Genomic DNA, 63,635 nt, shown 5'->3' with positions numbered 1-63,635 from the left:
AATACTACCGTTTATATCAATTGTTGGACCTTCATAAATTCTCGAGTTTACCAAAGTGGAAATTGCAGGTTTTAGTATTTTAATATTTACCATCAAATGATTCTTTTTCTTATCTACCCACTGTAGGAATCAATCTAAGCTCCATCAAAATTGAAGTGTCACGTACTAAAATTAAACATCTAGGGCATTGTAATGTTAACGTGATGCTAGGTTTTTGCGTTGGTAGTGCGTAACTATACGAGCCAGACATGCATGGTAGAGATGTTTCTCCTTCTCTTATTAGAAAGGGTGATTAAGACACTAATGCTGCATTAGACAAACCCAAATCCTAGTTTGTGCTTTATGGTGGATATGCTCCTTCCTCTTTTCTCACAAAAGGGTGCCTGGTTAATTATGATTCTAATTCCCTCATTTTTTTTCCCAAGTCGTTGTCCTAAATTAATGCACACCAACATTTGGAAAATGAGAAAAGAGTAAATGTTAAATGTAAAAATTTAAGTTTAAGTATAAATTTCATATATTGAATTGGTATGAAAAGAGTAAATGTTAAATGTGTATTAGTATAAATTTTATGTTTTGAATAGGTATGAAAGAAGTAATTGTTAAATGTGTATCCGTATAAATTTATATTTTATTATGTCTGATAGTCTCATATCATTCAAGAATCAAGATCAAACACATTTTAAATATTTGTTTATTTAAAATTGTGACCAAACATATATTCCAAAACAAGTAACACTTCATATATACGATATAATGATGTTATTCTAAGAACTTGTTTCGGTATAAAGGATTGATAACTAAATCTTCACATTTCTAACTAGTCATTTATCTCAGTTTATCGGGTGTATACCTGTCAAAGACACTCTGACGCTCAAGTTAGATTTCAGTTATCGATCGGTTAAGGTGGTCTAATCACGGCCTAGTGTCTCCTAAATATGTTTTTACCTTGTTAATCAAATTGTAAAATCTTTGATATATAAGGTACCAAACAGTTATCAAGTCAATTGGTGATTGTTCCGCTAACATTGTTTTAAGATCATCAGAATTAACTCTTTATGTAATTAATGGATTGGATGACGTAAACTGATGAATTTGTACAGTAGACGATACTTCAGATTGGAACATTGACTATATCTTATCATATTAAGATCTGGGTTAAAATAGTATTAATCCAGAATTTAGATTAAGTTTAATTATGTTATATCTTTCTATTCATCTAATAGTAAAAATGGGGAATGGACAAAAGAAAAAACAAATTGATCATAAGGGCAACGGGCACAAGAAAGTTGAGATGTGGGCTAAGGAGACTTAGCCAAATGTTGTAGTGAACGTTAAAGCTACAATGTCGGTGTGGGACCTCTTTGTACCCGTAGTGTCTCCTTTCTCCAATCCATTATCTACACCTATGTGAACCAGTACTTGTCAAATTAAATATTCCACACCCAAATTTCTTATTTTTTTCTAACAACTTCCATTCCATTCCATTAAACAGTTTCTTAATAACTTTCAGATCAGAGAAACGGGCTTCTCGATAGTCTCTGTCTTTGTCTTTTTCTATTGCTTAAATGAGTTTGGTAATAAATGAAGTGAGATAAGCAGTGCAACTTTTTCATTTTAAAAACAGGTAACTGGTAGAGTGATTCTTTTTCGTTTCTGACCATGCTTTCTTCCAATTGGTGTGATGAGCATTAGTTCAGAAATCTTGTATCTTATTTACTACTACATATTAGTTTTAGTCAACAGTTAATTCTGCATACAGCAACTTGGTTTATTTTAGACGGATAAAAGAAACTCCAAACCCCATTTAGCCATATCCATCTAGAACACGTTAGGTTGCTCCGGCTTGGACAAATTGTCAGTATTTTTTTGCCATTAGGTTTCAATATAGTGTAGAAAAACTTTACTATTTAGATTACATTTATTTCGGACGTAGATAGAGGATTTTCGCAAATATTTTTTCACATTTCTTTTCAAGTTAGCTTAAATCATTCTCAACATCTTTAATTGTTGTTTTTTTGTCTAAGTTCTAAACCGTCTAAGTGTAAGTGACAAAAATACTTTGATGCTCAAGTTAATAATTAATTTAATCGAGATCACAATAAAATTTTAAACTCATAATAAACACAATCAGCTACTTTTTTACCTTCGATCTCTATTTATAAGTTTCATAATAGGTTTGTGATTAGTGGAATCCTAATTATGACTCAATCACGACCTATTTTTTACTAAGTAATCTTGATTAGGAGGACGTTTAGGAGTTCCTATTGTTGGGGCCGTTCGATCTCTCTGTCTCTGATTTTCATGACAATACGATCAACTAATATTGATCGAATAGTATTTGATGATGTTGAGTGCAGTTCATTCAAACCGACCGTTCCCTCTCGTGATTGAATCGACCGATCATTCTATAAATCTTTATTGACATATAGTACAACATTATCTTTCATTTTCTTTTTCACACACTAATAATACATGTTTGAAAAGAAAAAAAACAGCCAAAAAACGAAAGATAAAACAAGACAAAAAGAAGTCACTATTTTCACTCTAAATACGTCTAAAACGTTATAAATGTACTTTTATATTAGTCTCGCCAATAAAAGATAGACCTACTAAGCTAGTTATTAATAGAGAGAACATCAAATCCATTCACTTATGTCGGAAACAAATACGAGAAAGAGAAGAATTTTAAGATTGTAATTAGTGTTAATAAAAAACTAATAGAATTGAATTTAAATTGTTGTAACGGAGTTTAGCATGTAATAACGTTTTGATGTATGATATTTTTGGGTGGATGGTTAAAAAAGTGAACCAAGTGTGTGAAATATATAATTGGTAGGTCAAGGGTCGCTGTAAGAGAGCGTATTATTCACTACGAAAGGCTTACGCCATGTATGGTGTGTCCTCATTCCGCTTCACTTTCTTCCAACCATGCCCCTATGCTATACGTTAGAGTCTTGATCTTTACACTTCTCTCTATATGTATATGTATCTATCTGTTTGCCAAACCAGACATTCATTCCCACTCTTGAGTTTCAACAATGACACAAACAACAATCTCTTCTACGTTGTCGTCACCGTCCTCGCATTCGGGTCCAAAGGCTCATGCCCGGGCCAAGAGGCCCAGAGACTGCAGCAAGCACCCGGTGTACCACGGCGTACGGAAGCGCAATTGGGGCAAATGGGTCTCGGAAATCCGCGAACCGCGCAAGAAGTCTCGCATCTGGCTCGGAACCTTCGCCACCCCGGAAATGGCGGCGCGGGCCCATGACGTGGCGGCGCTCACCATCAAAGGCCAATCCGCAATCCTCAACTTCCCGGAAATCGCGGACCTGCTCCCCCGCCCCCTCACGTGCTCCCCACGCGACATTCAAGCCGCCGCCACCGCCGCCGCCTCCATGTCTAAATTCGACTCCGTAACACAAACCTCGGACTCGGAAACAGAAACTTCCGAAGAATCCGAACTGAGCGAGATAGTGGAGCTTCCGAACATCGAAGACAGCTTTGACTCGTCCGTTGACTCGTTCGTGATGGTCGACGTGGTGGACAGTTGGATGTTTCCGCCATTGGACTCGTTCTGCGCGGCCTTTTCCGATGAGTTGTTTTCGCAACAGTGTTGTTCTGAAACGCTATTACCCATTTGGGATTGAACGGTGCGTTTGGTTTCCACTGAATGGATTGGTTCCTTCATTTTTGGTACCAACCACAACGAAATCATTTGATACAGTCTGAAATTGAAATTTGGGTGCTTTCAGTTCCCAACATGTGGGATTCACAAGTGTCATTAATGGCTGTTTCGCTATTTCTGCTGTCAATGGTCCACCCTCACTTTAGTTTACTCTACCACTCTCTGCATCATATTTCATACGTCACTTATACTTAGTCTTAGCAATAAAGCTTCCTTCTTTCTTCTATCCTACGTACCTAGCTAGCTTCCTCTGTTTCATACAATTGGAGACACAAAATGTGAATGTCCAGTAAATTTTTACCACATCACCTTACTGTACAAAACTACACACTTTATTTTATGAACTTCTTCTTTCTTCTTTTTTAAGGAATTTTCTAAGTTCTACGATGTTTCTTTTCTGTACGTTTGATGGGATTTCTGTGAAACTGTGGTTAAAAGAAACTATTTTGTTAGAGATGATGATGCAGTTGCAAGCAGAGATAAAAGAAACTATTCAGCCGCTGATTGCTCCTAGTTGTATGAATCAAATGGACACTGCCCACGGATTTTTCAAAATTTGAAAAGTATGACTATGATAAAAACAACTTCCTTCATTCATGCGTCAACCTATATAGAACTGTATAACTATTTTCTTCATATACAGTAACTGTTTCTTTTAATCTTTAGAATTAATAATACATTTAATTAATGCGTTTTTACTTTGTTCATGTCTGTCCTTAAAATAAATAATACATGCAGTGTAAAAATGTTATATTATTATTCAATATGATAGACTGTAATGTGAGTTTGTCTCGATTTTTATAATGCTTATCTTAGAAACTTACTGTGGTATGCTCTATGTTTCTCACGTTGTGATGGGTATAGCCTCAAGTAGGCTTGTTTATCTTTTTTTGGTTCTTTTTCAGTGTAATTTTAGCTCTCCTAAAACTTCCTCTTATTAAACCTGTTTTATATTTTCAAGATAGTGATTTTTTGTTTTTTTTAATGATGATTTTTGGAATTATATTAGTATTTTTTATGTAATGAAATTTGAGAATATTTAGTCCGGTGGTGATTGAGTGATGAGATGATCGTGAAAGTGAAAATATTTTTTTTTTCAGAAACAGTTTTAGATAAATATAGGACTAATGGTAGGCTGATATATTTTTATATTTATATGACACAAAGTATAAAAAGAAAAATGATCATAAAAATGATTTTTTTTAAGGAAAAAGAAAATAAAAAAATAAAAAATAGTGTAAAATAAATATAAAAGTTTTTATAATGCTTATCTTAGAAACGTACTGTGGTGTGCTCTATGTTTCAAACGTTGTAATGGGTAGCCTTAGAAAGTAGGCTTGTTTATCTTTTTTTGTTGTTTTTCAGTGTGTAATTTGAACTCTCCTAAAGCTTCCTCTTATTAAACGTGTTTCATATTTTCAAGATAGTGATTTTTTGTTTTTTATAATGATGTTAGGAATATTTGTCGAATTATATTAGTATTTTTTATATAATGAAAATTGAGAGTATTTAGTCCCGTGAGTGAGTGATGAGATGATATTGAAAGTGAAAATAACATTCTTTTTTCAGAAACAGTTTTAGATAAATATAAGAATAATGGTAGGTTGATACATTTTTTATATTTATATGACAAATTATAAAATAAAATGACCATAAAAAATAATTTTTTATTTTTTTAAAAGAAAAAAGAAAATAAAAAAAATAAAAGATCTTGTTAAATTAATGTAACAATTTTATGTATCTAAAAATATTATTATTGTGGATATAATAGTGATTTGGTGTAGTTGTGTATGTATATGAAACAAGCAATCTTGCAGCACACTAGGGCAGCACACTAGGGTCAAAGTAACCTGCAATTTCAAACGGTTGTTTTTTAGTATAAAAAAATATATAATTGTTTCGGGTACGAGGTCGAGTCACTTTAAACACTTTCACAATTTCTCATTCGATAATTGATCATCTGGTCTTCGTCTCCACTTTACTGTCTGGAGTGTACTTGTCAAAGGTTTTCCGATACTTAAGTCAACAAATTGTCTGTACGAAAATTAGAGAAATAATATTAAATACACAGTAAAGGTGATCACCTACATCTTACATTTGACTTGTATTTATAGTTTTTGACTTGGGCTTGAGATTAGTGAAATTTTAATCTTGGTCCAACATCGGCCCAATACCCCTAATTACCATTTACCTTAATTCTTTCAGAGAAAACTTATCTGTCGAATGATGTTGTCTGACGTTACAGGAATTGTTTGGCTTTATCTGTCAATCCGGATAATGTACTGTTATCCTGGTTGTTTCAGGACGATCCGTCTTGCATGGTATAACTCACTTTTTCTAAGTCGTTCGACCCTATAGTACACACGTCTTCCAAACCCTAGACGACATAATTAGTGTTGGGATTTGTTATAGGCAATGTTATTGATACTCTATTGTGGTCTTGGACCAAGCCGTTTCACGATCTTTTAAATTGAATTTTGGTGAGAAAACACGTGGTGTAGCCTTGGCAAGTAGGCTTGTTTTTTTTGTTGTTTTTCAATGTAATTTTAGCTCTCCTAAAACTTCCTCTTATTAAACGTGTTTTATATTTTCAAGATAGTGATTTTTTGTTTTTTTTAATGAAAATTTTTGGAATTATATTAGTATTTTTTATATAATGAAAATTGAGAGTATTTAGTCCGGTGGTGATTGAGTGATGAGATGATTGTGAAAGTGAAAATAACATTTTTTTTTCAGAAACAGTTTTAGATAAATATAAGAATAATGGTAGGTTGATACATTTTTATATTTATATGACATAAATTATAAAATAAAATGACCATAAAAAAATAAATTTTTATTTGTTTAAAAGAGAAAGAAAAAAAAAATAAAGATCGTGTTAAATTATGTAACAATTTTATGTATCTAAAAATATTATTATTAGTGATTTGGTGTAGTTGTGTATGTATGAAACAAGCAATCTTGCAGCACACTAGGGTCAAAGGAACCTGCAATTTCAAACGGTTGTTTTTTAGTATAAAAAAGGAATATAACGAAACAACATCCTTAATTAATACGTTAACTATACAACTGTCGAGGTTTATCTTTAAAATATACAATATATTTAATTAAAATTGTGATTAGTTACGTATTCTATGTTTAGCTAGGTTATGGATAGAAATTTTATCAATTTGGATCTTTCCAATTTATATTTATTCAATTGTGAAGCTTAATCCGATATTATAGTAATTAATTTGTATATCAAATGTGTGATTTACAAATTTAATATCATATATTAATTTTTTAAAATAAAATTACGCTAATACTTTTATATTTTTTATTATGCATTTCAAGTAAGTTTATCATAATATAAAAAAAATGTTTTTTATTCTTTTAGTGAGAAACTATAGCATAATTTTTGGATAAAATTATGCATTTTCAAAGTAAAGTTGGGTATATTTATGTGTGATTGGAGTTTATTATGAACATAGTGTTTTGAACTTTAATTAGAGAATTTAGTGTAAGAATTTGTCTTCTTCTATACCACTCCAAACTTTTTATTTTTATATATCCATAATTATTGATAATGAACTTATATAAAAAAATAGATATTAAAATTACACTCAATTGAAGCCAACAACGTAATAAAATTGAACTCTAACACATTTTTTAATTGGATTGGTTTCACTCAGTTTAGTTCATTTTTTTTCTTTAAATTCAAATAAACTCAAATCAAGAACTTTAGATTTTATCTTCTATCAAATTGATAAAAAATAATTGCACAATTAACCTATGTCACAAAACATAATGAATCTTGAATCTTTATTTTGGAAATCAATTTTTGTAAAATTGAAGTTAATATAAACTTATTTAATAAAATGATAGGAGAATCTCTTCTAGTCAGGTTAATTTGAGAGTTATTATATCAATTTACCTTTATGTTGTGTTAAGGTTTAATAGCGGTCCGATAGAATAATAAGTTTAACAAACAACAAATATTGTTAGGATAAGCTCGAATCAGACTTTGATATCATTTAAGAAATAAACTTTAAATTTAATTCGATCTCACAAAACATGGTTGTAAAGTGAAATTTCCATCTATTTATATATTTTATATTTATCTTATCTTTAATCGATATAAAATTTCCAATAAATGAAACAATCATATCGCAGTTTTATTGGAAAAATTGAAGTGTGTGATATCATATGGATTCTTTGATGCATACTTGCGAAATTTCTAGTTTCACATCTTTTCCAAAAGTGTTGAATACAAGTTGGTAAATTAAAGGCTCACCCTCTTACTAAATTTATGTATATATGAGTATACCATTCTCGTAGGTAACATGAATTTCAAATCGTACCACTATTAAGACAAATATACATGTTCTATCAAATTGAGAAATTATTCTCATTCATGCTCATTTTTCTTTCAATGTTACATATTCTTCTTTTTTAGTTAAGTTGTAATAATCAATATACCAACTGTGTATTTAAAAAATCTATATACATTTGATGTGGATATAATGTTTATAAATGTAGGTTTAATTATTCATCCATCTTTCTCATATTTTAAAATTTTTTACTTTTAAAACAGTTTCCTTTTAATTTTCGCAATGGTTTTTTATTTGTGTGTTTCAAGGTATATGCAATAAATCAAATAATGATATTAGAAGCTATATATATATATATATATATATATATATATATATATATATATATATATATATATATATATATATATATTCTAAAATCGATATAAAAATTTTATCATTTTTATATTTTTATATTCATTGTTTCTATATCCTATAAAAGATTTTTACACTAGTATTAAGATGTTACAAATTACAAATGTTATCCATAAATTAATAGAAAGTTAAAAAATATGAAGAATATCAATTAATTAAGTTAAAACACTTAAATTAAACTCATTAAATACTAAATAATACTTATTTATTTAATTATATGGATAAATTTTACTACTTGTGGTAGCTTATTTTATTTTTACATTACTAGATTGTGGAAATACAAAACCAAATTTTTTAAAATTCATAGTGTTGTGAACATTTGAGTTTTTTTTTTGTCTCGATATTTTTATGTGTCGAACAATTAAAAAAACATTTAAATTGTACATCAACTATCTCACAATATATCAAAATTTTACAATTAATTTAAACGTATTTTTTTTAAGACAATCAATATATAAATAGTTATTTTAATTTAAAATATGTCATTGTTTGACGTATCTCAACATTTTTCCACAAGCATACATTTATTTGTCTTTTTTCTTGAATATAGTTAGATCTTACTCAATTATTGTGTAACAAAATTAAATAACGTGTATTTAGCATTTTTCAGAGACATTAAAACGTTTCTATTTTCTGTTCACAAAGATAACATTTTGCAAAAAATATAAACATTCCCTATTAAATTATTTAAATGAATTAAAAACTTTTAAACTTTTTATGTTATTCATTTGAAATGTATTTAGTTTTTAACTTTATTAACTTCTTACACTACTTCCATATACAGACGTTAGAAATCAATACATAAAATACATGTTGATATTTTTTTTAAAAGAAATTCATTACGTCAATTAATTTAAAACTAAATAAAATTTCAAATTAATTATTATGAACAGTTAGCAATAAAAAATTAAAATATAGTTACATCATTATAGAAGAATATCCATGTATTTAAATTAATCCTAAATACAATCGGGTGAACCTTTTTTTATTTTTTCGGGAAGAAATTGTCAAATAGTTGTTGTTTTGTGAGCAATTTTAACTTTAATCATTCTTTAACTTTATCGTTTTCAGTCTTTAAAAAGTGCAATTGTGATTATGCTATTATAATTAATAATTATAATTATATCCGTTGATGTGCTTGAGTCATCGCCTTCGTCATTCAGTCACCTCTCTTTATTTTTGTAATATGAATATAGATTAACAAAGATAATATTTATTTATTTCAATCTTATTTCTAACTTCTTAATACATTTTTTTTTTTGAGATAAATGTTTTAAAAAATAACAAAAGTAATACAAATTAATTAATTAACGCGATAAGTTAATCCTGTCATATTTCTTCAAAAAAAGAAGAAAAAGAAAAAGACTTAGCTAAGGATTGATGCGCTTTGGAAAATGTTCCGTTGTAAGGTTTTGAATAATATTTGAAATGACATATTCCGATAAAGCCGTTGGAGTGTTTTGAAATTCTAATACACCGTAAGACCAAGTCATTCCAAAACATTCTACGTTCATTTATAATAGAATTAATGACTTTAATTATTTTTTCCTGATTATACGGATTGATATAACGTAATTGACGTATTTTGTAAAAGATGAACTAATTTAATATTATCGAGCAAAACTGGAGACAAAATAAAGTATTAAACCTAGAATTAACGTGAAAATTACTTTTTTCATCAATAAATAAAATTCAAATTAATATGACATATGTAGAAGATGTATCAGCCATAAATTACGAAAGGTACATCATACACCTGTCATATATGGCAAAAAGCTCTCATATAATTTCTTTAATCTTTCATTTTAAATTTGAACGTAAATTAATTCTAACCTAAAAAATAATTCGTTTTTTCTCGGAATTAAATATATTTTTACCTATTTAAATTTTAATATAAAATTATAATCTATTTTTATTTAAAATTTGATATATTTTAATTTTTAAGCTTAGAAATTATATACATATAAAACTTTTCAACTCAATTATATTAAAAAGTTTTTAACAATATTAACAACATATTATCATTTCAATATAAATTGACGTAATTGAATTAAAAAACTACATCTACTAATTTTTAATGAATGAAAATTTATAAAAACAAAATATTTAACATAAAAAACATGTCTTAATATTCTTGGCGAGACAAAAAATTATTTGAAATTAATGCTTGCTAGCTATACACAGATAGAGAGAAGAGACAAAGATTGTGAACACAATGGGACTTACGAAGGTGAATTATTTTGTCTTCCTTAAAAAAGCCGAAATAAAAATGGTTTATACAGATGATATCACATGGTAACATAGTTGTTTTCACTGTTTAAAACATCACAATTGTGCAGTGTGTGGTGTGGATGATTTGATAACTGCATCCACACTTGCACCATACTCAAAAGATAAAATGGGTTACAAGTAGATATGGAACTCTAAATTACTTAATCATTAAACTCGATTATCTTCTAAATTTCCCATTTCTTTCACAAAACAAAAATCACAGAGATGGACCTAAGAAACATGAAAGAGGCAATGGTAGCATAGCTCCCCAGAACAGGAAAGTCTATTCACTCACGATGCCTTCAAAACTGGGAAACAAAACAAATTTTGCAAACGTGTATCATCGTTTTAAAATATCAATTATGCTTTTTTATAATCATATTAATAACATCTTGCTTCCTATTTTTAATTTGAAAAATGTTTTTTTAATAATTTTTTTGACAATTTTTTACAACAATTTATACGATAATTTGTGATTGATTTTCATTTTAAATATACGAATCAATAAAACAGCCATACATAGTCTCTTATAAAAAAAATTATTAAAACAAGTTATTATCATATCACAATCTTCTTTGTTTTGCATGATCAACTTTTAATCATCCAACAATTCAAATATATATAAAAAATTCAATCGTTTGATTTTATAAAAACCTCATACATCAATCATTAAACTCAAACTTATTCCTTGAGCTATTAGACACAAAACACAAATTGTAAATTGATGATCAGTGCCCATGTCGGGTTTTAAATTATTTGATAACTACTGCCACCATTTTCAATAATGCACCAACATTAGAATAGAGTAAGTGAATTTGATTACCCTTTTTTTGTTTTGTCGTGTAAAATTTCATACTCAGTATAAAGTTTCCTATTTATTATTTTATGGGTTGAAATTTTATATCCATTTCTTTCTCTCATGTATATGTATTTAAATATTCCTTAAATAACTTTAAAAAATATAATATACATATATAAATGTTATATAGTTTGTGTGTGTGTGTGTGATTTTTAAAAAGTTAATGTTAATTATACTCGTATTAATATTTTGTATCAATGTAGAGATAAAGCCGTACAGTAATAATTTTTATATAATAAACTAAAAGTTGTCCTTTTAAAAGGTAATATTCTACTTAGATTGCGATCTAGAAAGTAAGGCAATTTCATCAAGTAGTGGGATCTTAAAATCAACGTGATGTCATTGTTCTACATTTTATTAACTTTTTGTCTTAATTTATACAATTTTTTTGTTGTAAAGAAAACGACCAAGTTGAAGCATGTTAAATGCTCTAGGATTGTAATAGGAAACAACATAAACACAATGACAAGGTAGAAAACCAAGTGTTTTAAAATTAATCAAAGAATAGTAATTGTCTTAATTAATGAAGACCCTATAATATTAATTTAGCGTAAAGGTTGCTTAACAGACAGTTAAACAAAATGAAAATAAGAAAAAAAGTTAAAGAATTTTCTTTCATGTGTTAAAAAATAATTTATGTTAAATTAAAATTAAAAGTTTGTCTAAAAAACCATCGGTACTTTTATATCTGTGAACTGCTTCTGGTTTTATGCAGACAGAAGAAACAAAAGCTCAAGAGCAGATTTCAGAACCTCAGAACCCTCCACGAGAAAGAGGAACAACATAAACAGAAACAAAATTGCCTTCAACTTGTTTGAACCTTTGCAACAGTTAAAGACTTCTGTTCTGAGTGAGCCCAAATTTCTAACATTTTTTTGAATGATTTTTTGAGACACTTAAATATTTTATATTTATTTAATATTATCTTTTTAATTTTTACTTTCTTTTTTCTTAAAAAAATATAAAAATTTATATTTATGATCATTTTATCTTTACACTGTGTATCAAATAAATATAAAAATGTTTCATGTATTAACATGCACTGCGGACTCAAAACCTATAACATGTAATAAACTCATAAACTGACACAACAACACGTATCTAAAAGTGCAAGAATGAAAACAAAGTCAAGCCAAATTCCCAAATACAGCACAAAATCCATAACACAATATCATCAAATCAAACTATATATGGTAGTAAAAACAGTAATTTTGGTTCAAATGCTAAAATGCTAAGGCATATATACTAATCAGACTCTAAAACCAATAGAAAAAGGCTAGTTAACCACAGTTAGCAGAAGAAGAAAACAGAAGAAAAAACTGAAGCTAAGCAGCATGGAATCAGAAACCCTTGAGCCATGACTATGAGAAAGAGGCAATGGTGAGAAAGCCTGTGATGGAAGTGAGCGTGGTGACATGACTTCCACCATCAACTTCTCCCCTTTCTGACATTGATCTTCAGTTCCACTGATGAAGTAGAACATCCCAGGGCTGCCAAGAATCACTGTGCTGTTCCCATTATTGAAAAAGGCCCGAGGTACAAAAAGAAAAAGGCCCAAAGGCCTTCTGACCCGAGACGTAGAAGAAAAAGACTTCCTCGGGAAGTCTCTCACTGTTCAGAAGAAAAGAGATATGACGCGTCCGAGAAGCTTCATCTGGTGTCCGAGAAGCTTCATCTGGTGGTCTTCCATGGCAGCACACCAACACACAGAGAAAGGAGTAAAGAAAGAAGAACCATGAAAGAGGTAAGAACGAAAACTGTAAAGCTATTTTATTATTGAGTGAATGTCTGAAAAAAACCAACCAACAAACCATCAACACCGGAAGGCCTTTATATAAGGGGTTCCAGTGAGTGGAAAACAAACAGAAAAACAGAAAGCAATAAATGTTGCTCTTAGGAGTAACAACCTTAAAGTTAAACACAGTAAGTACATTAATAGCCTCCCCTCAAGCTGGATGGTGGATATTCATTAATCCAAGCTTGGGGATGATGGATCTGAAGCGTGTACGATGAGGGAACTTAGTGAAGACATCAGCGAGTTGTTCCTCCGATCGAATGGGCAGCAAGCGTAAAAACTTGGCTTGAATCTTCTCGCGTACCACATGGCAATCCAGCTCTATGTGTTTAGTGCGCTCGTGGAAGCTTTGGTTGTGGGCGATATGTCTGGCGGAGTTATTATCACAGTAGAGAACAGCATCAGCTTCAGGTTGAATCTGAAGGTCTTGCAGAATGTAATGAAGCCATTGCATCTCACACACGGTAGCAGCTAAGGCGCGGTATTCAGCTTCTGTGGATGACCTAGAAACAGTGCTTTGTTTCTTGGACCTCCATGAAACAAGAGATGTTCCTAGGAAAACACAGTACCCAGTAGTGGATCTTCGTGTATTAGGACACGTTGCCCAGTCGGAGTCACTGAACCCCTTTATCTGAATGTTTGAATCAGTAGGGAAGAAAAGTCCTTCAGAGGGACTTGACTTGATATATCTGAGCACATGCTGCAAAGCCTGGTAATGAAAATTAGTGGGTTTTTGCATAAATTGACTTAGGAGATTAACAGTAAAACACAAATCTGGTCTAGTATTAGTGAGGTAGAAAAGCTTCCCTATTATTCTGCGATAGACACTGGGATCTTCCATGTAATTCTCTGTCTTGTATAAAAAATTGTTGTTGCTCAGAAAGGGCGTAGAACTAGGTTTGCTACCCAACATTCCTGTTTCTTCTAAAAGATCTAGGGCATACTTCCTTTGATAAAGGTGTATCCCGTTTTGAGATCTGGCAACTTCAAAGCCTAGAAAATATTTAAGTTCTCCAAGGTCCTTTATGTGGAATTGACGATGTAGGAGAGCCTTTATATGAGTGATTTCTGTCATGGAATTGCCTGCTAAAACAATATCATCAACATACACAAGCAAAGCTGTAAAATTGGTAGGAGTTTTCTTAACAAACAAGGAATGGTCAGATTTGGACTGAACGTAATCTGCAGACTCAAGGAAACTGGACAGTTTCTCAAACCACTGTCTGCTGGCCTGTTTTAGGCCGTATAAAGATTTCGTGAGCTTACAAACCTGCCCTTCAGTATCAATGTCCAAACCTGGTGGAAGATCCATGTAAACATCTTCTTTTAGGTCTCCATGCAGGAAAGCATTATCAACGTCAAGCTGTTGTAGAAACCACTTCTTTGATCCTGCTAGAGCTAGAAGTAGTCTGACAGTGGTAAGTTTAGCCACAGGTGAAAAGGTGTCCAGAAAATCTATACCCTCTTGTTGTGTATACCCTTTTGCAACTAACCGGGCCTTATACCTTTCCACAGTGCCATCTGCTTTGTGCTTTATCTTGTAAACCCACCTACAGCCTATAGACTTCTTTCCAGGAGGAAGCTTAGTCAGAAACCAGGTGCCATTGTCTTCCAAAGCTTTAATCTCTTTGTTCATAGCATCAACCCATTCAGGACTTCTTCTAGCCTCTGCATAAGAATTGGGTTCCTTTGCAGCATTTACAGCAAGAGTGTATCTCAATTGTTTGCTAGATAAAGACTCATAGGATAAGATATTATCTATAGGATAAGGAGTTCTCAGCTCATTTTTAAAGCATAGAGATGTAGTAGAGGACTGACCACCTTGTACATAATCTTTCAAATATTCAGGGGTTCTTCTTACTCTGTTTGATTTTCTTTGGTTGTTTCTCTGTTCCTCCTCAACTAAAACTGAACTTTCAGAATTGTCAGCCTCACTGTTAAGGAGACTTTGATCATCTCTTTCATCACTGTCTTGTGATTCTTTTCGGCTGCAAGGAAAGTTAGACAGAAAAGCACCATATTCTTCATTTTCATTACAGTTACCATTATTTCTTTGTTTGCTCTTATAGGGGAAAATATCTTCATAAAAAATTACATTTCTACTGATAAAAATTTCTCTAGTGTTAATGTCAAGAACAATGTATCCTTTAACTCCATTCTTATATCCTAGGAAGATTCCTTTTCTAGCTCTAGAGTCAAGTTTGCTTCTGTTATTTTCTAGAGTAGAGGCAAAGCACAAACACCCAAACACTTTTAGATTAAGATAAGTTGGGGAATCACAGTGTAAAATATCATAAGGGGTTCTATTCTTAATAACAGGCGAGGGCAATCTGTTTATTAAGTATATTGCGTGAGATAGAGCATAACACCAGTAGGCATGAGGGATATTAGATTGAAAAACCAGGCTGCGAGTGATATTTAGTATATGTTGATGTTTTCTCTCCACAACAGAATTTTGTTGTGGAGTTTCCACACAACTGGTTTGATGTTCTATGCCATAGGTATTATAAATGTTAGAACAGCTAAATTCAGGGCCATTATCTGTCCTAATTATTTTAACAGTCTTGTTGAATTGGGTCTTGATTTTCAAGATAAAAGAGTGTAAGAGTTCTCTAGTCTGACCTTTGTTTTGCATAAGAAAACCCCAAGTGTGTCTACTACAATCATCAACAATGCTAAGAAAATATCTGTGCCCATGAACAGAGGGGGTTGAAATAGGACCCCAAATATCACAGTGTATAATATCGAAACAATTTGAAGATAAGGAATTAGACTTAGAAAAAGGCAACTTGTGTTGTTTTGCATAATGACAAACATCACAAGCACTGTTTGTATCAATTTCAACATAAGGAAACTCTTTGCTTATTGTTTCAACAATTTTATGTCCTGGGTGGCCTAACCTATAATGCCACAGATTCAACTTTACATGTTCATAAGAGAAAACGAAACTGGGTTTCAGATTCCTTTCAACAGATTGTAAGTAGTAGAGTCCATTGTACACTTTAGCACATCCAATCATCTTCAATGTGGTTCTGTCCTGGATTTTACACAACTCAGAAGAGAAAGTCAGTATACAATTTGTGTCTTTAGTCAAGGTTTGGACAGATATTAGATTGAAGGTAAATTCTGGTATGTACAGAACATTGAAAATAGCAAAATTTTGGGAAAACTGTACTGTTCCAGCATAATGGGCTGTGACAGTAGATTTATTTGGCATTCTAACAGATATAGGTTTGATTTTATAAAAGGTTGTGAATAAATCCTTGTCATGAGTCACATGGTCTGTGGCTCCTGTGTCCATTATCCAAGAAAACATACCTGGTCTTTCCTCTGTGATCTCTTTGTGTATTTGACTGACACTGTGTGAGGACTTCTCTGTCTTGTCCAGCATTTCCAGTAATCTTTTCATTTGTTCAGGGGTGAGAGAACTTTGAATGCCGTTAAAATTGCTTTGTTGATTATTCTGTGATTCAGTAGCAGTAGTGCAAGCATTTGTAGTTCCCCATTCATTTTGACCAGTATTATTTTGCCCATTGCTGTCACCTCTTTTGTACCATGGAGGATATCCATGTTTTGAGTAACATTCGTCAACAGTATGATTCATTTTATGGCAATAGGAACATTGTTTTCCTTGATTTGGATTTCTTCCTCTCCCCCTTCCTTGTCCACGGCCAGAAAAACCACGCCCATGTCCTTTCCAGTTTTGATCACTCTTCCAATTGCTTTGTTTGTCTGTGTTGCTGGCAAGGACCTTAATTTCTGCTTGGCCAGTGTGCCCAGATTCTTGTTTCTCTTGCCTTTCTTGTTGTATGATGAGGGAAAAGACACGATTAATGTTGGGTAAGGGCTCCATTAGCAAAATTTGTGTTCTAACAGTATTATAACAATCATTTAAGCCCTTTAGGAAGCATATAACATGTTCCATCTCCCTGTATTTGTGGGCTGCCTTTGAAAGATCACAGCTGCAAGGAATCTTGCAACTACAACGAGGAATGGGTCTCAAAAATTCCAACTCTTCCCATAATATTTTTAAATCAGTGAAATACTGATTCACACTTCTCTCTCCTTGTTTGATGGAGTGTATTTCTTGCAGCAAATCTGAGAACTTAAAATGATCTCCCTTTGAAAACCTTTCTTTTAACTCCTCCCATAGGTCTTGAGCGTTCTCAACGTAGACAACACTTTCTGCTATTTGAACCGAGAGAGTCTTGATGATCCAGGACAATACCATCATATTATTTCTTTCCCAAGGATCAAAAAGAGGATCCTCTCTTTGTGGTTTCTTTATCTCTCCATCTATAAACTTCAGCTTGTTTTTGGATAATAGTGCCCTTCTCATACTTCTGCTCCAAGAAGTATAGTTTGATTCATCAAGAATCTGTGAAATAAGCGAAATACCTGGGTTTTCTCCCGGGTGAAGATAATAGGGACTGGACGGATTGTTAACTTGCTCCATACCCGCAGTGGCAGAGACAGCAAACGATGAAAGAACGTCCAGAAAAGATTAATCAAGATTGCAGCGGAAAACATAGGCAGAACAGGTTCGCAACCTGCTCTGATGCCATATTGAAAAAGGCCCGAGGTACAAAAAGAAAAAGGCCCAAAGGCCTTCTGACCCGAGACGTAGAAGAAAAAGACTTCCTCGGGAAGTCTCTCACTGTTCAGAAGAAAAGAGATATGACGCGTCCGAGAAGCTTCATCTGGTGTCCGAGAAGCTTCATCTGGTGGTCTTCCATGGCAGCACACCAACACACAGAGAAAGGAGTAAAGAAAGAAGAACCATGAAAGAGGTAAGAACGAAAACTGTAAAGCTATTTTATTATTGAGTGAATGTCTGAAAAAAACCAACCAACAAACCATCAACACCGGAAGGCCTTTATATAAGGGGTTCCAGTGAGTGGAAAACAAACAGAAAAACAGAAAGCAATAAATGTTGCTCTTAGGAGTAACAACCTTAAAGTTAAACACAGTAAGTACATTAATACCCATCATCAAATGCGCCGATGGGGTTGTTCGAGTCACAGTGGAAGTATTCCCATCTCTCCACATTCACAACCGAGTCATTCTGGTACTCAAAAACTGCACAATCCAACAACAGTTATACAATGTAGCAGTTATATAAACATTATCGTACGAAACCTTTGCAGTGTAAACAAAAGAATGGTTCAGACACTGTTACCCAAAGAATCACCAACTTGAAACCTGTTGGTTGAAGCCCATTGATTATAAAATGCAGTGTCGTTGGGGGCAGGTTCATGCCAACCGGAATCACCACCCACTTTGAATTCCCTAGCAGCTATTTTGGCTGCGCTATTCATCACAGCCAACACAACACAGAGCACACTCAAAAGGGAAGCCATGTTTGCGTTCATCTTAATTTCCGACGCTGAAATGCAAGAATCAATGGTTTTAACCAGATGCAACGTTTATTATATAATGAGATACAAACATGCATGGAGAAGTGGTGCTTTACGTGGGTGCAGCGTGACGGTTATTCAGCAGTTTTTATTTGTAGTGTTGACGACAACGTGCGTGAATGTTGAAGAGTTCATGTTGGAATTATAGAATGTGTTATGAAATTGGACAGTTATAACTTTACCTTATCAATGTAGCATATCTGAATGTATGGTGTAGGATATGTGAATGCGCATGAAGATAAAATATATTAAAATATTAATATAATAATAAAAGTTTCTGTATAAGGAAATTTAGGAGAAGAGGAACGAGAACTCTTATGTTATTTCGTGTTTGCATTCTTCTTCTTTTTCTTAATTTTTACTTACATTGTTAAAAAATACATAAATTATTAATCAAATTTCAAAATAATTAGTAACTTAATTTATTGAGCAATAGGATTTTTTAATGGATATTACCAGTGAAAACCACCTACACTTTGAAAAGAAAAAAGAAAAAGGAAAAATATTAACTTCATTCAAAAATTAAGGCTGATGGTGTTAGTAGTTTAAATCGAAGTTGTATGGCAAATCAAGCAAATAACTTCGTTTTGATGATGAGACGCATAGGTTTCAATATACACGAGTAAGATAAATTAAGGTTTTAATATACACAAGTAAAATAAATTAAGATGTTATGTGGTGAAAGTTGATTAAAAGGTTTTACCTTAAGTAAAAAATGAATTTGGATTCTTTATTGGATTTTTTTTTTGTATTATTCTTCTATCGTGCTTTTAAAATACACTGACTAACATTGATTTTGATGTTTTAAAATATTAAAAAAAAATTAAAATACCAACATGAATAAATTTTAATTCTTATAACCAAAAAAATCCAACAGAATCTGAAGTGGTAAAAAACCAGAGTATGTAAAAAAGATTGTTTTGCACTATCTTGATACCTATGATCTATTCTATAGTAGATATATTGTCAAGTAAATTAAGTGATGTAAATTATCTATATCAAAGTAAATATTTCGTCAAATAAAATAAATATTGTAAATGGGGTTAACCTTTGAGTTGAAATTTAATACTAATATTCAAAAGATAGTAAAAAAATTACATATTTTGTATGGATGAAATCTTTTATGCTTTATGTGAAACTTCAAATATATTATTAATTGAAAAAAAAAACTGATTTGACACCCAGCATTATCTATTACAAGTATTTGGAAATTTTAAATATCAATAAAATATTTAATTAAAATATTAATTAAATGATTGAATAAAAAATTAGTAAAAGTGGTTATAAGGGAGAATAGATCATCAAAAAAGTCAAGCTATCACTTCTCTTTGTAATTATTACATGTTAATAAACAGTTAAATAATGTAAACATGCAACATTAATTAAATATTGAAATTAAATAAACAAATTTGAATTCGTGTTACGTTTGAAAAAAGGTAAATTGAATGGTGTTAAGAATGAAAAATTGGTTTTACAAGTACAATTTGAAATAGTTTAGCATTGTTCAGTTGCAGAAGACCTATGATAATTTAAAATGGTTAAATCATTATGTAAGAAACAAGAGTCGAAATTGCAATGCATGTAAAGGATAGTTTGTAGTCTATAATTTCTTGAGAAAGTATATAACATACGTAAAAAAGTATAAGATTGCTCATAGCAATCGTATTGACATGGAAGTGACTACAGTGGCTTCATAGCATACTAGAAATGATGAACATGAACACTGATCAGAAGGTCTAAAAGGATAGAGATCATTGTATTGTATGGAAGACATAGTTTCAGAGTAAGATGAAGAAAGTTTTCAGTGTTGGGAGAGCCATATTACATCTTGGACAGCAGATGTAGCCAGCAAAAAACAGCTGGTGAAAGTGAAGGCTATTGAGATCCCAACATGGTCACAAAACTTGTGCAAAGGCTTGCAAAAGTTTGGCAGAGCCGTATGTCTAATTCCTGTGCGATTCAGATTGGTCACCCCAGATGCAGCAGATCCAGCACTCATCAATGCATATGCAAATACCTGCAATTTTATCATAATTCAACTCTTCATGCTAGAAATGTTGAAAGTTTCACATCGATTAGAGATAAGACGAAATTATAATATATAAGAAGGTGCAAACCTTACCTTACAAGCCGGTTTGATAGGAATGAGTTAGGCTTTAAACTCAATTTCTAATATGGTATCAGAATCATGGTTGAAGCCTATCCTAACGATATTTCTTATTTTTTAGGTGTGTTGAAAGTTTCACATCGACTAAAAATAAGACCTAATTATAATATATAAGAAAGAGGAAACCTCGTCTTACAAATTAATTTTGTAGGAATAAGTTAGGCTTTAAACCCACTTTCTAATCACAAATAATAACCTTCATGTTGTTTCTGTTCTTCTCCAATCAGTATTACAGTAATCTAAAACTCCCAGAACTTTTAAAGTGTACAAATTGAACTTACAGCACAATGTTTGGCTCCTCATTATGTCAAATTTTATAGTTTATGAATTGATTTTGATGAAAAGAGAAACATTAAAAATATGCAGAGCTTTATATACCTGATCCCCAGCAAAAATAAGCCATGCATGATTTCTGGAAGGTATGACAGAAGAAGTCCTAAGAAATCTGGATATGCCAATGAGTAGTTGAAGCAAGGAATGAGCTGCAACAGCAGCAGAAACCCCAACAAGATACCTGTTCATCACAATTTCACAGCAATCACAATAAATGTCTTTATAAAAAAGGCTGTGCATATTCAATATCATGTTCAAGTTGTGCACCAGTATGTCACAAACTCAGAAATAGGAAACCAAGATCATACCATCATGCCAAAGGGACAAACAAACAAACACAGAAAAAAAAATGCAAAAGAAAGAGTAAAACATAGAAAAAAAAAAGAGAAATTGGATCACGGGTCTATTACTGTTCATTCAAATGTCATGAATTATGATACAATCAAACCCCACCAAGGTCCCACTTTTTGCAGTCAATTTTGTCCGGAAGCCACAGCTTCAATTGCTGGCAATAAAATAATACTAATACCAACCAATGAAATAAATTTTGAAAAGCAAACTCTCAACAACTCTTGCATTGCATGGTTACCAAGAAATAGTTTGAAAATGAAGCAACAGTTTTTTATATGAATTTGATACATTCATTAATGGAATCTTTAGTTTCACCCAAACATGCCAAAATCCTAATCTCCTTCAACTTCTATAGTTAGTTCAGAAACACACTTTGCATTGCTTTTTTTTTAGGAAAAAAAAAACATCAAAGTAATTCCCAGAAACAAAAAACAAAAACCTGTTTTTCATGAACAAAACAACACATCAATTTAACATATCAAGAAAAGTAAAAAGAAAGAAGCATACACAGTAACAAAACAAAAACAATATTTGAATTAACAAAACAGAATACAAAGAGTTGAATATATAGAGAGATATCACGAAGCATTGAGAGAGAGAGAAAAAAAAATGGAAGAAGCTCACTCGTATGACTCAGAGAAAGACCATTTGGAGTGAAGAGGTAATTGAAAGCCATAAATACTGACAGAACTAGATTCCTTAGCAGTGACCATGAGTGAGATTGAAACAACAGAGGAGGCCATGCACAACCCTCTTAGAACCAGTTGCATAGCCTCCACCCTCCGGCGCCGGCGGGTCCTGGTGGCGGCTCCGACTAGGGGTCCACTCATTGTGCCACTGGTCTCCAAAGCAGCCACCTTGGACTCCTGCAGGGTCTCCTCTGCTATTCTTTGCTCACTCACCATATTTCACCTTTTTGCTCTGTTTTCCCCTGATGTCCTCTGTTTTTGTCTTCTTCCAAAAAAAAGAGGAAATGGTGGCTTTTAACACAGACCCTGATCAATAATTGTATTTGTGCAGTGATTAGATAGGTGGTGGCAGTGTGAATGAATGAGCTTTGGATGTGCAGGTAAGTTTAAATGGATGCAGAAAACAGAGGTTCATGAAGAGAGAGAATGGGCAAATTTTGTGTGTCGTTGCAATGGGTTTTTCATATGATTTCTACTAATATATTGTACTTAATAGTTAATATAATATGCCTTTCTTTTGTTTTATTTTTTATTCACGGTCCTCTTTTGTTTGAAATAAGCATGAAAAATAATTTTTTTTTTGCTTAGATTGAAGAATGAAATTGTTTTAAAAGATAACTCGTTATTAAAAAAAAAAGAGAATAAGTATATTGTTGTTCATATATATATAAGTTTTTTTTGCTTGAAATAAGCATGAAAAATATTTTTTTTTTTGCTTTAATATATTATATTAGTATTTTACTTGTTAAAAGAATATTGTATAAGTTATAAAACATTTAAAATACTTTAAAATAAATAAAAAATATTCAGATATTTATAATTTATTTTTATTTTATAATTTTGAGTCTTTACCTTATTTAAAAACAGTTTTAGAGCTATTTTTTTCGTGGGAGTCTGTTTTGAAGAGATGAACTGTAGATGATGTTTTTAAATTTATAATCATTTCATTGAACTAGATCTTTTATTCTAAAATTATGTATTATTTTTAATTTATTATTTTCAACTTTATATATTCATGTGAAGAAGAGTAAGATTGGAATTTAAAATAAACATGTTTTTATTTTACACTACATTTTGCTATGGTTCAGATAATATGCATTTTTTTTATCTTCGATTATTTATAGTTTTTTAAACGTTGAATTTGATTTTTATGCAAGTGCCAAAAAAAGTTAAAACATGGGTTATCATAAATGGAGTATTTTAAATTTAAATAAAATGAATTATTTACATGCTAATTTGAAAAGGTGTGGATGAGACTTGTATCTCTTTATTTAATGGTGCGTTTTAGTATAATATTTGAAGTCTCAAATCTATGTTTTATGATAGAAAAATGGAAGTTAATTAAAGTAGTTTCAATTTGAAAGAGAATTATAAAACCATGACTTTGGTATAATGTTACATGTATTGAGATGAAATTGTTGATCATTGCACAAAATCCATTCCAGAACATTACCTATAAAAGAACTTACAATTTTATAGCACTTGGTAACACCAGAAGAAATCTAAAACAAACATTCTTAGATTCTTCAGCTTATGTTTTCTAGATAAGGCAGATTATCGATCATGTGTTTTCAAAGGTTGTATTTTTGGTCATCACTGCAACAAAACAAAGGACCCAAAATGGCCTAAACAAAGCCCAGATCTCAATGAAACACCTTATCAGAACTACTTGTAAAATCTATCAGAAAAATGACAGATTTTTGTGGATTTTGGGTTGTTTTTTTCTGTGAAGTCACTTTAGTATATTGCATATTGATGGAGTTGGTTCCATTTTACATGAAAGGAAACATGAATTTGGTGTTGCATTCAGAACAATGTTGTATACTTGTCTGAACCCTGGTTTTATTAGCAACTAGTAGCAGTTTTTGCATCTGACATCAGTAGCATGAGAAGGAAAAAAAGGGAGCAAATTTAGTACTAGGATGTAATGCAATAAAGCTTAAATCAAAAGGGTGCAGAAAGTGGCTCTTTGAATGAGTTTTCAGTGGCACAGGAGCATTGACAATGACAAGCTTTGCTGTGATCAGTAATGGACTCAGCTTTCTTCATGCAATCAGCAAGCTTCTCAGTTAGGTTTTCGTTTTCATCCATTTGCATCACTTTCTGTATTGGATGCATCAGCCCCTTCATTAACAAACAATATATATAATAACCATTTATTAGAGAAAACCCTTTAAATTGTAATTTCATGTTATTAACTAAAATTTATAGTTTATGTTTTTGTACATCTCTTTTACACCCACACATAATAGTTAATAATTTAAACAATGTAAAAAAAATTAAATTGAACATAAATTACAAAATTATGATAGTACGAACTCTAAATAAATTTACATTCGACAAAAATAAAAAACAAAGTCATTTTAAGGCAAAAGAAAAAAAAACCTCAAATATAACATCTAAGTCCTTGTGTTACCCTATAAACATGAGATTCTTAAGATGAATAATGATAGATATCATGACACACTTTTACATTCATTTGACACAGAATACAAGGGTAAAATGGTCATAAAAGTATAAAATTTTGTATTTTTTTAAGAAAGAAGAGAGTAAAAAGTAAGTGTAGTATAAAATGAATGAAAAAAATTTAGGTGTGTCAAAGAATATTTTTCTTTTAAGATTTTATTTTATTCTGAATAAGATAGCCTAATATAGGGTAACTGTTAAGCATTAAATTATTTGTTTTCGAAATGTAAAACTTGTTAATCAATTTGATGGAAGATTATTTAGTGAAGTGGTAATAAATGATTTTTTCAGAAAAATAAATATATTTAATGTTTTTCATTCAACAGGGCAACAACTTTATTTGTATTTATTAATGATGTGAAGAACAGATGAACAGTTAATGTTCATCTTTTAATTAGAAATGTGTGTGTATTGATTGAATGGATGAACATTAATTGGGAGGTTATACAATCTCATACACCTCAATAATTTTATACTTACAATGAAATTTCAGAATAAAAAGCAGAAGAAAATAGAATATACACATGCTTATGATCCTAGGTTAGGAAATCATACCTCAATGAATAGAGCTGATGCTTCACATGGTTCCAACTTCTGAACTACCTCTGCAGCTACTTCCTGCAAAAATCAGAAACCATTCATAGAGTATGTATTTGTATTTGTATATGTGTATATGTATACGTGTATATATGTACCCTAGCTTGGGTGAGCTGCAGTTGATTGAGTGTTCTGGGCTCCAGCTCAATGGGGCACAAGGTGTTTGCCATAAGTCCTGAATGAAGAAAGGGTGATGCAAGATGTGATCTCCACTGTGAAAAATTTGATGAGTGGCAATTGCAATTGCATTCCGTCAGCTGTTTTAACTTAGGCTGTTCATTGGTTGACCAATATATAACCAATGAGAAGCATGATATTTTTCAACACATTCACGGGGTCTTTGTGTCATGTGAAGGAGTTTGTGGCCAATATTGAGGAGAACATTTTCCAAATCCCGTGGTTCAGTTGAGAACAAAGTTACACCTTCTTTACTTGTGACTGCAATGCTCTTATCAATCATTTTATCAGTCAAGTTCTCTGTTTACAGAGTCTAATGGTTGCCAAAAAGAAGCAGAGGGAAGATGGTTCACATGCACATTTCACTTTTGATCCTCACTTTTCTAGAGATTTGGTGATTTATAGGTTTTTTTTTTCTGCCAGGTAGGTCACTTTCTCTGTTCATTACATATTAAGGGCATTTCAAGAAACAAAAATGTACTTACAAGCTGCAAATTCCATTTGATTAGACTACTGTCCAAGTCTCGTTAGACTTAATGAATCTTCCATCACACATAGTAAAAAGAGATGAACTGTTACAATAATTTATAACAATGAAAAAATGCAATTTTGGTTAAAATTTTAAGAACTATAATTATGATTAATTTTTTTTATAGGAGAGATTGAGATTTAGTTGCATGTTCTAGGTTTGATGACTTGACTGTGAAGAATGTGAAAGAGTCAAACTTATGTTAAATAGTTAACCATGGCCCAAAAGAGAGGTGTAGGATGATTTTGATCACAAATATTTGGGCCAAATCGTGATTGTGGGATTAAGATTATGATTTGAAGCTATATTTGGACTGAGAAAAATATAATATCTGATTTAGATGACAACCAAGGTGGCTGGTAAAAAATAATGATGTTCATATTTTCATGTGAAAATGTATGAAACAAAATATAAAATAGGTGATAGGTATGAGTGGTTGAAGATTAAGATCTATTTATGATATATACTTCAAAATTTAAGTATAAGGCTAAATTTTACATTAACTACAAATAAAAAGACATCATATAAAAAGAATAATTTATAAATTTATTATTTTAATAAACCCTACATATACTGCATAGACGAAAAGTGTTATTATATAGTTTTGCGATATATGGCAGTGATCACGCATATGTGTATGTTTGATTTGTGTGAAGTTGATATTATAATAAAGTTTGCCAGTTAGAAAAGTCACACAAACCTAATTGTATATATTTGAAGGGATAGAAAATCGTAGGCATGCACGTGAAGGGAAGGTTTAATTTTCTCTCTCTTTGTTTTGACCTACTCATGCTTCATATTATAATGCCACTCCTCTTTGATCAAACAGTGTAAAAAAATACCATATCATTTAAGTTTTTTCTTTTTTTCTTTTGGTTTAATGTTTCGATAGGTCTTTTTTTTCGTTCAGAATCTCACATAAGTTCCGTATTTATTCGGTATCTCAATTGGGTCCTTATTTTTTAAAAATTGAAACAAATAGAGATTTGTCGTCAAATTGGACAAACACTGTTTAGGAGACCCTGATGTGACATGTTGACAGTATACTTTTAATTGACGTGGCAGTAAAGGTCTGGTGGTCGATCGGCCTTGTGGTGCCTGAACGAAGGTCAATGTTTGTGCTTTATTGAATTTGTTTTTATACAGCTTGTCTTCGTTTCTGAATACCGTACGGTCTCTTGGCACCACCAGGCCGACCACCCAATAGGTTGACCGACCACCAGACCGTATGGCCGATAACCAGGCCGACCACCCACCAGGTCGACCACCAGATTTTTATTGCAACTTCAATTAAAAGTATACTGTCAGCATGTCACATCATAGGTTGACTGACCACCAAACCGTATGGCTGACCATCGGGCCGACAATCAGGCCGACCACCCACCAGATCGACCACTAGGTTTTTACTGCCACTTCAATTAAAAGTATACTGTCAGCATGTCACATCAGGGCCTCCGAAACAACGCTTGTCCAATTTGATAACAAGCCTATATTTGTTTCAATTTTACAAAAATAGGGACTCAATTGAGACACCGAATAAGTACATGACCTATTTAAGATTCTGAACGAAAAAAGGACCTACCCAAACATTAAACCTTTCTTTTCTACTATGGAAAGTTCTGCTCTAATTTAATTATATATCATTTTAAAATTACTCAAATAAAGTAAATATCAGTTTGAAAATAGTTGTATATAGGCTAGAGTTCAGCAGTTAATAATTTAAAAGGAAGATGAATACAAGAACATGAACAATGAAGACTCATCAATATGTACATATAATATCTAATTTTGAAAGATTGAATATTATCTATACTTAGAAAAAATTTCTCACTAGAATTAAACAAATTTGAAAAACATTCCTGAAATGGAATTTATTTATCATCCTAGTTATAATTAAACAATGTTTACCCATTAATATTAAATTTGAGGGTAATTCATGGTGAAAAAATATTTAGATTATTCTTCACAAAGGTTTAACATAAATTTTAATGATAATGTAATAAAAAAGTGTAGTGGGAGTGAAGTTAAAATTAAATCATTAATTGATATGAATAAATTCTTCTGTATGGGTTCCGTCATCTATTGATAGAAAACAACAATAATTAAATAAAAATGTCTACTATAAACTTCAACAATAAAAAAGAAATTTAACTCAAATTTAATAAATTGAAAATATATTGAAATTTTCCATAATTATAGTAAGTATTGGCCAAATTTTAGTGGATGCTAACATATGTATTTTCTTACAGTGAAGATGTAGATTATGATATATATATGGAGTGAGCTAAACATAAAAGTGGTAAGAAAGTTGCTCTTATATATTGATATTCTTTTCATATATTGGAACAAACACTGAATATGAAAAATAAGGGATAAATGTTTTGATATTATAGACGAAAGGTTGGAGCCAAATGATGTACAATTAAAGAAGTTTATATATATACCACACAACTTTTCCAGGAAGCCATAATGTTGCTTCTTAGCTTTGTTTATCACCTAACGACAATGACTCGCCAGTCACCCTCATACATATAAACCCTTGTCTTGTGCTATCACAAGTTCAAATCCTTCATCAGTTAAGCTCGAGGTTAACCGTAGATGGTATTTTGATGTCAAAATCAGTGATCATTCGACAGTTATAATAATTAATGTATAATAAATACAATCATTTATCTCTTTATTTCAAATCTTTGTTTATAGTATTCAGAGTGAACTTTGAATTAACTGAAACTTAATAACAATCTCAATGCTGGTAATCGTGTTTTGCTTTAAACTAATTAATGTGGATATTAATCTTGTAATAACTTGACCGTTCGACCAATCATGTAGTGACCATTTGATTTATCATGTGGGTATGACCGTATAGTCATCCAATACACACGTAATTTAAGAGTCTAAGAAGATGGATGATAACGGTATTTTGATGTGACGATCGATGATTAAATTTTACTAAAAGCTTATGGAGTTTTACTTTTCATGTCGTATGAATACGTGGTAATAATTTGAAATGAATTGTTGGTAGCTAGCATTGGTGAGTGGAGAAGAATGGAAAAAAAAATTGTAGGGTAAATAAAGAGCATGAAAATGTGAAGTCCTAGGAGATATGTAAATAAAGAATGTCCTTGGTTCCATGTGTGAAGTTGTCCAAGGTTCCTCTCCCTTTGGATGGAAAATTTACAAGTAAAAGGGTATTTTACCAAAAGAGGTAACTAAGATAGCAATAATTTAAGGCCCAAAAAGAGGAGTGGGGTGGGTGGTGTGAGGGGACAAGAACCCATTATCACCATATCCATCATCTTCTTTACACACACACATGAAAAGATCCCTTCACAAAGGAGCATGCATGCAGCAAAGCCATGCCATTTCTTCCATTTAATTTGGATATATTATCCATCGTTCATTCTATAATGCCAACACCAACACAACCACAAAGTAACACTCACACACGTCACATACACCATGTGCTTTGTTTCATCACCCACATGCATCTATTCTCACTACTACCCATTCATATGTCTCCTCTCTCTCTTATTAACCATCATCACACTCTTACTATTTCAACTTAAACTTAATTAATTCCATTTTTTTATTTTTAATATCCTACATAGACTACACCAAAAATAAAAATAAATATACAAATTTCACATTATAAATCGGTTTAAAAAGATTGAGTTAAACACTTATTATATAAAGAAAATGTATTAATATACAGACTAGAAATAAAATAATTAATACAAATAAGTCAATTTATAATATTAATTATCTATAATCATAAATTTAGGGTTTAGTATTTACCATAAACATTAAATTTTCTAAACCGATTATTTACTGTCTAGATATATGACTTTTATGAGCTGAGAATTATAATTATTGATGTAAAATTTTTAATAGTATAAAATCCAGCAAGAAGTAATTGATAAATGTGTACTTTAAATATACTTATAGAAATTAAATTTTAATGGTGTATATAATAAAGAAATAGACTTTGCTACTTATAAAAGAGGATTAATTTGTGAGTATGACATGAAAGATATGATAAAAGAAACAATACCTGAGCAGTGTCGACCATTGATTGTAAGGTAAATGTTTCCAATATATTAGTATTGTTATGTGATACCGACATTGGCTACGCACCAATGTGTACATACACTGTACTTTATGTGTACTCTTTCTTCAAAATATCGTCACTTTCTGAAAAGCTGAAGAAATATTTATATATGTGTATATATATTTATTTATATATATTTATATGCACTTCATTTTATGAAAAGCTCTCATACTATCATCCCTTTAATTTCCCTTTTTCTTTTTCTAAAGGAAAACTCTTTTGATCTTAAATAGTATAAGAAAATGGTTAACTTTCGTCTTCTACCCACCACATTTAAATTTCTTGTACCGACTTCATAAGCTAGTCTAACGGGTTACTTAAAACATCATCATATATCTTTTAAATACGTATTAATTGTTTCTCTTAATGTATTTTATTAAGTTATTATTAAAAAGATATTTTATTGATTATTTAAAGCTTTTATATTTAGTAATCGAGTTTTTAGATTGTGATCTTAATTCGTGTTATTGTTTTTACTACGTAGTATCATTAGTTAAAAATGAGTTCAAATTTTTGTTTGGAATTCAAGTGTCTGTCTAAGTCTCCTAGGATAAGAATGAGAAAGTAGAATACTATATAAACATAAAATATCAATTAACTCATTGTTTTAAAGTTTTGGATAGAGAGTGATGTCAATTTCGTATATGGTTAGGTTCAGATCTAATTGATGTGTGTATCTCCTTAGTAAACCTCCTCCTTGATAGATCAACAATTTTTTATTCAATCTTTTAGTATAATCATCCCTTAAACATTAATAATAAGTTGATCTTGATATTTAAACATGAGTCTAGATCTTATATTGAAAAAAAATGATAATGTAAAACATTATATAAAATTAAAGATTAATTAATTATTGTCTTAAGGTTTTTGATAGAGAATGATATCAATATTTTACGTGATTGGAGTATAAGTGTTATGTAAACTATAAATAAGATGGACTTAAAGCTAAAAATAATGTTTGATTAAAGGGATGGTGAATATGGAAAAATTGAGCCGTGAACAGTATGAGTTTGATAATGAGAGAGTGGAGCCCATGGGAAGGGGAAATGTCTAGAATTGGGTGGACAGTTATATCAGTGCTCAATGTGTACCTAATTCTTTGTTTATTTAACAATTCCTCACAACTCAACTCACATGACTCTGCTGAACCATTTTGCAAGCTAAGCACCAATTTATTCTTTTAATCTTTTAATTTTCACTAATATTAATATTAATATTATTTTGGGCCTCCCACCACGTTCCTCTCATAATTTCTTTCATTCCTTTTCTCTTTCATTTAACGCACTTCCATGTAGATGGTACGTACACAGGACGATGCACAACTGGCCACACCCTAATCGTCAATCAAATCTTCCATTTTCATAACTTCACTGAAATCCATGCAATCCATACATTCATACATTTTTCATGCTTCTTCTCCGTAAAAATGCCTCAACTTCACATTCTTCTACGCTTCTCCCTTACAATATTCATATCAACACATTGTTTCATCATTACCAATTCACCAAATTAAGTAACCATCTTTTGCTGCTAATTTAGTACTTTCAATAAAGCTACTACCAATTCCATGGTTTGTAAGAAATATAGGTTCCATATATAGTTTAGAAAACTGGTCTCGCGTAAAAAGCGTTTTATTGCACATAAATTTAATTTATTATTGTTACTTGAAGATATCAGTAAATAAATAAGAATAAGAGATGGGGAAGTTTGATGCTGACCACACCAATTAAATGCTATCCGGATACTCTGCAAATCACTTCTGTGCATTTTTATTTTCAAGGACTTTTATTTATCCTTATTTGAAATGAAAGTAAGATTTTGATTATAAATTTTTGAAAATGGGGGAAAAGGTAAAAAAGAAGAAGAAAACAAGCGATCTACGAGCGGATGAATGTCTTCCTCGCTGTTTTTATCCCCTCCCATGATTCTATTGCCTTTTTTTTTCTTTTCTGACTATCTACCATAAAGGAAAAAGAGAAAATGAAAAAAAAAGAAGCTAAGAATTCAAATTTATAAGACAAAATTTTTCAGATAAGATAAAAGGGAAAGAGAGTGCTGAAGCTGACGATAGTTTAAAATGAGACCTGCACCCTAAATTAAAATTAAAATTAAAAAGAAAAAGACTAAATAACGTGTCTAAAATCTGGCCCACAGTGCTGATGGTGGTGATGATGATGGATCAAGAACTCGTCTCCACCGTTTGATACGCCGAAAATTGAACTCTGACTCATCAATTGCTGATGCTGCTGTCGATGCATCTCCTTCTGCCGCCTCAGCTCCAAAACCTTCCGATGCGAATTCGAATGCTTCGTCGACACGAATGTCGGGCTCGCCGCCGGCCTGTACTCCGGAACCAGCCGCCCGGACTTGAACCTCACGCCGCATGCGTTGCACAGCGTCTTCGGTCCCATCGGTCCCGTCCGCCACTGCGGCGTCTTCTCCGCGCCGCAGTGCAGGCATTTCCTTCCGGAACACTCTGCATTCGTTCCCTCTCTCTTCTTCACCGGTGAATCCTTCGCCTGCGGCGGCCTCTCTTGCTCCGGTGCCACCAGGCGAAGCAGGCGTGTGGACCAGTCCCCCGGCGCCGCGCGTGAGCGCTTGCTGCGCGCCTTCCCCGGGAGAGGCGTCTCCGTGTGGAGAAACGGTGCGTTTCGAGCGGTTTCGTCGGAAGCGAACGGCGGCAGCGTGTCGGTGGAGGACGAGGACTCTGGCGTCTGCGGTTTCGCGCCAATGGCGGTGGACGCAGCTGCGCCGGACAGTAGCTGCAGCGTTTTCAACTCCTCCTCGGCGGAGAACGAGTCCTCAACGAAGTTCGAGAGCCATTCCAGTTCCGCCATATCATCGTACTGTCACAAAATTACGAGAAGAGAAAACTCAATTTCAAAAACAACAAACGAATTTAATTTATTAAACTAACTCGAATTATCACAATTATCTGTTTATTTCATCATCCCGTGGTTTAGCTCGGAAAATTACTCACCGGAACGCAGAGTTCTCCGGAGAATTGAGGATCGCCGGCGTAGCCGCGAGGGACAATGGCTGAGGCGAAGCGGTTGTCGCTGCCCGAAATTGAGGAGTTGCAGCTGTCAACAGCAGTGACGGTGGAGGAGTCAGTGGAGTTCCCGGCTACATTGTCGAAGAAACCGTCGGACATAATGGCGTCGGCGTGGGAGAAGTCGAGGAGGTCATCAATGGCGAAAGACTCACCGATTTTCTGGTCAGCGTGGCGCTTATCCTGCTGAGTGAATTGGTCAGCTCCTCCGGCCGCAAAATAGCCTCCGACGAAGTATTCCGGCGCTTCCATATAGATAGTGTTTTAGTGGGAGAAAGTGAGAGAGAGAAAGAGTAGTTGGTGTTTGTTTTAAAGAGAGCGAACGCACCGTTTTGACAGGAGATCCGTTTGGTGTGTCCGAGAGTCTGAGGGGTGTGTGGGAGTGATGGTGGGGTTTTGAGGAGTAAAGGAGTGGCAACCCCGTAATTTCTCACACACTGGAGCATCTTTTTTCATGCACACAATTTCAATATTTTAATATTTTTAATAATTAAAAACTAAAAATCAACAGGAAGTGACTTCCAAGTTCTGTAAAGTTTAATTAATCCACTTTCATTTTCTTTCCCTTTATTTTGCAAACCACATTTTCTTTTCCGTTTCCCCTTTTTACTTTCTCCCATTGTCTTAATATTCTCAAACAAACACCTCATTCCCTAACTTCCTTCTACATTTCAAATTCCCTTATGAACTCAAGTAGTTGGCATGTGTATTCTGTACCCTTCTATCTTAGTAGGAAAACAATGAGTTACTTTATATCTCTTTTTTTCTTCTCTTAATTATTAGTCGTATAAAATTTTATATTAAATAAAGATAACATCAATTTAAAATATATAACTGAACGTAAATATCGTTATTTCATCCATATGAGTAAGAAATTTAAAAAAAATCTCGAAGGGGAAAAGGAAGAAGGATGAGTTGATGCAATGAATAAAGATCATGTGGTTCTTGAGGAATCAGTGTTGAGAAGAAGCAGAATGGTGGGGTGTCACTGGGAGAGAAAACAGCTATGGCCACAGACACACACTGGTCACTTTTCTCAACGTGTCAGTATTAGGCACTAATTTTGGGCATAAAGTAAAAGCAGTGGGCAGAGAGAGAGAGCTTAATGTAAATTATTGGATGATTAATGTGGTAATTAACAATGATTAATAGGGTAGAAGAATTTAATGGTGATGAAATTCAACCCCTGAAAGAATCGATCTCTTGCAGGTTTTGTCGCAGTGAGTCCTCCAATAGTGTCCAAGTTTACAGCCGGATTCCTCTGCTGCTAATAATATTATTACTTCGTGAGACGTGCCAAGTTTTAGTTTATTCATTTCATTCTGATTTCTCACATTTGTTTACTTCAATTAATTGTACTTTCTACCCCTCTTGCCCTATCATCTTCTCTTTTTATATTCCTCTTCTCACGTTTCTGCACGACGCTTACAGCTCAACTTAATCCTCCATCATCATCATCATCATCTCATCCACCATTTTTAACTTCATCACTCTTTTAACTTCCTCACATTTCAACAATCAATATACAAGCTTTGCTTAGGTTTTCATGTGACATGTGAGGTTTGGTTTTGGCATTTTTGCAAACACCTCTTGTACCGACTTCTCCAAATTCAAAAACATGTTCATGTAAAATCATGTGGGTGCTGGTGTTTTGGAGGGCATTTTACCTCATTATTGGGATATTATATAGATTGAGATAAAACAAGGATTGAGTCAGATGGGCCTGACTCTGATCCCCAGGTTAATCAACAACCCTCAGACTCGGTAATAACTCGTGGATAAGGTTTGCTTTTGCTTTTGCTTACACTGTTACTGTTACTACTTCTATCACCCTTCTCATCGCTTCTTCAATATTTTAACCAAAACTCAAAAAGAAAACATAATTTCATTTCTAAGTCTCTTTATTGCTGTGGTTTCGAAATAGAAAAATAGAGAGATATGCAGGGAGCACGCGAGAAAGGAAGAAAAGATGTGTGTGTGTGTCAGCGATCATGTGACTCGGTTTGAGTATGAACCTTCTCAATCAAGCTTCGCTTGCTTCCAACCTCTAATCCATCCTTCATTCCACACGTGCGTCTCTCACACGTGTCCTTTTCCTAACATGCTACCACGTGCACCTCACACTGTCAGTTCTGTATAAACAATAATGGGCCAAGAGATTTTGTTTGCTGTATAAACTTAAGAGAGTTGCTCCCTCCACCACCACCAACCGCTGCCTGCACCTCCCCATACCTTATTTGTCCTTCTATAAAACGGATGTCAACATCCGTTTCACCTTCAACGGATGTTGACATCCGTAACATCCATTTACATATTTTATATTTTAGTTTATTATTTTTATTTAAAAAAAAAAAACTTCAACGGATGTGGTCACATCCGTTAACGGATGTGCCACATCCGTTTAATAGATTTTTAAAAAGTTTTTTATTTATTATTTAAATAATAATATATAAATTAAAATAATTATTATTATTTTATTAAATAAAATAAAATTAATTTACAAATAATTAAATAATAATTTTTTAAAAATTAAATAATATTTATATATTAATTTAAAATATAAAAAATTAAAAAAATAAAAACTAAAAAACAAAAAAAGCAACGGATGTCGCCACATCCGTTAACGGATGTGGCGCATCCGTTTTAATATATTTATAACAAATTTTTTAATTATTATTTAAATAATAATACATAAATTAAAAGTAATAATAATTATTTTATTAAATAAAATAAAATTAATTTATAAATAATTAAGTAATAATTTTAAAATAATTAAATTATATTTATATATTAATTTAAAACAAAAAAAAATAAAAAAACTAAACTAGAAAAAAAAAAGCAACGGATGTCGCCACATCCGTTAACGGATGTGGCACATCCGTTTTAATATATTTATAATAAATTTTTTAATTATTATTTAAATAATAATACATAAATTAAAATTAATAATAATTATTTTATTAAATAAAATAAAATTAATTTATAAATAATTAAGTAATAATTTTAAAATAATTAAATAATATTTATATATTAATTTAAAACAAAATAAATAAAAAAACTAAAAATTAAAAAACCAAAAGAAGGCAACGGATGTCGCCACATCCGTTAACGGATGTCGCCACATCCGTTAACGGATGTAACACGTCCGTGGAAGAATTTTTTCTTCAACGGATGTTGACATCCGTTGAAGAAAAGAGGTGGGGGTGTAGGATATTTTAAAATATAAAGGATAATTTTGGAATTTTAAAAAGATGTGGTGGTGCAGGGAGCAAAGTGGGGTGGTGTAGGGAGTAAAACCCTAAACTTAATCTGGCGATAACAGTGTTTTCTGTTAACTTTTCGGGCTTTTTCAATCCATGTAGTATTGAACTAAGGTTTTTGCTTCCTGCACCCCCCATAATTAATACCTGCACTGGGAAAAGCTGTTTGCATTGTTTTCAAAGGAGGGAAATTGTTGGATGGTTTAGAATTGACACTTCTTTGCTGTTTCGATTAATATCTCTACATAACCTGAATTTAATGAAAAAAAATTGCAATGTTTAACTACATGTATATAATAAGAATGGATACCGAATAGTGAATAGTTTATCATGGTAATTTTATCCGCGGACACACATATCTCCGGGTAAAATCCGCGGCGGCTACCCGCTACCCGCGAAAAATTAAAAAATAATATAATTTATATATTTTTTAATTAAATTAATTAAAAATAAAATAAAATTATATTTTATTAGGTTAAATTTAATTAAAATTAAATTTTAATTTATATTATATTATATTATATATATTTTTTGTAATTTTATTTAAATTTTATTTTAAATATGTATTAATATTTCTTTTTTATTTTTTGCGGGTACCTGCGGGTATTTTTTAAACGGGTACCCGACGGGTAGCGGGTCGGGTAGCGGATACAATTTTATCCGGCGGGTCAGATTGCGGATAGACACTATCCGTGCCCGATCCGACCCGTTGTCATCCCTAATCATGATTGAATGGTTAAGAAATTGATATATTAACTATAATAGTAAACAATTTAAAGATAAATTGTGATTACCAATAATTAAATTATAATTAGATTATCGTAAATTCATTTCAAAATCTATAAATATAAATTTAAAATAAAAACTTATGTAATTACATTTACTGTGTTACTAATATTTGAATTGTCAAACACCAAATTGATTTTGACATCAAAATATTTTTTATAAGTATATTTCAAACATAAACAACTAAAAAAAACTTAAAGTAAAAGTTAGCTTTTGAACTTCATTTAAATAATTTTTTATATATTAAACATTTACCTCAACCTTTTATACTCTAAAACAAATACAATCAAATACTAACGAAAAGCTAAGTAGTAAAAATAAACACACAATATAGCTATTACTAGGTTCCTTATTTACAGTGTAGTAGAGTAAAAATAAACTAAGACTTGGAAGGCTCTTTTCATATCATGTAAATTTTTTTTAGTAGTTTGTGTCAGAAAAGTGTAAGCATAGAAAATGACTTTGTTTATATGTAATAGTTGAGGGCCATACAGATGAAGACAAAATATCATAAACTCATCACGTGCCAGTAGATAATGTTACTTAGTTACTTGGGTTAAACTAAGTCACTTTCACTGTTCCTTTCACGTAAAGATTAAAGAAATGATGACTAATGTTCATACTATAGACAAAAGGTTATTTGATAATTAAGGAGAAGATATGACTGAATTATGTCTGCTATATGTTATGGAGCTATTGTTTATTAGTGCTGATTGTTGCCAAACATAGAATAATTGTTTTCATAACTGAAGTAAAAGACTTTAAGGATGAAAGACAAAAGTGTATCATCATTTAGTTTTATTTTTATTTAAAATTAGTGAATAGTTAATATAAATGAACACTTGACAAGATAAAATTTTAAAAATTATTTATTAAAGGAAGTAAATTTATATTAATATGTAAATAACTTAAAGGAATCAGAAAATATTTTAATTTTATAAAATAAAAGCAAAATATTCATTTTAAAGATAGTAATATATTAATGTTTATTTTTCTTTATATATACATATAATGATCACTTCAAAATTAAACATATTTGTAATAATCTCAAATAATAATAACGTTTAAACAGAAAATATATGTACCATAATACTTTTTTACTATACTAAAATAAATTTCGCTATATGTTATAACGAAACGACTGTTTACAAAATTTTTACAATATTTCTCAAATACTTATCTAAATCACAACTTTTATCAATTATTTTAAATTGACTTTCTTTTTTAAATCATTTAAATAGTTTGTTTTATTTTTCATGAATCCACTTGTTCTGTTTCTGTTTTCGTTTTTCTACTACTCGAAGGTTAATGCTTATATTAATAATACCTTCATTTTGATAATATAAATATATTGAGAAGATAAGTATAATTTAATCAGCATTGGTATTGGTATTTGTATCGGATTAAAGTACTTTTTTTTTTTCATTCCTTAGCTTTCTTCTAGGTATTTCAATTGGTTATGTGTACGTATGAAAGATATTATGAGGTTCTAATTAGTTTATATTTATTAACAATGTAATAAATGCATTATAAAAAATCTCAAGAATTATATTATTAACTTATATTTATAGATTTTATTTTTAATTAGGATCGGTCTAATAACAATTTTGTTAAATTTAATTAGTGATCTATTTTATTTAGCTAGATTATTAGTTTGTTTTGATTAATGTAATTGGTTTTTTCTCTTGGACGATCGATTTCGGGTAGTTCACCTACCATTTGAGGTTTAATGGTGTTAGATATGATAGTTGTGAAAGTGTCACATGTTTTTGAGAATTTCTATAAGTAAAAACCTGGTGATCTCGTCATTTTCATAATTTTTGATCTAAGGTCCATTTGTCACCGTTTGACATCGCATTCTTTTTCGTGAAGGTAATAATGTTTGTCATCAATATCTTTTCGGAAGATTCTTTTTATTGAGAATGTAAGGGGTATGTCGATGATGCCTCTACCCCTTCGTCATTGCTTGGGTCGTTATCTAAAGATTGGGGATCGTTTGAGTAGAGTGTTTGACATTTGCAAATAACATTACAGCACCCTAAGTGGTGTGCATTCCTTGAGCTTCCCCATCCCTTTCCTGTCTTTCGTCCTTTATTTCATATTTACTTCTTCTTTGGTTATTTATGTTCTTTATTTTCGACCATTCTTATTTTTGTGCTCTTATTTTCAAGTTCTTATTTAAGTGAAATTCATTCCATCTTTAGAAATCCTTAAAGTGCACCTTAACATTTATATAACTTTGTTATATTAATGTCCTTTGAGAATCTTCACGGAATTTTCTTAATCACCCTAAACGCCATATAATGTTAAACTTTAAATTGGACCTTTATTAAGAAAACTCGATACCATATGGTGTCACTTGTAATGTATATCGTCCAATTATTAGACAAAAGAGTTTTTTTTAATCCTTGCAACGAATGGTAGAAACCAGTTGTGTTGACAGTTGCAATGGAATGTTGATGATCCTTGCTCGCGGTGAAACTACTAGTTAGGACCATTCGATCTAACTCTTCTTGAGATTTCTTAGTTGGCCCTGAGAGAGTCAGGGTGGATGGTACGGGACCATTACCACAATTCTCTTATCAAATGATCTCATTATCGACTCTCAAAGCTCTTATCTCCTCTTCATACTTCATTTACATCTTATCCACCTATCTTTGCATCCTCCTCATCGTCTCCATTAGGTCCATTTGGTTGTTAACAGTTTCCTCATACACTTGGTTGCTTACCATATTCCTTGTGGTTACCATGTAGACTTAAAAAATTTCAGCTTGGTCCCACAGTAGGCACTAAAATGTTTCAGTATATGAAGTATAGTGTATACTTAAAGCAATATTTCTCACTCCTTGGTTTGCTTCCATCTTGTTCAGATACTCTAACCGATCGGGTGAACCTACTAAAGATATTTTGATTCTCAAGTTAGTTTTAACAACCATACTTTTAATCTATATTTATATGTTTTTTTATGATTTTTTATTTAGAATCGATATAATGAGAACCTAATTTTATTAAATCTAATTATTGACTTGTTTAACTTAATTAAATAATTAATTTATTTTAATCGATCGATTGATTTTATCCGAGTTTATACTATTGATTCAGGATAGTTTGGTCTATATTTATTTACCAATACATATACATATACAATATACCATCTATGACCGATACAGTACACAACGTATTACTGATACATATACAATAGACCATGTATACATATACAATACACCATGCATAGGATAGAAGTTGAGATAGGAAAAAACTTTATTTTAGTTCAATATACAACCAACTCTGATACATGTAAATATAATCCATATTAAAATAGGTTGCTGCTTTTTGTTTTAACTCATCTTATCAAGAAGTTGGAGGAATCAGACTTATAGCAACTTACTTTAAATTAAAAAAAGAGATTATATATTCTAAAATAAATTTCTAAAAAAGACATGATTACTATAGTTAAATTAATGAAGCTGAAAATTAAAAAAGAAAAACCTACATTGAATTTATTCTCCTTTGCATGTATTTTTTTTTTCAGTTCCCGGCAACATATTTTTGGTATTAGTGAAGGATTAAAACCTTGGCAACCTTGAAAAAAAAGGCAAGCCCATGGTTTTGTTTAGTGGCCCAAAAACACAAGTTACTTTGATTTATCTAAGTTGCACAACATGGGACAGTTTCCTCTTTCCTGTTTTGTTTGGAGGAAATAATGAAAAATGAAAGAGTACACAAAAGAAAATACAGTGAAAATGGTGTAAATTAATTGAAAGTAAAGAATATTTATTTAAAATAAATAATAATTTTTTATTTTTTATTTCTAATTAGTTATTTTTTTATTATTGTAATAAAATTTATAAATAATAATTTATTTAATAACAGTTTAATAAAAGAAATAACTAGATTAATTTATTTAATTGAAAAGGTCACAAAAATATATTAGGATTATATATATATATATATATATATATATATATATATATTTTTTAAAAGACACAACTGATACATATGACAAACTACCATAATATTAACTCGTTAATTATATAAAGGAAAAAAATGGTTTTTAAATGTAATAAATTCTATATCAGTGTTATTTAATATTCGTTCTTAAACGTTTGTTGAAATGACAAGGAGTTAACATTACTGTTAAATTAAAAAAAAATATTACTGTACAATTACTTAATTAACTTTTCAAAGATTTTTTTTAATCGATCTATTAAATTATATTAATAAACATTACAATACACGTTAACCAAATTTAAATAGAGAAAATAGTGAATTATATAAAAGAATTTAAACTTTTATATCAAAATAAAATTAAGTGTAAATTTTGTAATCATGCATCCAATAAGAAATGGAAAATGACACTTGAACAACTATTTTTGACAACATTTAGACACGCGCACACGTGTCTAAATTTGAGTGGTCCATTTTCATTTAATTTTTCCAACTGGACCACTCAAATTTAGACACGTGTGCACATGTCTAAATGTTGTCAAAAATGATTGTTCAAAGTATTATTTTCCATAAGAAATAACTCATCCTTTTTGTTTACTCTGCAAGTAATACGGGTCGGGTCAGGGAATCAATATGACAGAGGGGGTTGTTGTAGTGGAAGAGTGAGTTTTCGGACATCCTCAAAATAATTTCTTTTTTGTTTTTTCTAAATAGACTTAGGTTGACATGCCACATCATTCTGAAACCCTTAAGTCGTCTTTGTGTTTCACTGTACATACCTACCATTCCATCCCATCATGTCACATCCCATTTCCTCCTCAAAATTTCCCATGTCACATGTCCCATCACCTTCCATTCAGGGTCATATCCTGCAGGGAATGCAATGTACGTATGTATGCCACATCACACCATATGATATGCCATTCCCATCCATATCTTCATATTTTTTTTTACTTTTATTTTTCTTCTTCCGTTAAATTAAATCCAAGAAAAGGTTAATACTTTATTTAATTGCGAGACGCATGCGATATGGTCATGATTGTGTCCTAGTCCTATGAGCCTTTTTGTGTATTTTAAGACTCTGATCCGCGCATTATCTTTCCCTAGTTTTCTATTCTTTTTCAATAATGACGCTTTTGCCATTTCACGCTTTCTTTTACTGTCCCATTTTTAGTATCTACACTTTCTACAATCAATCATGCCATTTTGACTTCACACACTCTGTATATATACCTCTTTCAAAACCTTCCTTCACTCCTTCTTCCATTTTTATAGCTTAACTTAATTCTATAAAATCACTTTATAAAATAAAATTTATATATTTTAAATTAATTTTATATTTAGTAGATATGATTAAAAAAATACAACAAAATTAGATGAAAGTAAATGCATTATTCTGTGTAGAAAATAAATATGAAAGTGTAAAGTGGCGCTGTTGGGGGTAGTTCGGTCCATTCCTCTAAACACTCTCTTCATTGTGCACTTCATTCTCCATAAATTCTTATTCTTGTTTAATTTAGTAATATTTTTTAAAAATAACAGTGCCGGTTTTGCTACAGAGTGGGGAAGCAATGAAAGCTGTGAGCAAAGCAAAGGATGAATCTGAACTTGTAGAGAGAACGAGCTAGGGTTTGGTTTCACGTTTCTTCTTCCTCTTTTTGTAAGAGCACTCACTCGCGCACGATAACAGAGACGATTCACACTTTCACAGTACCAAAGATTCTCTGCGAAATTCACATATACTTTCGTCTGCTCGTGTCTTATCGATTGTGAAACCATGAAAATGATGCTTAGCAGATTTGATTCCAATTCGTGCCAGCTGATGGACGGAAATCGGTGAAGCAGCTTTGAACGAAACAGGTTGTGAGATCGGTGAGATCGGTTGTGCCAGATTCAGCACGAGAGGTGATAAAACTGTGTGCGTTGGATCTTGGTTAGGAGTTGTGGTAGGAAGGTAAAGAAGGAGAAGGTCTTAGTGAGAATTTGAATTGGCTGCTGTGGAAATAATGTCCTGCAAGGATGGTAGCAAAAACGGAATTGATAACGGGAAGTATGTCCGTTACACACCTGAGCAGGTTGAAGCCTTGGAGAGGCTCTACCATGATTGTCCCAAACCAAGTTCCATTCGCCGCCAGCAACTCATACGCGAGTGCCCCATTCTCTCTAACATCGAGCCCAAACAAATCAAGGTTTGGTTCCAGAATAGAAGGTTGTTACTGTTACCCTAACTAACGTCACTGTTCTTCTATTATTTTAAACCTTTTTTTTCCTTTTTGTGCAGTTTTTCTTTAATTTATGCAACCGATTGTAATTGTGCATTTTCACGGCTTTAATGTGAAATGAAGGGTTTGTGAAGTTATGGTGGTGGTTTGTTCCGGTAACTGATTTGTTTTGTTTTTGTGAGTTGTTCAGATGTAGAGAGAAGCAGAGAAAGGAGTCGTCGCGGTTGCAAGCTGTAAATAGGAAGTTGACTGCGATGAATAAGCTGCTGATGGAGGAGAACGATAGGTTGCAGAAACAGGTGTCTCAACTGGTGTATGAAAATGGTTATTTTCGTCAACACACTCAAAATGTAAGAATTTTTTTTTGGTTGGGGGCTTTGTAAGTAATGATGCCCAATGTAAAAGACTCCGGAGCTTGATTTTTTCTTTTAATTTGTGTAGTTTTAGCAATTGCGCGCTCAATTTTCAATGTTCATCTACTCTTTCATAGTTTTTGTATGTAAATGTTTTAGCACGGTGCTTTCGATGCAGACTACACAGGCAACCAAAGACACAAGTTGTGAATCAGCGGTGACGAGTGGTCAGCATAGTTTGACAACTCAACATCCCCCACGAGATGCGAGTCCTGCAGGGTTAGTGGGAGTATGATTATTGGGTCCCTTTCTGTTACTGTGGTCTGTGACAACTTCACTGTGTATTTATGACTAACGGAATCGTGTCTTATTTTTCACCAGGCTTTTGTCCATTGCAGAAGAGACTTTAGCAGAATTTCTTTCTAAGGCTACTGGGACTGCTGTAGAGTGGGTCCAAATGCCTGGAATGAAGGTATCCGAAATTTTTTTCATTGGTTGATCAGTTAGTTATTTTATTCTCTACTTATTACATAGGAATACACCATAACGGAGCTGTAAAAAAATTATAAATATGTCATGGAATATCTTATTACTCCACCACGTTCAGATAATCTTGGCATTCCAATTATCTTCATTCTTTTGAACAAATTTGTGACATTAGCGTGTTTCTATAAAAATTTATATAATCATATTTATTTGCTAATTCTTTTTGAATGTGCACAGCCTGGTCCGGATTCCATTGGAATCGTTGCTATTTCTCATGGTTGCTCAGGTGTGGCAGCACGAGCCTGTGGTCTAGTGGGACTAGAGCCCACTAGGGTAAGTAGTCGAGATTTACTATTATTCAGATTACTCATTGATGTCTGGCTTGAGTTTATCGGTCACATGGTCAAACATACTTTTTCCAGGTTGCTGAAATCCTCAAAGATCGGCCTTTGTGGTTTCGCGATTGCCGAGCTGTTGACGTTCTCAATGTGCTGCCCACAGCAAATGGTGGAACCATTGAGCTGCTTTATATGCAGGTAAACTAAAATATCGTTGTGCATGAATGAAGGCTTTTTATCCCAATGGATTGGAACCAAATATCATATGTATGCTCATTTGTTGCTTTTGATGATCAGCTATATGCACCAACCACATTGGCACCTGCCCGAGATTTCTGGTTGTTGCGTTATACTTCTGTTTTAGAGGATGGAAGTCTAGTGGTAAATAATTCTAAAAGTTTCTGTCCAAAAAAATGTATTTGATTTGACATTATGGTTAATAACAAACCTCACCCATGTAATGATCTAACCTACTCTGCTTCAAGATACTAAATCATTCTCAATGTGTGCCTTAGATCTGTGAGAGGTCTCTTAAAAATACTCAAAATGGTCCAAGCATGCCTCCTGTGCAACATTTTGTTAGGGCAGAGATGCTGCCTAGTGGGTACCTAATCAGACCTTGTGAAGGAGGTGGTTCCATCATCCATATTGTTGATCATATGGATTTAGAGGTACATTAATTTCAGTTGTTGCTTTAATAATTATATTCTGCCTTAAACTGACGAAAGCATGTTTATACTATTATTAGCCATGGAGTGTACCCGAAGTGCTACGGCCACTGTATGAATCATCAACAGTGCTGGCTCAGAAGACAACTATGGCGGTATGGTTGTTCTGTCTCATTTTCTGATGATAAAGAAGCAAGTATAATTTGTTTCTGTGTTCCTATATATATCCATATGATTATAATATTTAATTTTTTGGTGACAACAGTATTGATTAATAGATTTTAAAGGGGAAATTGTTTTTAATTTTTCAAGTAGGCCCTACGTCATCTAAGGCAGATCTCACATGAAGTTTCTCAGTCCAACGTCACTGGGTGGGGTAGACGACCAGCAGCCCTAAGAGCTCTTAGCCAAAGATTGAGCCGGTTAACATATTCTACTTAAGTGTTGTGGCTTTTGTTCAAAGTCTTTGGAAATAAATTTGAATCTCACATCTATTTTACGTTATGACAGGGGTTTCAATGAGGCACTCAATGGGTTTACTGATGAGGGGTGGACAACAATTGGCAATGACGGTGTAGATGACGTTACTATTCTAGTGAATTCATCCCCTGACAAATTAATGGGTCTGAATCTTCCCTTTGCCAACGGATTTCCGTCTGTCAGTAATGCAGTGCTATGTGCCAAAGCATCCATGCTATTACAGGTCAGAATGCTTTGATTGAACGAATTTCCTTTAAATTATGAAATAAAAATCTTGTCTGTCAAATATGTCTATTTAGTTGCTGTTCACAAGTTTTTGGATGTTTGTGGACACAGTTTAAGCTCATATTGTTATATTATTGTAGACATATAGTGCATACTGTTTAGTGCATGGTCCTTTCTTTGCATTGTTAGTTGAGTACGTGCTCTTTTCTAATTATCACTATTTGGGAGTGGTGAAACCAATTCTTTAGTTAATAAAAAATTGATCAGATGGAATAAGAACTTGTTTGATCAGTAATCAACCTTTCTAATGATTATTGGTGAACATGCTTTGATAAGAAGAACCTTTAAGAACCACATCACAAAAGCTATCTGTTGTAATTGGAGAGTCCAAGACATTATAAACGCCATACTAGAATCCCATGTTTCCATTGTGGAACCCAAGTCCCATAACTTGGAATTTCAAGCCCTATTTTTTATATTATTATTATTATTATTATTATTATTATTATTAATGCCCTTTGTTTCTTTTGTTGTGCTCCTAAACAAAAGTATCTCGCAGAGAATTTGTCTACCTGAAAAATGGTTTTCAGTTGAAGACATCCGATTGTTTATATTGAAATTTTGATCTTATATTATTCTGATATTAGACTGTTGCCACGTGTAATTTCTCTTGCCTAGAATGTGCCCCCTGCCATTCTCCTAAGGTTCCTTCGGGAGCATAGATCCGAATGGGCAGACAACAATATGGATGCTTACACAGCTGCTGCTATTAAAGTTGGTCCATGCAGCTTATCAGGATCTCGTGTTGGAAATTATGGAGGTCAAGTTATACTCCCTCTAGCACACACAATTGAGCATGAAGAGGTGATAAATTCGTACTAATTATGCAATACAGCTTGTAATAGTTTTGCAATTCAACAGTTACTAACTTCTATCTTACTCATGCTAGTTTTTGGAAGTCATTAAATTGGAAGGAGTTGTTCATTCTCCCGAAGACGCAATAATGCCCAGAGAAATGTTTCTCTTGCAAGTAAGTTTTATTTTCCTCACGTGGCTCGCTCCATGCTTTACTCTTTCACAATAGATGACAGTTTCCCAGTTTCCTTGTTCTGATTTATGCACATAACACTAATAGGTTAGAAAGCATATTGTGAAACGGTAGTCGTAACATTTAGAATTTAGTACAAGTCTTAGCATTCTTATTTTCTGGTCCTGTAAGTTGTGCTTTGTATATGCTTTGATTTCATTACGGAGTTTATTCATCATGACCAGAATAATGCTTGGAATTGGAAACTTGGTACACATAAAGAATTCATTGTGCTCACTTTCTTTCTTTGATTTATACGAGAAAAAAAAACTATGTCCTCAAGCATCTTCTTTAATGGGTAGCTTGCTAGAAATGAAGAATGATTGAGGGGAACTTTCTGTTCGTATCATCAAAATGTTTTCTAGATACGTGAGTTTCTTTCTTATAATTAATTTGTTGTTGGTTTGGCAGCTCTGCAGTGGAATGGATGAGAACGCTGTGGGCACCTGTGCTGAACTTATATCTGCTCCAATTGATGCTTCTTTTGCTGATGACGCCCCCCTTCTACCTTCTGGATTTCGCATCATTCCTCTTGAATCTGGAAAGGTTTTCCTCGTGCATTGTTGTAGCAATTAATTTGTTTGTGTTTTCTCAACAAGAATATTTTAGTTATCGGAAGATAGGCTTGGTCGTTGAAAGAAAGCTACATCTGCCAAACTGGGGCTAGAGAAAAGGGGAAATAAAGTCTTAAATTAATACTGAGGATTTTTATAGCCCCAATTAGTGCTAATCAATGAATTATACATGCATATCACATTATTTTATAAAAACTTTAATTTATAATATAACTATCTGACTCTAGCTAATATAGTCTTTTAACCACTTTATATTCGGTTATAATTTAGCCTCTCTGTGCCCCTCCTAACTTTTGCCTCATACGTTGTTGAAACAATTTTCTTTGTATTTTTTCAGACAGTAATCTTATAATTGTTGCAATGAAATTTTTGCAGGAAGCTTCCAGCCCAAATCGCACCCTTGACCTTGCATCTGCCCTTGACATTGGCCCCAGTGGAAACCGAGCCTCGAATGAATGTGCTGGAAATTCCGGCTGTATGAGATCTGTGATGACAATAGCATTTGAATTTGCATTTGAAAGCCATATGCAAGAGCATGTAGCATCTATGGCTCGCCAATATGTTCGGAGCATTATATCATCAGTCCAGAGGGTAGCATTAGCACTTTCTCCTTCTCATTTGAGTTCACATACTGGACTCCGGTCACCATTGGGCACTCCTGAAGCACAAACCCTTGCTCACTGGATTTGCAACAGTTACAGGTTTGTGAACTTTACAGCCTTCACACTACTGAGACTCAGGCTCATGCAATGTGTTTTAAGTTGTGTGTGACCATTGTGTTTCATTGATTTTTGCAAGGATGATCGCCATATTTAATATTCTACCTCATTCAATAAAGAAATTAAGTTGATAGATTTGATAAATTGCATATAGAGAGTGAAATTTCCTATTTCTTGATTGTGAATTCTTGTCTTCCAAACAAATCCCGCCGCGTTTAGGAGAATAATCCTACCATAATAGATGCTGAGTTCTGTAATAGACGATGCATTATGCAATGGGCAGCATGGCACCGAAAGTCATGCAAATACCCTGATCTATCTTGCAAAATCTTCAATTTAAAATTCAAGATCTGTGTATGCATTCGATTGATGTTTTTTTACATCTTTCATAAATTCACTGTACTCACTAATTTGTGATCCAGAAGTTCCCTACCTATTTTTATATTATTATAAAATGGTGTTAAAAAAATTACTGTTACTTTGGTTCAACCAACGAAACATAGGGTTTAGTTTCTTATGTAGAGCTTCAGCCTTTTTAGGCATCTCTTTTCTTTAAAGGAAAAATTAGCCGAAACACCATTTTTTTAAGCTCTTAAAAATGAAAGTATCCCTGTCTTTTAATGAATGGGAAAGCAAAAGAAGGGACCTTCAATAGAAGCTTATTTGAAGTGGTGATTTGAAAGAGTTTTTAGCTTTAAAGACAAGAAAAGCTTTACAAAATGGGGCCTAAAGTTTCCCGAGTAGTTCCGTTTTGTTCTATTACTTGATACTTCTAACTTTCAGTCAGATCTAACAGAGAATTACTCTAAGAAGTTAATGTAATGGTTATGCACCTACTCTTTTTCAATTTAATGGATAGAAATAGCGCTTTGTCCTGACTATTTTAATTTTGTAGGTGCTACTTGGGTGTGGAGTTACTCAAGTCTAACAACGAGGGGAATGAATCTTTGCTGAAGTCCCTGTGGCATCACTCAGATGCAATATTGTGCTGCACTCTGAAGGTATGCTTGAAATTTATTTCAACTTAATAGCACACGTATCTGTTTCGCGAACCTTCTGTGTCCATAACTCAATTCAAGTTCCTAACCTAAAAAGGATAAAATAAATGCTTTACTCTGAAGTAGAGGGTATCACCATGGACCAAAGCCCGAGTGTCCTAATAAAATGTGCTGGATGTGGATTAGTATTCAGCTGGTTTAAATTTTCCTTGATCTTATCAAAGCAAAATCTGCTCTAAGCTCATCAACTTTAGACTCATTTTCTGCGCAGTAATGCGCAAGGAGCGCTTTACTTATCAGTGTTTCATATGTCTATCATCCATTCTTTATCAAAATATAGTGCACTTAAGTTGTAGAACAGAAATGGATGACATTATTTTATAGACTCATCTAACCTTGTGCTAACAGTGGCAATGAATTCGAAAACAGTGTCAACTATATCTACAATCATGATACACGCTATCTTGTTGGAGAGCACGTTCATTTAATTTTTGTTTATGTAGGCATTGCCAGTGTTCACTTTCTCGAACCAAGCTGGGCTTGACATGCTGGAGACCACCCTAGTTGCATTACAAGACATATCTTTGGAGAAAATATTCGATGATCATGGACGAAAAATTCTCTTCTCAGAGTTTCCCCAGATTATTCAACAGGTCTAACATTTTTTTTTGTTCTTGTGTTGTAGTAAAGCATTTTATTTCCACATCCATAAGACTTGCTGCTGAAAGTTGTTTTTTCACTATATGTAAGACACATTTTGTGTTGTTTTGCATCTGAGATTATATGTTTGGGTGATACATTATTTTTGCAGTGGGAACCTGTTCTCTTTTTTCATAATTTCTTTTTATCCTCTTCTGATTTGGATGTTTGCTGTGAACAGAACTGATGCTTCAATTAATTTTCCTTTTTTGGTAGGGTTTTGCATGCCTCCAAGGTGGTATTTGTCTTTCAAGCATGGGGCGACCCGTCTCATACGAGAGAGTTGTTGCTTGGAAGGTACTGAATGAAGAAGAAAATGCTCACTGTATTTGCTTTATGTTTATGAACTGGTCTTTTGTTTGACCTTGTGTTCCGATGACAACTGTGCTTATGTAAGTGTTAGATGAAGATTTACTCTCAAGACAAGTGATCTGATAGTTGGTCATTTACTGTATCTGCTCTAAATACTTGGCTTGCATATTATATGACTATTTATCTTAACTTGTTTGCTTATTCAACCTCCAGCTAATATTGAATGCATAATGCTTCACCTTCCGATATGCCAAAAATTTATAATGATGCCCTCAATGTTTGATCCACCTTAATTCACATGCCGTGTGGTAATAAGAGAAATTATTTCCTTCTCTATGCTAGTGCTATGCACAATTTACAATTATCAAACTCTTTCTATATTGTATACCATTCTGTTAAAATAGAATACGATTGGATGTGAGCAGTTTCTGCCAGGTTCTTTTCTTCTCAGGAAAGTGTAGCTTATGACAGATGAATAAACACAAGAAAAATGTTAATAAATCTCCTAAAGGTTTTGATTAACATTTTCAAAGCCTTTTTAGAAAGTGTAATGAAATATTTGCCTGTGACTCTCAATACAAATTTTATAATAAAATTAATTACTTATTGATTTTCTAATCAGTATTATTAGGCAGTTATTATCTTAAGTCAAGAACGATGCATCTTGTTGGGTATGGTTGGGCATTAATCTGTGCATTATGCTCCTTTCGTGTCAATACTTGTGGATTTTTCTGCTCAAAGTGGTCCAGGAGGATATCTCAACTGGAAACTGCGTCACTGACAACGGAAATTAATAGTTTGAGGGTGGTGTAACATCAAAGATTTGAAATAATTGTATATCACATCTACATACAAAGTCAGTTACATCTCGGGGGTATCAGCTTCAAAATTACGATGTCCTTCGGTCAACATCTAATATTTATACATTGATGCCAGTTTCGGATTTCAACGTGGGCTGCGAATAATTGCTAAGAAAAAGCGTGTTACGTAAAATTGAAATTCATTTTTATTTCATGCTTTATTATAAATATCGATATAATTTGATTTTAAATATTTAAAAATAATAAATATAATTCTTTTAATCTAATTATATTAATTTTTTTTAATGTATCAAATAAAGTTTCATCCTGACATTTGAATATTATTTGATATGTTTAAACTCAAATATTGATCTAAACACTATTTAAAGGGTAAAAAAGAATTAATGTTATTAAATTATGATGACTATATACATTGATTTTTAAAATATTTTTTTAAAAGTTTAAGAATAAAAAATATATTAAAGCTAAAAAGTTATATTAAAAACATATTTAGCTTTGTTTTTTTAATTTATTGACTCTAAAAACTTATCATATTTTAATTTTTAAGTTAAACAATTTTTTTGTTGGCATTCCTTCGCTCATACTTGAATATCTATGTTCTTTTGTTTTCATTTATTATTGATTATTGCTAGTTTTTTTAATAACTTAAACAATAATTTATATCTCTAAATGTTTAACTTTAACACATTTATTTAATCTAAATCTTAATATTATATTTACTTAATTTATTTTAATTTTATTCTAAACAGTAAACTTATAGAATATAATAAAGACGTAAAATACTAAAACAATAACATTATTATTACATCATTTGTATAATTTCCTTCTCTCCATAGTGTGCGTGTCGAAGGACCTTCGTGAACTTAGATATGTTAATTTGTTATCTAAACACAAAAAGAAACTAATATTTTATTATTGTAATATAAAATGAGAGGCCATAAAAGGACAGCCGTTCCTCTTGGCCAAAACTCCTGGAAGTTAAATTTAGCAGAAAAAGGAATAGTTTTTTCATCTCAATAGGAAATAATGTGTGGATGGATGATTCTCTTGGTCACGTGTGTTAATTAATTAAACATAGGCTTCATGTCATTCACATATTCATTGATTTAGATGTGTACTGTTACATATCTATATCATCTTTATTCGTAGTAATTACCAGAATTCAGCATCCGTATCAAAGAGGCTTCTACTTTATTTAATTCCTATCTTTCACGCAACTAACTTCAAATGCTTTTTGGAGTTCACTCTCGTGAAATGGAAGTTCATCGATGTGGAGGAAATTAACTTCTCATACATCTCTTCCTTCTTCTTCTTCTTCCTTTTTCGTCTAAATAACTTTACCCCAAAAGAAGAAAGCCGAAGCAGGTATATACGTATGGTTTCACTATGCTACCATGTGAATACTCTACAACTTGTTGCTGCTAGCTTTGTATTGGACCACATCTCATCGATTTATTGCTAAAAGGAACAGCTTTTCAGAAATGGAAACAACCTTATTCACAAACATTTCCCTATGCACCTTCTCACATTCACGTATAAGCTCAACACAACATTGTGCTTTTGCTCCTCATTATGTCAAACTTTATTTTAAGATCCATTGAATCAAACCAGTTGCATGCATTCGATTTTTCTTTACGTTCTATTTATCTTACGCTCAAGAGTTGCATCACACCTTCATTTTCTTTTCATTTTTTTAATTAAAAAATTAACTTTTTTTAATGTATAATATGACCGTCTTGCCAGAGGAAGACCGGATGGTATTATCAGTCTAGAATTCAAGACGAACCGACCGGTTAACCAATCGGTCAGGTAAAAAAGAAGATTAATACTAAAGAATAATTACGTTAAAGTTAAGTAAGACTATTACTAGTTAGACTGTTATTAGGTCGATATTAATATAAATATAAATTGTTTATATTTATTATGCATTTATTGCTAATACCATCGGATTTCTACTGAATTTGACATGAGAGTGTCTTCTAGAAGTAATTTCCCAGTTTGACCTAACAGTGAAAAACGTGAAGCGAAGAAAAAATCTTAACATATTCTTGGAGTCGAAAAGGTAAAAAAAAAAGTTAACTCTGAAGGTTAAATATCATTTCATTTTATTAATTAACAGTGAAGGTTAAAGATCATTTCATTTTATTTTATTAATTAATAAATAGTGAGAAACAAAGTGAAAACCTGAAGCAAGTATGTATATATTGTGAGTAACTACTTATTAAAAGATAAAATTGAAAAAAAAATATATAAAAAAAAGTGTGAATTCCTCGTATAATAATATCCATAGTGATTGAATTTGTTAAATTTACCCTAAGAGTAAATGTCAAGATTTATTCTTAGTTGGCTTGATATATAGCATGACTCTCCTTTAATAACTTTTAACAAAAACAAAATCTATTTAACCATTAGATTAAATTAAACTCATTATAAAGATTTATATAATTTTAAAAAATCATTTCACGGCATTAGATTAAAATGCGAAATTAAAATGTGAAATTAAAACCCATGTAAAAGAAACTCAAAAATATTAATGCAAAATATTAATGAACATGAAATCCTCTTCCACTCAAAATGGGATGGAGATTGAATAATTTGCAGTCCTTTTCTCTCAAAGAAAGCATGCATGCATGCAGCACGTGTCACGGAACCTCTTTTTTTAAGACACAACAACCAAGCACGGAAGCACAGTATACTAAGTAGCGAAACATACATAGATAACAACAAAAGAAGGACACGAATCATTGAGATTAGATATACATTTATTTCAATTTTCCAAAAGCTACACAACCCATTGCCTTTGTCATTAAATTTTTCCAGAAAAATGTAGCAGGTTCACGATCATGGAAAACTGACACTTCAGTTTCTCAGATCCACCCATCTTCAAGTACAACTATTATAAATAGGATTGCTCCTTCCTTCTTCAAGCTTTTCCATATACTGCATTGTTGTTTCGAATACAACACTCTTAAACACAGACCCCATTTTGCAAGATTAAACTTTTCTGATATATATATATATTCTTTTTCGTTCTCCATCCACCATGGCACCCCATGGAGAGTCTCTGGCTAGCTCTTTCTCTAGGAAAAGCAACATGTCAAAGCCACCAAAGCTTACATCAGAGAACCTTCAACGAACGGTCTCAGACATCTCTTTTGAGCTGAGCAAAGAAGAGATCGATGAGTTGAAGCTGCCGGCAATATCCGAGGTTGAGAATGCCAAGTGTGAGTGCTGTGGGATGTGTGAGGAGTGCACACCGGAGTACATCGACCGTGTGCGTGAGAAGTTCAACGGGAAGTGGGTGTGCGGGTTGTGTGCAGAGGCAGTGAAAGAAGAGTTGGAGAAAAATGGCGGAGAAAAGGAAGAAGCTTTGACTGCACACATGAGTGCTTGTGTTAGGTTCAACAAATATGGTAGGGCTTTCCCTGTTCTGTTCCAAGCTCAGGCCATGAAAGAGATGCTCAAAAAGAACACCATAGATGGTAGAAGGGCTAAGTCCATTAGCCCTAGGGACAAAGGAGGCCCTAAGAAAGGAGGAATTGCACGTAGTTCCAGTTGCATTCCGGCACTTACAAGAGAGATCAATGATATCAAAATAGCCAATTAATATTAGTAAACTTATCATTCCAACCACATCACACAACACCCAAGTTAATCATTTCAGACATAAAGTATGTCTGCTGACAAAATATGTCTGATATATCTTATGTCTGAAATCATGATTCGATCCAAAACTACTCAGTGTTACATATAGAAAAGTTTACCTACTATTACCCTTTGAGTTCTCTCTTGGTATGATTAATCTCTTTGTTAGTAGTAGAAGCCTTTTTTTTCGTGTGTTAGTGTATAATTTTACTGGTGCAAAGGACATGGTTTTTATCTTTGGCTGACAACAAATGCTAGGGCTTCCATTGAATCTACTGTAAGTATTAAGAACTCCATACACATCTCTCGTTCATCTGGTTTGCGAATGCTTCCATTGCTATCTTTCAGGACAAAGAATGACCTTGTTATGTCGAAGAACACCGAAGTTTACTTCTGAGGTTTTTTTTGGTTTGTTTGTAACCTTTCACTCCTTCTTCAAGGGTCGTTTCTTCTGAGATTTGTTTGCATTTCCTTAACTAGATAGGGTTCTTCATTCTGTTTTTCTTCAGTGGTTTTCTGTGACCTTGTCAGATGTACTCTCTACTTGTTATTAATCATAATAAAGTGCAATAAATTTTACCTCATGCTCTGAGTTTTATCAATAGAATCATCATCTTCATCACTGAAAAACTGATGAACTACATATTTTTAATTTTTCAATATTAAAATACTATTTAATTTCATATCATGTACTAATATTAAGATTTATTTGGTCGAATAGCACCTAAAAATATACATAGATATAGTACCAGAAGATTCTCAATTCCACTACGTAGTTCAAACTGAAGTTATAGTCAGTAGTTCCAAAAATAATTCAAAGAGGTGCATAGCTTGAAAAACTAACAAACTTATACCTAATAATAATTATAGTAGTGTTTAAAATAACATTAATTAAAATAATTATAATTTTGTGGAAAGTTTATCTTTCAGTTTTGTTAAAGAAGCAAATATATCTCTTTAAATAGTTATAATCCAATTTCTTTTAAAAAATCAATTAATATATTAAAGTCAATCCCTTGAATTAAATTTAATTTTTTTACATATAAATAGATTATGATTTTTTTTATAATCATAGTATTTATATGAGTTATATATGGCTGAAATAAAAAACTGCCATCCTCTTATAAAGTGTTTTAAAAGCAAAGCAAAAATACGAAAGCAAAAGCAAAATCAAAAGAAAAATAATGTAAACTTGTATTGCCTTCTGCATAAAACTGATAAATTGAGATCTTTTTTTAGCTCGTGACATGACAGAACATACCTAAAAGTGGTTTAAAAAATAGCAGAAAAATAGACATAAATGTTATTTTTAAATAAATTAAAATTACGGTTTTATTCTCGTTTTTTACACGGATTAAATTGTTTTATGCATGGGCAGTTGAATTGTATTTTTCTTCTAATTCTTACAAAGGAAAATGCATGAAGAATTAATACGTGTATATTAGATATAATAACAATAATCTATTAAATTATTAACTAGTTGCAGTTAATAAACATTACATTATAAAAACCATTAAATGCATTTACGACATTAATTATTTGTATGTTTGTAAAGAAAGTATTCTAATTAATTATGAAATTAAAATAACTTTTTATAACAAAAGTTTCATGTCAATGACTTTATCAGTTTCTACTAGAGCCAAAAACCACACGTTTTCAAACGCACGTGAGAAATCTGCGCAATCTCATTGGACGTTCAACTCACTTACCTTAAGGAAACCCTCCTCCACCAATCATGGTGGGTCAAAAGGAAAACACCATAAAAACTAAAATTAAATAATACTCCTTCCATACCTAAAATATGAAATTTGAATTTTCTGCTCAATTTTGTTTTACTATTTTTTCATTATATCTTTAAAATACACTCATTTACATTAATTTTGATACTTTAAAATACATTAAAAGTCTTTTTAATATAACAAAAAATAGTATATTTTGAAGATTGTCAGCTCTCATTAAAAACACACCAAAACTCCTCACACCAAAACTCCTCTGAACGGACGTCAGATGTCAAGCAACGAGAATTAGAAATCAAATAGTGGAATGCAGGTGTCAGCAGAGGTGCGGACGTTCGATTTTAACAAAATTGATTTTTTCTGAAATATTTTTCAAGTGCAAAACCAAAATATTCACTTTTGTTCTAGGGTAGGTTGATTCTAGTGCAAAACCAAAATATTTTTCTTCCTCCTTTTCCCACCACCATATATATATGCCTCCTTCTCCATCTTTCTCTTCACCCCATTCCTTCTTCTTTCTAGAGATTCTCATTCAGAAATATCTCTCTCTCTCTCTCTCTCTCCCTCTCCCTCGAAAATTCATAATATCTTAAAACAAAAATAGAAATGGAAAACAATTCAGCTGTGATTGCAAAGAGAGTGTGGAACATAATACGTGTTGCATTCTTCATGTTGAGAAAAAGCATATCAAAGGGCAAGCTAATGATGCACCTTAACGTCATGCTCAAACGCCGCAGCAAACTCGCCGGCAAAGCCATCACCAACCTCATGTTCCACCACCACAACCACAATGTCGGAGTCCCCGGCAACGACCTCCAGTTCTCAGCCGCCAGGGAGTACGAGTTCAGCTGCAGCAACACTCCCAACAACTTCTTTGCCACCAAGCGCCACCGCCACAACCCTTTCTTCACGTGCGCTCACGCGCCGCCCACCTTCGAGGGCGACGCCGTGACCGTTAGTGTCGTTAAGGGCGTGTTGGAGATGCTGAACAATGAGGCGGTGGTGGAGGCGCCCCCGGCCGCCGCTTTTCATAGCCCTGTGGTGAGGCAGCTTAGGGTTACAGACTCTCCGTTCCCACTTCGTGAGTACGAGGACGACAAGGACGACCACGTTGACAAGGCGGCGGAAGAGTTCATAAAGAGGTTTTACAAGGAATTGAAGAAGCAAACTTGAGTTTCTTCCTGCACAAACAACGTTACGAACGTAATTAATTAAGCTAATGAGCAGTTTTGGAAGTATTTCTTTGATGATAATGAGTGTGGATTAGGAGAAGGATGCATTTTAGTTATTTGCATTCAAGAATTTTGTATGTCTACTACTAGTTTTTTTTTTATATATATGAACAATAAAAACTTAATGATTAGTGAATCTAATTAACTCGATTACGTCTCTTGAATTTTATATTTTTTGTTTAATTATGCCTCCAAGTTTTTGAAGATTGAAAAAACAAATTTTGAACGTGTCTAATTAATGGAGCATGTGTTTGATATAAGTAATTGAAATAATATATATCCATATAACAATCTGGGGAATGATTAAGGGAATCTTCCCTATAGAAGTGTACAAGTGTTGTACTGAAAAATGTTGAATCTTGCCATTTAGAAAACGATAATGTCTCGTTTGTTTGGATCTTGTTCTGTATCTGCTTTTGGAGCTTTCATTAATGGAAGATCTTTCAGAGTTAAAATAGTTTATAAGTTATAATAGATTGAATAAACATTTGATTTGTGTGTGATTTGGTTTAAAGTTAAATTGGGTTTGACAGCAAGAACAGCACTACATTGTCTTCATGCAATGTCAAAGTGAAACCATAGCTGTCTCCCTCTCCAAAATAGTGCTAGCTTTCACAACTTTTTTCCTTCTTTTGCTCCCTCTTTTGCTTTTGCTTTTCTCATTTAACCACTTTTTTAAGTTTTATACATATATATAACATATACCATACCACTTTATTACTTCTTTATTGAGTTGGTTTATTGTGAAAAGAAGATTTCAAAGCCTCCACCCAACTTTTCTCATTAGTAACAATATTTCCACTTATACCCATATTAGTACAATTAAAAGGGACTAAAATTAATATTTGATTTAGTTAATTTGTAACCTTTGTTAATTTCTTTTATATTCTTCTAATGTGTTTTTGAAATACAGACTCATTTTGATATAGTTTAAAACATATTAAAAATTATGAATATAAAAGTGAGTTAATCCGTGTGAACCGACTTAATTAACCCTAAATTCAGTTAAATATGAATCAATTCAACTTAACTTATTTTTATGAATAATAAATTTTGTAATTCAGTTTGATATATTATAAGTTGGTAGATTAATGGATTGACTTACTTTAAGATGTTTTATTCTTTTTAATTATTTTATATATTTAATGATACAAGGTGAATTTATTTTTTATGTTGGTATAATCAAAATGTTTACTTATTTCACTAAATATTATTATAAATATAGTAATTGAAAATTAAATATTATCAACCTAGGTTGACAAACAAACAAATCAAGCATTCAAATTATTGAAATTGAACAACATGTTACCTAGAAAGACAAAATTGTCAATCTACATAATTAAAAATGATAATAAAAGAAATTACTAATATAGAATTTTTGTTAGTAATTGCTATTAATATATTTTAATCCAACTTAAATTCGTTTAACCTGAAAATTAAGTAGATTTTGTTTGGTTTAACTCACATTTAAAAAAATTAAACCTTTTTTAATCTAATCTCGTTTAAACCCATAACAAGTTGGATTAACACACGACTCTCTGAACGTATTTTTATATATTTATTAAAACATTTATAATATATCAAAATTCAATATATTTTAAAATCATGATATAGAAGGTAGGAAAAAAAAAATCTAAACTCGATTTAGTACTACAACTTTAAGTAAATAGATCCTTTTAAATAGCTTGTGTAATGGAATCAAGGGAAAATTATATATTTGCCAAGTAGATGTGAAATGGTTGGGTTGTGCTCGTGTATAATATATGTATATGGTTAATTTATCAAAATTCAATTTTTAATTTTAGTTCATAAATAAATTTGTTTTTAATTTTACTTCTTTTAAATAGTTGTGGAGAAATTTTTTGAGATAAAAGTTGGCATAAAACAATGTACGGAGAAACTTTGGTAGAATTGTCAAATACAGAAATATCATTCATACGTTAATTACCGATTATATATATTTTTTCTTTATTTGTATTAAATGCATGAGAATATAAAAGAAAAAAAAATTCCTTCGTATAAAAAGTAAATGAAAATGGAAAACGCCAATAATAAAATCAATTTCACTATTTTTGAAGTACGTAAATAGGAAACATGTATCGCTTTCTGAACGATTTTTCCTTTGACTTTTGCTACACAATAAATCAAATCATGTTTCAATTATGCTACCAAATCATTTGCATTTCCATGACTTTCTTAGTTTTCAACTTTATAAACTGTGCACTTTAGCTTTAAAAAATATAGTATGTATGTTATATAATTTTATATTCTCATTAACTCAAAAACTAGCATATATATATTAATTTATATATTTTTTGTATCAATTAATATTATAAAATATGTTGATATTACACACGAAAAATGCCAAAGTCGTAATTAGTATCACTGAGAACCTAATGAATATAACCTATAAAAATAGACTTAATAATAAGAGTCAAAGAAGAAACACGAAGTTTGCATATATTTTTTTCTATTATGTTACGTTTTTAGTTTGTTTAGTTCAAGACTAATCCGGTATTGTTTATAATGATCTTGTATTATCAGTTTGATCAATTTTTACATAAAATGAAAAAAATAAAAAGTAAATTTGCTACATGTATATAAAAAGACTTTAATTTGATTATTAATTAGTATATAGCTTGCTAGTATGTCTACAAAAAATGTATTTACAAAATTCATATTGATTCAAAATTACTTTATAGTTTATTTATAATATGAGAATGATTTTTTTATATGATAATAAAATATGAGAATATAAAATAATAATTTAATATAAAATAATAATTTATATATGCCCGTTTGACTTGTTATTTGAATCGTGAGGTTCCCCTTTATTAGAAAAGTGGGGAAAAAAAAGCATGAGATGACATTAAAATTGACGAGTATATAAAATTCCACATGACGAAAAACGAAACATCCAATTTCTCCTTAAAAGCTTAAGGCAGACATGCTTTATTCATTTCATCACCTTTCTTAAAAGCTCACTCCTCTTCGACTTTTGCTTCTCAAAAAGATTGTGAGTGGAAAGACGCATGCAAAGACTATGAGACTAAATTACATATTTAATGGAGATTGAAAAATTGACCATAATGAAAAAAAAAATATGATTATTGTTTTAAGATTTTAGGAAAAAAGTGATTTTAATTTATTATTTTACAAAAGAAAGTTATTGACAATTAATGTTTGTTGAAAGCTACAAAAATTTATCAATAGATATTGTTTTTAATATTTTGTCAATGGACAAAAATTCTTCAATAAATATTATGATAAATTTCATTAACAAATATTTATCATCGATAATTATTGACGGATATATTTTTTATAATTATCAACCGGTATATTTTTGATGATTACTAATATTTTTTTGTTAATTATTAAGAAGTGATATTTGTCACTAGTAACACAAGACCAGGTAATACAAATTGAAAAGTTTCTTTAACTCAATCTCAAATTTAAAAGTTATTTTTTCTTTAATGTAACATTTCCTCAACTTCCAACACTGTCGAAAAACCTATCGCGTAGCTCGAAGAAAAAGGACCTTTTTGTAATAATATTATATTAACTGCAAAAAAAAAAATCATAAAAAAATAATAACACAAGGTCGAGCTTAAAATAAATAGGATCGAGTTTACTAACAAATTTTACCAACAAAATAAATTTGTTGATAAATTCGTTAATTTAAAAAAAAAATTGTAATATTACGTGAGTTAGGTTCATGTGTTATTATTGTGTTATATATATTTCAGATGTAAAAATAAGAAAATTAAACATCATAAAAAAAACTCATTTGTTCATGTTTCATTATTGCTATATTTTTTTTTTTTACTTTTCTAAATATCCATTATATATGCATAACAAAGTATACGAACATCTCTATTTTTTTTTACCCTCACATCAACTACTTCATTTGTTGTACTCCTTCTAAAAATAATAAAATAAGAAGAAGGAAAGTACATTTTTAATAAAGATAAAAAAATTGAGTATAATGTAAAATAAAATTTATATAATTATTATTTTAAAAAAATTTAAGTTAAAAGTAAGTTTTAAATATATGTAAATTAGATTCATGACTCATTATTGTGATATATATATATTATGTAGAAATGAAAAAGCTAAATTTTATAATAAATAAGATTTATGTGTTCATGTTTTATTATTGTTTTATAATAGAAAAGTATATTCAAATTCTGTAAGAAGTATCTAATAATAGTATTACGATTCTAAAGACACATCTGAATTTATTCATAAAATTGTATTGTCTTATTTTAGTGATACATGATATGAATAAAAAAATGGAGGTGAGATTTACATTAAAAAATTGAAATACGTATATAATAAAATATCTATTCAAATTAAATAATAGAATGATATTTTGACACATAATTTTTTTTACATGACATTATCTTTTTTATTTTTTTTTTAATTACAAAAATTCATTCTTTTGAGACCATTTTACCTTTGATATCTCATACTATTCTTACTCTGTGTTTTAATGAGTTATGATACCCTTATAATTAATATAATATATTAAAGAATTTAGGTAGAATTAAATTTATAATTAATATATATTTCTTTGGAAACATATACGATTTTATGATAATTGTATATATATATATATATAAAGGCAGTAGGAAGTGGTTGAGAAATATCTTTGAAGGTGGTAATGGAGAAGGTGGGTTTGAAAAAAATGTGGGCAGAATAAAGAAGGAAAAACACATTTGCTTTGATGCTAAGTTTTCTCCTTTCCAAACCAAACACAAAAATGTCTGCGCGTCTTCTTCGACCTTTTACGATATTCAAATCCATCCATCACAAACATATTTACCATGTGACACATTTTATTCACTATATTATAAATCTACAACAAAATTTCCTTAATTTTCATTTTATACAACAATTTTCAAATAATATTCATTATAATTCCAAGTCCAACATCATTAAAATTAATAACCATACTTTTCAATCCATTTTAAAACATAAAACTTTCTTACGATTTCTTCTTAAAATACATATAAAAAAATCCAAAAAATATGTTTCGACTTCTAAATCATGTAAATTTATTGAATGTGATAAGAATAATGTTAATTATTTTTTTCTCTTAATTTTACTTTTAAGTTTAGTTGGTTTTAATTCATTCAAACATCATTCATAAAAATTAAAATGAAAATTTACTATACCTGAATTTTAAATTATAAAAAAAATATTAAATTAAAAAATATATTTATTTTTATAAACAATGGAAAACTTTATCATATATATATTTTAGTGTACAAAATCACAAAGTAAATAACCTTAACACATATAATGCTAAGAAGTAGATTTTAAATCTAACTCAATTCCAAAAAATCGATTGTAAAGTGAGGTTTACACTCAATTATATACTATAAACTGGTCTTATGTTTAGTCGATGTGAGACTTTTAATAAATAAATAAATATAATAGATATTAATTAAAAAATATAATAAAAAATTAAGTAAAAAATGATTTTTTTGTGTGGTACGAGACTTTTTTTTTATATTCTCTCACTTAAATATCTTAGCCGAATTAACCTAGTCTATAGATCATGTTTTATTTTTGTCACTCTTAATTTGTTTAATTTTTTTTAAAGTCATAATAAAATCAAGCTTATGTAAAATTATCAAAGTTAAGCGAATTTGTCATAATAACTATTCAGTTTTCATTGATATGAATATTTTGCATATTCATACTTCCTTCCATTTTTTACTTTTTAACAAAGTCAAAACATATATTTACATGTTTTGTTCTTAAATGAAAAATAGGATTTCTTACAATATCATACTATAACTAATATAATATACATA

General features: G+C 31.5%; 7 protein-coding genes and 1 pseudogene across 7 annotated transcripts; 4 read left to right on the top strand and 4 right to left on the bottom strand.

Annotated features, from left to right (window-relative positions):
* Positions 1–2,948: 2,948 nt before the first annotated feature.
* LOC124842018 (dehydration-responsive element-binding protein 3 pseudogene) lies at positions 2,949–4,054 on the top strand (annotated as a pseudogene).
* An 8,604-nt stretch (positions 4,055–12,658) lies between these two features.
* Positions 12,659–18,896, bottom strand: ENODL7 (early nodulin-like protein 7). Its single transcript, XM_047318418.2, has 4 exons — positions 18,811–18,896; positions 18,517–18,723; positions 18,327–18,416; positions 12,659–13,060 (listed from the first exon to the last, which is right to left on the bottom strand). The coding sequence occupies exons 2-4, from the start codon at positions 18,707–18,709 to the stop codon at positions 12,819–12,821; spliced, it is 525 nt and encodes a 174-aa protein (XP_047174374.2). The 5' UTR covers positions 18,710–18,723; positions 18,811–18,896; the 3' UTR covers positions 12,659–12,818.
* A 1,428-nt stretch (positions 18,897–20,324) lies between these two features.
* On the bottom strand, positions 20,325–22,935 carry LOC124844483 (CASP-like protein 3A1). Its single transcript, XM_088101430.1, has 3 exons — positions 22,230–22,935; positions 21,300–21,435; positions 20,325–20,771 (listed from the first exon to the last, which is right to left on the bottom strand). Exons 1-3 carry the CDS (start codon positions 22,508–22,510, stop codon positions 20,556–20,558), a joined length of 633 nt encoding a protein of 210 aa, XP_087957556.1. The 5' UTR covers positions 22,511–22,935; the 3' UTR covers positions 20,325–20,555.
* Positions 22,936–23,748: 813 nt separating this feature from the next.
* LOC124844486 (uncharacterized) lies at positions 23,749–25,631 on the bottom strand. Its single transcript, XM_047321438.2, has 3 exons — positions 25,456–25,631; positions 25,316–25,378; positions 23,749–24,418 (listed from the first exon to the last, which is right to left on the bottom strand). Exons 1-3 carry the CDS (start codon positions 25,525–25,527, stop codon positions 24,239–24,241), a joined length of 315 nt encoding a protein of 104 aa, XP_047177394.1. The 5' UTR covers positions 25,528–25,631; the 3' UTR covers positions 23,749–24,238.
* Positions 25,632–32,152: 6,521 nt separating this feature from the next.
* LOC124844489 (GATA transcription factor 9-like) lies at positions 32,153–33,602 on the bottom strand. Its single transcript, XM_047321441.2, has 2 exons — positions 33,152–33,602; positions 32,153–33,017 (listed from the first exon to the last, which is right to left on the bottom strand). The coding sequence occupies exons 1-2, from the start codon at positions 33,473–33,475 to the stop codon at positions 32,295–32,297; spliced, it is 1,047 nt and encodes a 348-aa protein (XP_047177397.2). The 5' UTR covers positions 33,476–33,602; the 3' UTR covers positions 32,153–32,294.
* Positions 33,603–42,738: 9,136 nt separating this feature from the next.
* LOC124844482 (homeobox-leucine zipper protein ATHB-15-like) lies at positions 42,739–50,580 on the top strand. Its single transcript, XM_047321432.2, has 18 exons — positions 42,739–43,426; positions 43,630–43,789; positions 43,971–44,071; positions 44,174–44,264; positions 44,516–44,611; positions 44,701–44,814; positions 44,914–44,997; positions 45,132–45,287; positions 45,365–45,439; positions 45,600–45,706; positions 45,795–45,987; positions 46,668–46,853; positions 46,939–47,019; positions 47,488–47,622; positions 48,027–48,352; positions 49,266–49,371; positions 49,872–50,021; positions 50,284–50,580. The coding sequence occupies exons 1-18, from the start codon at positions 43,224–43,226 to the stop codon at positions 50,428–50,430; spliced, it is 2,511 nt and encodes an 836-aa protein (XP_047177388.2). The 5' UTR covers positions 42,739–43,223; the 3' UTR covers positions 50,431–50,580.
* A 3,553-nt stretch (positions 50,581–54,133) lies between these two features.
* Positions 54,134–55,429, top strand: LOC124844484 (CASP-like protein (DUF1677)). The gene has a single exon (XM_047321435.2). The coding sequence runs from the start codon at positions 54,244–54,246 to the stop codon at positions 54,805–54,807; it is 564 nt and encodes a 187-aa protein (XP_047177391.1). The 5' UTR covers positions 54,134–54,243; the 3' UTR covers positions 54,808–55,429.
* A 1,658-nt stretch (positions 55,430–57,087) lies between these two features.
* On the top strand, positions 57,088–57,977 carry LOC124844488 (uncharacterized). Its single transcript, XM_047321440.2, has one exon. The coding sequence runs from the start codon at positions 57,188–57,190 to the stop codon at positions 57,752–57,754; it is 567 nt and encodes a 188-aa protein (XP_047177396.1). The 5' UTR covers positions 57,088–57,187; the 3' UTR covers positions 57,755–57,977.
* The last annotated feature ends 5,658 nt before the right edge of the window (positions 57,978–63,635 follow it).

Source organism: Vigna umbellata, chromosome 11, assembly GCF_029865625.1.
Source record: "Vigna umbellata cultivar VRB3 chromosome 11, Vumbellata_1.0, whole genome shotgun sequence".
Classification (NCBI taxonomy): Eukaryota; Viridiplantae; Streptophyta; class Magnoliopsida; order Fabales; family Fabaceae; genus Vigna; species Vigna umbellata.
This window is presented reverse-complemented; position numbering and strand designations above follow the sequence as displayed.

Coding starts and splice junctions, on each gene's coding strand:
- LOC124844486 (XM_047321438.2), bottom strand. CDS start 25,527: ATGGCAAACACCTTGTGCCCCATTGAGCTGGAGCCCAGAACACTCAAT. Junction 25,379..25,455: donor TGCAGCTCACCCAAGCTAGG/GTACATATATAC, acceptor TGATTTTTGCAG/GAAGTAGCTGCAGAGGTAGT. Junction 24,419..25,315: donor CATCAGCTCTATTCATTGAG/GTATGATTTCCT, acceptor TTGTTAATGAAG/GGGCTGATGCATCCAATACA.
- ENODL7 (XM_047318418.2), bottom strand. CDS start 18,709: ATGAACGCAAACATGGCTTCCCTTTTGAGTGTGCTCTGTGTTGTGTTG. Junction 18,417..18,516: donor TCAAGTTGGTGATTCTTTGG/GTAACAGTGTCT, acceptor TGGATTGTGCAG/TTTTTGAGTACCAGAATGAC. Junction 13,061..18,326: donor CCCCATCGGCGCATTTGATG/ATGGGTATTAAT, acceptor CCTTTTTCAATA/ATGGGAACAGCACAGTGATT.
- LOC124844483 (XM_088101430.1), bottom strand. CDS start 22,510: ATGGTGAGTGAGCAAAGAATAGCAGAGGAGACCCTGCAGGAGTCCAAG. Junction 21,436..22,229: donor TCTTTCTCTGAGTCATACGA/GTGAGCTTCTTC, acceptor TGTGATGAACAG/GTATCTTGTTGGGGTTTCTG. Junction 20,772..21,299: donor TTATTTTTGCTGGGGATCAG/GTATATAAAGCT, acceptor ATAAAATTGCAG/GTATTTGCATATGCATTGAT.
- LOC124844488 (XM_047321440.2), top strand. CDS start 57,188: ATGGAAAACAATTCAGCTGTGATTGCAAAGAGAGTGTGGAACATAATA.
- LOC124844482 (XM_047321432.2), top strand. CDS start 43,224: ATGTCCTGCAAGGATGGTAGCAAAAACGGAATTGATAACGGGAAGTAT. Junction 44,265..44,515: donor TCCAAATGCCTGGAATGAAG/GTATCCGAAATT, acceptor GAATGTGCACAG/CCTGGTCCGGATTCCATTGG. Junction 44,998..45,131: donor TAGAGGATGGAAGTCTAGTG/GTAAATAATTCT, acceptor TGTGTGCCTTAG/ATCTGTGAGAGGTCTCTTAA.
- LOC124844484 (XM_047321435.2), top strand. CDS start 54,244: ATGGCACCCCATGGAGAGTCTCTGGCTAGCTCTTTCTCTAGGAAAAGC.
- LOC124844489 (XM_047321441.2), bottom strand. CDS start 33,475: ATGGAAGCGCCGGAATACTTCGTCGGAGGCTATTTTGCGGCCGGAGGA. Junction 33,018..33,151: donor CCGGAGAACTCTGCGTTCCG/GTGAGTAATTTT, acceptor ATTTTGTGACAG/TACGATGATATGGCGGAACT.